The sequence below is a fragment of the Sminthopsis crassicaudata genome, chromosome 6 (assembly GCF_048593235.1).
Source record: "Sminthopsis crassicaudata isolate SCR6 chromosome 6, ASM4859323v1, whole genome shotgun sequence".
NCBI lineage: Eukaryota > Metazoa > Chordata > Mammalia > Dasyuromorphia > Dasyuridae > Sminthopsis > Sminthopsis crassicaudata.
This window is the reverse complement of record NC_133622.1, coordinates 132,518,183-132,590,271: the sequence shown is the minus strand read 5'-3', so window position 1 is coordinate 132,590,271 and position 72,089 is coordinate 132,518,183.

Genomic DNA, 72,089 nt, shown 5'->3' with positions numbered 1-72,089 from the left:
ACCTATAGCCTGCACGCTCACTCATGCCACTGTATAGGATTACTGTTTGGAATCCTTTGATCAGCTTTAGATATAAAGAAGATGATGGATTTTTCCCAAAACGTTCCATTGAAGCAAATGGGAGGGAATTAACATCAATTATGTAGTTAGCTATTGAAAAGGAACCATCAGGAACACTAGACTCAAGTGAATGGGAAATAGAGAGGAACAAGTATCTAAAGGAATGGATTTTCCCAAAGGAAAGGACTGGAACTATTGCCTGTACATTTACTCATTCCACTGTATAGGATTCCTGTTAAGAATCCTTTGATCAGCTTTATATATACAGAAGATGATGGATTTTGTCCAAAAAGTTCCATTGAAGCAAATGGGAGAGAATTAACATCAAATATATAGTTCCCCATTGAAAAGGAACCATCAGGAACACTAGACTCAATTGAATGGGAAATAGAGAGGAACAAGTATCTAAAGGAATGGATTTTCCCAAAGGAAAGGACTGGAACTATTGCCGGCACATTTACTCATTCCACTGTATAGGATTCCTGTTAAGAATCCTTTTATCAGCTTTAGATATAAAGAAGATGATGGATTTTGCCCAAAAAGTTCCATTGAAGCAAATAGGAGAGAATTAACATCAAATATATAGTTCCCCATTGAAAAAGAAACATCAGGAACACTAGACTCAATTGAATGGGAAATAGAGAGGAACAAGTATCTAAAGGAATGGATTTTCCCAAAGGAAAGGACTGGAACTATTGCCTGCACATTTACTCATTCCACTGTACAGGGTTCCTGTTAAGAATCCTTTGATCAGCTTTAGATATAAAGAAGATGATGGATTTTACCCAGAAAGTTCCATTGAAGCAAACGGGAGAGAATTAACATCAATTATATAGTTCCCAATTGAAAAGGAACCATAAGGAACACTATACTCAATTGAATGGGAAATAGAGAGGAACAAGTATCCAAAGGAATGGATTTTCCTCAAAGAAAGAACTGGAAATATTGCCTGCACATTGATTCATTCCACTGTATAGGATTCCTGTTAAGAATCTTTTGTTCAGCTTTAGATATAAAGAAGATGATGGATTTTGCCCAGAAAGTTCCATTAAGCAAACAGGAGAGAATTAACATCAACTATATAGTTCCCAATTGAAAAGGAAACATCAGGAACACTAGACTCAATTGAATGGCTAATAGAGAGGAACAAGTATCCAAAGGAATGGATTTTCCCAAAGGAAATAACTGGAACTATAGCCTGCACGTTCACTCATGCCACTGTATAGGATTCCTGTTAAGAATCCTTTGATCAGCTTTAGATATAAAGAAGATGATGGATTTTGCCCAAAAAGTTCCATTGAAGCAAATGGGAGAGAATTAACATCAATTATATAGTTCCCTATTGAAAAGGAACCATCAGGAACACTAGAATCAATAGAATGGGAAATAGAGAGGAACAAGTATCTAAAGGAATGGATTTTCCAAAAGGAAAGGACTGGAACTATTGCCTGCACATTTACTCATTCCACTGTATAGGATTCCTGTTAAGAATCCTTTGATCAGCTTTAGATATACAGAAGATGATGGATTTTGCCCAAAAAGTTCCATTGAAGCAAATGGGAGAGAATTAACATCAATTATATAGTTCCCTACTGAAAAGGAAACATCAGGAACACTAGACTCAATTGAATGGGAAATAGAGAGGAACAAGTATCTAAAGGAATGGATTTTCCCAAAGGAAAGGACTGGAACTATTGCCTGCACATTTACTCATTCCACTGTATAGGATTCCTGTTAAGAATCCTTGGATCAGCTTTATATATACAGAAGATGATGGATTTTGCCCAAAAAGTTCCATTGAAGCAAATGGGAGGGAATTAACATCAATTATATAGTTCCCTATTGAAAAGGAAACATCAGGAACACTATACTCAATTGAATGGGAAATAGAGAAACAAGTATCTAAAGGAATGGATTTTCCCAAAGGAAAGGACTGGAACTATTGCCTGTCCATTTACTCATTCCACTGTATAGGATTCCTGTTAAGAATCCTTTGATCAGCTTTAGATATAAAGAAGATGATGGATTTTGCCGAAAAAGTTCCATTGAAGCAAATGGGAGAGAATTAACATCAATTATATAGTTCCCTATTGAAAAGGAACCATCAGGAACACTAGACTCAATTGAATGGGAAATAGAGAGGAACAAGTATCTAAAGGAATGGATTTTCCCAAAGGAAAGGACTGGAACTATTGCCTGCACATTTACTCATTCCACTGTACAGGGTTCCTGTTAAGAATCCTTTGATCAGCTTTAGATATAAAGAAGATAATGGATTTTGCCCAAAAAGTTCCATTGAAGCAAATGGGAGAGAATTAACATCAATTATATAGTTCCCTATTGAAAAGGAACTATCAGGAACACTAGACTCAATTGAATGGGAAATAGAGAGGAACAAGTATCTAAAGGAATGGATTTTCCCAAAGGAAAGGACTGGAACTATTGCATGTACATTTACTCATTCCACTGTATAGGATTCCTGTCAAGAATCCTTTGATCAGCATTATATATACAGAAGATGATGGATTTTGCCCAAAAAGTTTCCATTGAAGCAAATGGGAGAGAATTAACATCAAATATATAGTTCCCCATTGAAAAGGAAACATCAGGAACACTAGACTCAATTGAATGGGAAATAGAGAGGAACAAGTATCTAAAGGAATGGATTTTCCCAAAGGAAAGGACTGGAACTATTGCCTGCACATTTACTCATTCCACTGTATAGGATTCCTGTTAAGAATCCTTTTATCAGCTTTAGATATAAAGAAGATGATGGATTTTGCCCAAAAAGTTCCATTGAAGCAAATGAGAGAGAATTATCATCAACTATAATGTTCTTAAATGCAAAGGAAACATCAGGAACACAGACTCAATAGAATGGGAAATAGAGAGGAACAAGTATCCAAAGGAATGGATTTTCCTCAAAGAAAGAACTGGAAATATTGCCTGCACATTGATTCATTCCACTGTATAGGATTCCTGTTAAGAATCTTTTGTTCAGCTTTAGATATAAAGAAGATGATGGATTTTGCCCAGAAAGTTCCATTAAGCAAACAGGAGAGAATTAACATCAACTATATAGTTCCCAATTGAAAAGGAAACATCAGGAACACTAGACTCAATTGAATGGGAAATAGAGAGGAACAAGTATCTAAAGGAATGGATTTTCCCAAAGGAAAGGACTGGAACTATTGCCTGCACATTTACTCATTCCACTGTATAGGATTCCTGTTAAGAATCCTTTGATCAGCTTTAGAAATAAAGAAGAGGATGGATTTTGCCCAAAATGTTCCATTGAAGCAAATAGGAGAGGATTATCACCAACTATAATGTTCCTAAATGCAAAGGAAAGGAAGGGTAAACTAGACTCAATAGAATGGGAAATAGAGATACAAGTATCCAAAGGAATGGATTTTCCCAAAGGAAATAACAGGAACTTTTGCCAGCTCATTCAATCATTCCACTGTATAGGATTCCTGTTAAGAATCCTTTGATCAGCTTTAGATATACAGAAGAGGATGGACTTTTCCCAAAAAGTTCCATTGAAGGAAATAGGAGAGAATTAACATCAACTATTATAGTTCCCAATTGAAAAGGAAACATCAGGGACAGAGAATCAATAGAATGGGAAATAGAGAGGAACAAGTATCCAAAGGAATGGATTTTCCCAAAAGAAATAACTGGAACTATATCCTGCAGGTTCAGAAATGCCACTGTATAGGATTCCTGTTAAGAATCCTTTCATCAGCTTTAGATATAAAGAAGAAGATGGATTTTGCCCAAAAAGTTCCATTGAAGGAAATGGGAGAGAATTAACATCAATTATATAGTTCCCTATTGAAAAGGAACCATCAGGAACACTAGACTCAATTGAATGGGAAATAGAGATGAACAAGTATCTAAACGAATGGATTTTCCCAAAGGAAAGGACTGGAACTATTGCCTGCACATTTACTCATTCCACTGTATAGGATTCCTGTTAAGAATCCTTTGATCAGCTTTAGATATACAGAAGATGATGGATTTTGCCCAAAAAGTTCCATTGAAGCAAATGGGAGAGAATTACATCAATTATATAGTTCCCTATTGAAAAGGAAACATCAGGGAAACAGACTCAATAGAATGGGAAATAGAGAGGAACAAGTATCCAAAGGAATGGATTTTCCCAAAGGAAATAACTGGAACTATAGCCTGCACGTTCACTCATCCCACTGTATAGGATTCCTGTTAAGAATCCTTTGATCTGCTTTAGATATACAGAAGAGGACGGATTTTGCCCAAAAAGTTCCCTTGAAGCAAACGGGAGAGAATTAACATCAATTATATAGTTCCCAATTGTAAAGGAACCATCAGGAACACTAGACTCAATTGAATGGGAAATAGAGAGGAACAAGTATCTAAAGGAATGGATTTTCCCAAAGGAAAGGACTGGAACTATTGCCTGCACATTTACTCATTCCACTGTACAGGATTCTTGTTAAGAATCCTTTGATCTGCTTTAGATATAAAGAAGAAGATATATTTTGCCCAAAATGTTCCATTGAAGCAAATAAGTGAGGATTATCATCAACTATAATGTTCTTAAATGCAATGGAAACATCAGGAACACAGACTCAATAGAATAGGAAATAGAGAGGAACAAGTATCCAAAGGAATGGATTTTCCAAAAGGAAATAACTGGAACTATAGCCTGCACGTTCACTTATGCCACTGTATAGGATTCCTGTTAATAATCCTTTGATCAGCTTTAGATATAAAGAAGATGATGGATTTTGCACAGAAAGTTCCATTAAGTAAACAGGAGAGAATTAACATCAACTATATAGTTCCCAATTGAAAGGGAAACATCAGGAATACTAGACTCAATTGAATGGCTAATAGAGAGGAACCAGTATCCAAAGGAATGGATTTTCCCAAAGGAAATAACTGGGACTATTGCCTGCACATTCACTTATTCCACTGTATAGGATTCCTGTTAAGAATCCTTTGATCTGCTTCAGATATACAGAAGATGATGGATTTTTCCCAAAAAGTTCCATTGAAGCAAATGGTAGAGAATTAACATCAACTATATAGTTGCCAATTGAAAAGGAAACATCAGGGACACAGACTCAATAGAATGGGAAATAGAGAGTAACAAGTATCCAAAGGAATGGATTTTCCTAAAAGAAAGAACTGGAACGATTGCCTGCACATTCACTCATTCCACTGTATACGATTCCTGTTAAGAATCCTTTGATCAAGAGAAATGCAAATTAAGACAACTCTGAGGTATCATTACACACCTGTCAGATTGGCTAAAATGACAGGAACAAATAACGATGAATGTTGGAGGGGCTGTGGGAAAACTGGGACACTGATGCATTGTTGGTGGAGTTGTGAAAGAATCCAGCCATTCTGGAGAGCAATCTGGAATTATGCCCAAAAAGTTATCAAAATGTGCATACCCTTTGACCCAGCCATACTACTACTGGGCTTATACCCCAAGGAACTACTAGAGAAGGGAAAGGGTCCTGTATGTGCCAAAATGTTTGTGGCAGCCCTTTTCATAGTGGCTAGAAGCTGGAAGATGAATGGATGTCCATCAATTGGAGAATGGTTGGGTAAACTATGGTATATGAATGTTATGGAATATTACTGTTCTATAAGAAATGACCAACAGGAGAAATACAGAGAGGCTTGGAGAGACTTACATCAACTGATGCTGAGTGAAACGAGCAGAACCAGAAGATCATTATACACTTCAACAATGATACTGTACGAGGATGTATGCTGATGGAAGTGGATTTCTTCAACATAGAGAAGAGCTAATCCAATTCCAATTGATTAATGATGGACAGAACCAGCTACATCCAGAAAAGGACTGGGAAATGAATGTAAACTGTTATTTTTACCTTCTGAATCCAATTCTTCCTGTGCAACAAAAAATTCGGTTCTACACACATATATTGTATCTAAATTATACTGTAATATATTTAACATATATAAGACTGCTTGCCATCAGGGGGAGGGGGTTGGGGGAGGAAGGGAAAAAATCTGAATAGAAGTAAGTGCAAGGGATAATGTTGTAAAAAATTACCCATGCATATGTACTGTCAAAAAATGTTATAATTATAAAATAAAATAAAAAATTAAAAAAAAAAAAAAAAAAAAGAACCAAAAACAAAAAAAAAAAAAAAAAAAAAAAAAGAATCCTTTGATCAGCTTTAGAAATAAAGAAGAGGATGGATTTTGCCCAAAATGTTCCATTGAAGCAAATAGGAGAGGATTATCACCAACTATAATGTTCCTAAATGCAAAGGAAAGGAAGGGTAAACTAGACTCAATAGAATGGGAAATAGAGATACAAGTATCCAAAGGAATGGATTTTCCCAAAGGAAATAACAGGAACTTTTGCCAGCTCATTCAATCATTCCACTGTATAGGATTCCTGTTAAGAATCCTTTGATCAGCTTTAGATATACAGAAGAGGATGGACTTTTCCCAAAAAGTTCCATTGAAGGAAATAGGAGAGAATTAACATCAACTATTATAGTTCCCAATTGAAAAGGAAACATCAGGGACAGAGAATCAATAGAATGGGAAATAGAGAGGAACAAGTATCCAAAGGAATGGATTTTCCCAAAAGAAATAACTGGAACTATATCCTGCAGGTTCAGAAATGCCACTGTATAGGATTCCTGTTAAGAATCCTTTCATCAGCTTTAGATATAAAGAAGAAGATGGATTTTGCCCAAAAAGTTCCATTGAAGGAAATGGGAGAGAATTAACATCAATTATATAGTTCCCTATTGAAAAGGAACCATCAGGAACACTAGACTCAATTGAATGGGAAATAGAGATGAACAAGTATCTAAACGAATGGATTTTCCCAAAGGAAAGGACTGGAACTATTGCCTGCACATTTACTCATTCCACTGTATAGGATTCCTGTTAAGAATCCTTTGATCAGCTTTAGATATACAGAAGATGATGGATTTTGCCCAAAAAGTTCCATTGAAGCAAATGGGAGAGAATTACATCAATTATATAGTTCCCTATTGAAAAGGAAACATCAGGGACACAGACTCAATAGAATGGGAAATAGAGAGGAACAAGTATCCAAAGGAATGGATTTTCCCAAAGGAAATAACAGGAACTTTTGCCAGCTCATTCAATCATTCCACTGTATAGGATTCCTGTTAAGAATCCTTTGATCAGCTTTAGATATACAGAAGAGGATGGACTTTTCCCAAAAAGTTCCATTGAAGGAAATAGGAGAGAATTAACATCAACTATTATAGTTCCCAATTGAAAAGGAAACATCAGGGACAGAGAATCAATAGAATGGGAAATAGAGAGGAACAAGTATCCAAAGGAATGGATTTTCCCAAAAGAAATAACTGGAACTATATCCTGCAGGTTCAGAAATGCCACTGTATAGGATTCCTGTTAAGAATCCTTTCATCAGCTTTAGATATAAAGAAGAAGATGGATTTTGCCCAAAAAGTTCCATTGAAGGAAATGGGAGAGAATTAACATCAATTATATAGTTCCCTATTGAAAAGGAACCATCAGGAACACTAGACTCAATTGAATGGGAAATAGAGATGAACAAGTATCTAAACGAATGGATTTTCCCAAAGGAAAGGACTGGAACTATTGCCTGCACATTTACTCATTCCACTGTATAGGATTCCTGTTAAGAATCCTTTGATCAGCTTTAGATATACAGAAGATGATGGATTTTGCCCAAAAAGTTCCATTGAAGCAAATGGGAGAGAATTACATCAATTATATAGTTCCCTATTGAAAAGGAAACATCAGGGAAACAGACTCAATAGAATGGGAAATAGAGAGGAACAAGTATCCAAAGGAATGGATTTTCCCAAAGGAAATAACTGGAACTATAGCCTGCACGTTCACTCATCCCACTGTATAGGATTCCTGTTAAGAATCCTTTGATCTGCTTTAGATATACAGAAGAGGACGGATTTTGCCCAAAAAGTTCCCTTGAAGCAAACGGGAGAGAATTAACATCAATTATATAGTTCCCAATTGTAAAGGAACCATCAGGAACACTAGACTCAATTGAATGGGAAATAGAGAGGAACAAGTATCTAAAGGAATGGATTTTCCCAAAGGAAAGGACTGGAACTATTGCCTGCACATTTACTCATTCCACTGTACAGGATTCTTGTTAAGAATCCTTTGATCTGCTTTAGATATAAAGAAGAAGATATATTTTGCCCAAAATGTTCCATTGAAGCAAATAAGTGAGGATTATCATCAACTATAATGTTCTTAAATGCAATGGAAACATCAGGAACACAGACTCAATAGAATAGGAAATAGAGAGGAACAAGTATCCAAAGGAATGGATTTTCCAAAAGGAAATAACTGGAACTATAGCCTGCACGTTCACTTATGCCACTGTATAGGATTCCTGTTAATAATCCTTTGATCAGCTTTAGATATAAAGAAGATGATGGATTTTGCACAGAAAGTTCCATTAAGTAAACAGGAGAGAATTAACATCAACTATATAGTTCCCAATTGAAAAGGAAACATCAGGAATACTAGACTCAATTGAATGGCTAATAGAGAGGAACCAGTATCCAAAGGAATGGATTTTCCCAAAGGAAATAACTGGGACTATTGCCTGCACATTCACTTATTCCACTGTATAGGATTCCTGTTAAGAATCCTTTGATCTGCTTCAGATATACAGAAGATGATGGATTTTTCCCAAAAAGTTCCATTGAAGCAAATGGTAGAGAATTAACATCAACTATATAGTTCCCAATTGAAAAGGAAACAACAGGGACACAGACTCAATAGAATGGGAAATAGAGAGGAACAAGTATCCAAAGGAATGGATTTTCCTAAAAGAAAGAACAGGAACGATTGCCTGCACATTCACTCATTCCACTGTATAGGATTCCAGTTAAGAATCCTTTGATCAGCTTTAGAAATAAAGAAGAGGATGGATTTTGCCCAAAATGTTCCATTGAAGCAAATAGGAGAGGATTATCACCAATTATAATGTTCCTAAATGCAAAGGAAAGGAAGGGTAAACTAGACTCAATAGAATGGGAAATAGAGATGAAAAAGTATCCAAAGGAATGGGTTTTCCCAAAGGAAATAACAGGAACTTTTGCCAGCTCATTCACTCATTCCACTGTATAGGATTCCTGTTAAGAATCCTTTGATCAGCTTTAGATATACAGAAAAGGATGGACTTTTCCCAAAAAGTTCCATTGAAGGAAATAGGAGAGAATTAACATCAACTATTATAGTTCCCAATTGAAAAAGGAAACATCAGGGACACAGACTCAATAGAATGGGAAATAGAGAGGAACAAGTATCCAAAGGAATGGATTTTCCCAAAAGAAATAACTGGAACAATAGCCTGCAGGTTCACTCATGCCACTGTATAGGATTCCTGTTAAGAATCCTTTCATCAGCTTTAGATATAAAGAAGAAGATGGATTTTGCCCAAAAAGTTCCATTGAAGCAAATGGGAGAGAATTAACATCAATTATATAGTTCCCTATTGAAAAGGAACCATCAGGAACACTAGACTCAATTGAATGGGAAATAGAGAGGAACAAGTATCTAAAGGAATGGATTTTCCCAAAGGAAAGGACTGGAACTATTGCCTGCACATTTACTCATTCCACTGTATAGGATTCCTGTTAAGAATCCTTTGATCAGCTTTAGATATAAAGAAGATGATGGATTTTTCCCAAAAAGTTCCATTGAAGCAAATGGGAGAGAATTAACATCAACTATATAGTTCCCAATTGAAAAGGAAACATCAGGGACAATAGACTCAAATGAATGGCTAATAGAGAGGAACAAGTATCCAAAGGAATGGATTTTCCCAAAGGAAATAACTGGACCTATAGCCTGCACGCTCACTCATGCCACTGTATAGGATTACTGTTTGGAATCCTTTGATCAGCTTTAGATATAAAGAAGATGATGGATTTTTCCCAAAACGTTCCATTGAAGCAAATGGGAGGGAATTAACATCAATTATGTAGTTAGCTATTGAAAAGGAACCATCAGGAACACTAGACTCAAGTGAATGGGAAATAGAGAGGAACAAGTATCTAAAGGAATGGATTTTCCCAAAGGAAAGGACTGGAACTATTGCCTGTACATTTACTCATTCCACTGTATAGGATTCCTGTTAAGAATCCTTTGATCAGCTTTATATATACAGAAGATGATGGATTTTGTCCAAAAAGTTCCATTGAAGCAAATGGGAGAGAATTAACATCAAATATATAGTTCCCCATTGAAAAGGAACCATCAGGAACACTAGACTCAATTGAATGGGAAATAGAGAGGAACAAGTATCTAAAGGAATGGATTTTCCCAAAGGAAAGGACTGGAACTATTGCCGGCACATTTACTCATTCCACTGTATAGGATTCCTGTTAAGAATCCTTTTATCAGCTTTAGATATAAAGAAGATGATGGATTTTGCCCAAAAAGTTCCATTGAAGCAAATAGGAGAGAATTAACATCAAATATATAGTTCCCCATTGAAAAGGAAACATCAGGAACACTAGACTCAATTGAATGGGAAATAGAGAGGAACAAGTATCTAAAGGAATGGATTTTCCCAAAGGAAAGGACTGGAACTATTGCCTGCACATTTACTCATTCCACTGTACAGGGTTCCTGTTAAGAATCCTTTGATCAGCTTTAGATATAAAGAAGATGATGGATTTTGCCCAGAAAGTTCCATTAAGCAAACAGGAGAGAATTAACATCAACTATATAGTTCCCAATTGAAAAGGAAACATCAGGAACACTAGACTCAATTGAATGGCTAATAGAGAGGAACAAGTATCCAAAGGAATGGATTTTCCCAAAGGAAATAACTGGAACTATAGCCTGCACGTTCACTCATGCCACTGTATAGGATTCCTGTTAAGAATCCTTTGATCAGCTTTAGATATAAAGAAGATGATGGATTTTGCCCAAAAAGTTCCATTGAAGCAAATGGGAGAGAATTAACATCAATTATATAGTTCCCTATTGAAAAGGAACCATCAGGAACACTAGAATCAATAGAATGGGAAATAGAGAGGAACAAGTATCTAAAGGAATGGATTTTCCAAAAGGAAAGGACTGGAACTATTGCCTGCACATTTACTCATTCCACTGTATAGGATTCCTGTTAAGAATCCTTTGATCAGCTTTAGATATACAGAAGATGATGGATTTTGCCCAAAAAGTTCCATTGAAGCAAATGGGAGAGAATTAACATCAATTATATAGTTCCCTACTGAAAAGGAAACATCAGGAACACTAGACTCAATTGAATGGGAAATAGAGAGGAACAAGTATCTAAAGGAATGGATTTTCCCAAAGGAAAGGACTGGAACTATTGCCTGCACATTTACTCATTCCACTGTATAGGATTCCTGTTAAGAATCCTTGGATCAGCTTTATATATACAGAAGATGATGGATTTTGCCCAAAAAGTTCCATTGAAGCAAATGGGAAGGAATTAACATCAATTATATAGTTCCCTATTGAAAAGGAAACATCAGGAACACTATACTCAATTGAATGGGAAATAGAGAAACAAGTATCTTAAGGAATGGATTTTCCCAAAGGAAAGGACTGGAACTATTGCCTGTCCATTTACTCATTCCACTGTATAGGATTCCTGTTAAGAATCCTTTGATCAGCTTTAGATATAAAGAAGATGATGGATTTTGCCGAAAAAGTTCCATTGAAGCAAATGGGAGAGAATTAACATCAATTATATAGTTCCCTATTGAAAAGGAACCATCAGGAACACTAGACTCAATTGAATGGGAAATAGAGAGGAACAAGTATCTAAAGGAATGGATTTTCCCAAAGGAAAGGACTGGAACTATTGCCTGCACATTTACTCATTCCACTGTACAGGGTTCCTGTTAAGAATCCTTTGATCAGCTTTAGATATAAAGAAGATAATGGATTTTGCCCAAAAAGTTCCATTGAAGCAAATGGGAGAGAATTAACATCAATTATATAGTTCCCTATTGAAAAGGAACTATCAGGAACACTAGACTCAATTGAATGGGAAATAGAGAGGAACAAGTATCTAAAGGAATGGATTTTCCCAAAGGAAAGGACTGGAACTATTGCATGTACATTTACTCATTCCACTGTATAGGATTCCTGTCAAGAATCCTTTGATCAGCATTATATATACAGAAGATGATGGATTTTGCCCAAAAAGTTTCCATTGAAGCAAATGGGAGAGAATTAACATCAAATATATAGTTCCCCATTGAAAAGGAAACATCAGGAACACTAGACTCAATTGAATGGGAAATAGAGAGGAACAAGTATCTAAAGGAATGGATTTTCCCAAAGGAAAGGACTGGAACTATTGCCTGCACATTTACTCATTCCACTGTATAGGATTCCTGTTAAGAATCCTTTTATCAGCTTTAGATATAAAGAAGATGATGGATTTTGCCCAAAAAGTTCCATTGAAGCAAATGAGAGAGAATTATCATCAACTATAATGTTCTTAAATGCAAAGGAAACATCAGGAACACAGACTCAATAGAATGGGAAATAGAGAGGAACAAGTATCCAAAGGAATGGATTTTCCTCAAAGAAAGAACTGGAAATATTGCCTGCACATTGATTCATTCCACTGTATAGGATTCCTGTTAAGAATCTTTTGTTCAGCTTTAGATATAAAGAAGATGATGGATTTTGCCCAGAAAGTTCCATTAAGCAAACAGGAGAGAATTAACATCAACTATATAGTTCCCAATTGAAAAGGAAACATCAGGAACACTAGACTCAATTGAATGGGAAATAGAGAGGAACAAGTATCTAAAGGAATGGATTTTCCCAAAGGAAAGGACTGGAACTATTGCCTGCACATTTACTCATTCCACTGTATAGGATTCCTGTTAAGAATCCTTTGATCAGCTTTAGATATAAAGAAGATGATGGATTTTGCCCAAAAAGTTCCATTGAAGCAAATGGGAGAGAATTACATCAATTATATAGTTCCCTATTGAAAAGGAAACATCAGGGACACAGACTCAATAGAATGGGAAATAGAGAGGAACAAGTATCCAAAGGAATGGATTTTCCCAAAGGAAATAACTGGAACTATAGCCTGCACGTTCACTCATCCCACTGTATAGGATTCCTGTTAAGAATCCTTTGATCTGCTTTAGATATACAGAAGAGGACGGATTTTGCCCAAAAAGTTCCATTGAAGCAAACGGGAGAGAATTAACATCAATTATATAGTTCCCAATTGTAAAGGAACCATCAGGAACACTAGACTCAATTGAATGGGAAATAGAGAGGAACAAGTATCTAAAGGAATGGATTTTCCCAAAGGAAAGGACTGGAACTATTGCCTGCACATTTACTCATTCCACTGTACAGGATTCCTGTTAAGAATCCTTTGATCTGCTTTAGATATAAAGAAGAAGATATATTTTGCCCAAAATGTTCCATTGAAGCAAATAAGTGAGGATTATCATCAACTATAATGTTCTTAAATGCAATGGAAACATCAGGAACACAGACTCAATAGAATAGGAAATAGAGAGGAACAAGTATCCAAAGGAATGGATTTTCCAAAAGGAAATAACTGGAACTATAGCCTGCACGTTCACTTATGCCACTGTATAGGATTCCTGTTAATAATCCTTTGATCAGCTTTAGATATAAAGAAGATGATGGATTTTGCACAGAAAGTTCCATTAAGCAAACAGGAGAGAATTAACATCAACTATATAGTTCCCAATTGAAAAGGAAACATCAGGAATACTAGACTCAATTGAATGGCTAATAGAGAGGAACCAGTATCCAAAGGAATGGATTTTCCCAAAGGAAATAACTGGGACTATTGCCTGCACATTCACTTATTCCACTGTATAGGATTCCTGTTAAGAATCCTTTGATCTGCTTCAGATATACAGAAGATGATGGATTTTTCCCAAAAAGTTCCATTGAAGCAAATGGTAGAGAATTAACATCAACTATATAGTTCCCAATTGAAAAGGAAACAACAGGGACACAGACTCAATAGAATGGGAAATAGAGAGGAACAAGTATCCAAAGGAATGGATTTTCCTAAAAGAAAGAACAGGAACGATTGCCTGCACATTCACTCATTCCACTGTATAGGATTCCAGTTAAGAATCCTTTGATCAGCTTTAGAAATAAAGAAGAGGATGGATTTTGCCCAAAATGTTCCATTGAAGCAAATAGGAGAGGATTATCACCAATTATAATGTTCCTAAATGCAAAGGAAAGGAAGGGTAAACTAGACTCAATAGAATGGGAAATAGAGATGAAAAAGTATCCAAAGGAATGGGTTTTCCCAAAGGAAATAACAGGAACTTTTGCCAGCTCATTCACTCATTCCACTGTATAGGATTCCTGTTAAGAATCCTTTGATCAGCTTTAGATATACAGAAAAGGATGGACTTTTCCCAAAAAGTTCCATTGAAGGAAATAGGAGAGAATTAACATCAACTATTATAGTTCCCAATTGAAAAAGGAAACATCAGGGACATAGACTCAATAGAATGGGAAATAGAGAGGAACAAGTATCCAAAGGAATGGATTTTCCCAAAAGAAATAACTGGAACAATAGCCTGCAGGTTCACTCATGCCACTGTATAGGATTCCTGTTAAGAATCCTTTCATCAGCTTTAGATATAAAGAAGAAGATGGATTTTGCCCAAAAAGTTCCATTGAAGCAAATGGGAGAGAATTAACATCAATTATATAGTTCCCTATTGAAAAGGAACCATCAGGAACACTAGACTCAATTGAATGGGAAATAGAGAGGAACAAGTATCTAAAGGAATGGATTTTCCCAAAGGAAAGGACTGGAACTATTGCCTGCACATTTACTCATTCCACTGTATAGGATTCCTGTTAAGAATCCTTTGATCAGCTTTAGATATAAAGAAGATGATGGATTTTTCCCAAAAAGTTCCATTGAAGCAAATGGGAGAGAATTAACATCAACTATATAGTTCCCAATTGAAAAGGAAACATCAGGGACAATAGACTCAAATGAATGGCTAATAGAGAGGAACAAGTATCCAAAGGAATGGATTTTCCCAAAGGAAATAACTGGACCTATAGCCTGCACGCTCACTCATGCCACTGTATAGGATTACTGTTTGGAATCCTTTGATCAGCTTTAGATATAAAGAAGATGATGGATTTTGCCCAAAAAGTTCCATTGAAGCAAATGGGAGGGAATTAACATCAATTATGTAGTTAGCTATTGAAAAGGAACCATCAGGAACACTAGACTCAAGTGAATGGGAAATAGAGAGGAACAAGTATCTAAAGGAATGGATTTTCCCAAAGGAAAGGACTGGAACTATTGCCTGTACATTTACTCATTCCACTGTATAGGATTCCTGTTAAGAATCCTTTGATCAGCTTTATATATACAGAAGATGATGGATTTTGTCCAAAAAGTTCCATTGAAGCAAATGGGAGAGAATTAACATCAAATATATAGTTCCCCATTGAAAAGGAACCATCAGGAACACTAGACTCAATTGAATGGGAAATAGAGAGGAACAAGTATCTAAAGGAATGGATTTTCCCAAAGGAAAGGACTGGAACTATTGCCGGCACATTTACTCATTCCACTGTATAGGATTCCTGTTAAGAATCCTTTTATCAGCTTTAGATATAAAGAAGATGATGGATTTTGCCCAAAAAGTTCCATTGAAGCAAATAGGAGAGAATTAACATCAAATATATAGTTCCCCATTGAAAAGGAAACATCAGGAACACTAGACTCAATTGAATGGGAAATAGAGAGGAACAAGTATCTAAAGGAATGGATTTTCCCAAAGGAAAGGACTGGAACTATTGCCTGCACATTTACTCATTCCACTGTACAGGGTTCCTGTTAAGAATCCTTTGATCAGCTTTAGATATAAAGAAGATGATGGATTTTGCCCAGAAAGTTCCATTAAGCAAACAGGAGAGAATTAACATCAACTATATAGTTCCCAATTGAAAAGGAAACATCAGGAACACTAGACTCAATTGAATGGCTAATAGAGAGGAACAAGTATCCAAAGGAATGGATTTTCCCAAAGGAAATAACTGGAACTATAGCCTGCACGTTCACTCATGCCACTGTATAGGATTCCTGTTAAGAATCCTTTGATCAGCTTTAGATATAAAGAAGATGATGGATTTTGCCCAAAAAGTTCCATTGAAGCAAATGGGAGAGAATTAACATCAATTATATAGTTCCCTATTGAAAAGGAACCATCAGGAACACTAGAATCAATAGAATGGGAAATAGAGAGGAACAAGTATCTAAAGGAATGGATTTTCCAAAAGGAAAGGACTGGAACTATTGCCTGCACATTTACTCATTCCACTGTATAGGATTCCTGTTAAGAATCCTTTGATCAGCTTTAGATATACAGAAGATGATGGATTTTGCCCAAAAAGTTCCATTGAAGCAAATGGGAGAGAATTAACATCAATTATATAGTTCCCTACTGAAAAGGAAACATCAGGAACACTAGACTCAATTGAATGGGAAATAGAGAGGAACAAGTATCTAAAGGAATGGATTTTCCCAAAGGAAAGGACTGGAACTATTGCCTGCACATTTACTCATTCCACTGTATAGGATTCCTGTTAAGAATCCTTGGATCAGCTTTATATATACAGAAGATGATGGATTTTGCCCAAAAAGTTCCATTGAAGCAAATGGGAGGGAATTAACATCAATTATATAGTTCCCTATTGAAAAGGAAACATCAGGAACACTATACTCAATTGAATGGGAAATAGAGAAACAAGTATCTAAAGGAATGGATTTTCCCAAAGGAAAGGACTGGAACTATTGCCTGTCCATTTACTCATTCCACTGTATAGGATTCCTGTTAAGAATCCTTTGATCAGCTTTAGATATAAAGAAGATGATGGATTTTGCCGAAAAAGTTCCATTGAAGCAAATGGGAGAGAATTAACATCAATTATATAGTTCCCTATTGAAAAGGAACCATCAGGAACACTAGACTCAATTGAATGGGAAATAGAGAGGAACAAGTATCTAAAGGAATGGATTTTCCCAAAGGAAAGGACTGGAACTATTGCCTGCACATTTACTCATTCCACTGTACAGGGTTCCTGTTAAGAATCCTTTGATCAGCTTTAGATATAAAGAAGATAATGGATTTTGCCCAAAAAGTTCCATTGAAGCAAATGGGAGAGAATTAACATCAATTATATAGTTCCCTATTGAAAAGGAACTATCAGGAACACTAGACTCAATTGAATGGGAAATAGAGAGGAACAAGTATCTAAAGGAATGGATTTTCCCAAAGGAAAGGACTGGAACTATTGCATGTACATTTACTCATTCCACTGTATAGGATTCCTGTCAAGAATCCTTTGATCAGCATTATATATACAGAAGATGATGGATTTTGCCCAAAAAGTTTCCATTGAAGCAAATGGGAGAGAATTAACATCAAATATATAGTTCCCCATTGAAAAGGAAACATCAGGAACACTAGACTCAATTGAATGGGAAATAGAGAGGAACAAGTATCTAAAGGAATGGATTTTCCCAAAGGAAAGGACTGGAACTATTGCCTGCACATTTACTCATTCCACTGTATAGGATTCCTGTTAAGAATCCTTTTATCAGCTTTAGATATAAAGAAGATGATGGATTTTGCCCAAAAAGTTCCATTGAAGCAAATGAGAGAGAATTATCATCAACTATAATGTTCTTAAATGCAAAGGAAACATCAGGAACACAGACTCAATAGAATGGGAAATAGAGAGGAACAAGTATCCAAAGGAATGGATTTTCCTCAAAGAAAGAACTGGAAATATTGCCTGCACATTGATTCATTCCACTGTATAGGATTCCTGTTAAGAATCTTTTGTTCAGCTTTAGATATAAAGAAGATGATGGATTTTGCCCAGAAAGTTCCATTAAGCAAACAGGAGAGAATTAACATCAACTATATAGTTCCCAATTGAAAAGGAAACATCAGGAACACTAGACTCAATTGAATGGGAAATAGAGAGGAACAAGTATCTAAAGGAATGGATTTTCCCAAAGGAAAGGACTGGAACTATTGCCTGCACATTTACTCATTCCACTGTATAGGATTCCTGTTAAGAATCCTTTGATCAGCTTTAGATATAAAGAAGATGATGGATTTTGCCCAAAAAGTTCCATTGAAGCAAATGGGAGAGAATTACATCAATTATATAGTTCCCTATTGAAAAGGAAACATCAGGGACACAGACTCAATAGAATGGGAAATAGAGAGGAACAAGTATCCAAAGGAATGGATTTTCCCAAAGGAAATAACTGGAACTATAGCCTGCACGTTCACTCATCCCACTGTATAGGATTCTTGTTAAGAATCCTTTGATCTGCTTTAGATATACAGAAGAGGACGGATTTTGCCCAAAAAGTTCCATTGAAGCAAACGGGAGAGAATTAACATCAATTATATAGTTCCCAATTGTAAAGGAACCATCAGGAACACTAGACTCAATTGAATGGGAAATAGAGAGGAACAAGTATCTAAAGGAATGGATTTTCCCAAAGGAAAGGACTGGAACTATTGCCTGCACATTTACTCATTCGACTGTACAGGATTCCTGTTAAGAATCCTTTGATCTGCTTTAGATATAAAGAAGAAAATATATTTTGCCCAAAATGTTCCATTGAAGCAAATAAGTGAGGATTATCATCAACTATAATGTTCTTAAATGCAATGGAAACATCAGGAACACAGACTCAATAGAATAGGAAATAGAGAGGAACAAGTATCCAAAGGAATGGATTTTCCAAAAGGAAATAACTGGAACTATAGCCTGCACGTTCACTTATGCCACTGTATAGGATTCCTGTTAATAATCCTTTGATCAGCTTTAGATATAAAGAAGATGATGGATTTTGCACAGAAAGTTCCATTAAGCAAACAGGAGAGAATTAACATCAACTATATAGTTCCCAATTGAAAAGGAAACATCAGGAATACTAGACTCAATTGAATGGCTAATAGAGAGGAACCAGTATCCAAAGGAATGGATTTTCCCAAAGGAAATAACTGGGACTATTGCCTGCACATTCACTTATTCCACTGTATAGGATTCCTGTTAAGAATCCTTTGATCTGCTTCAGATATACAGAAGATGATGGATTTTTCCCAAAAAGTTCCATTGAAGCAAATGGTAGAGAATTAACATCAACTATATAGTTCCCAATTGAAAAGGAAACATCAGGGACACAGACTCAATAGAATGGGAAATAGAGAGTAACAAGTATCCAAAGGAATGGATTTTCCTAAAAGAAAGAACTGGAACGATTGCCTGCACATTCACTCATTCCACTGTATACGATTCCTGTTAAGAATCCTTTGATCAGCTTTAGAAATAAAGAAGAGGATGGATTTTGCCCAAAATGTTCCATTGAAGCAAATAGGAGAGGATTATCACCAACTATAATGTTCCTAAATGCAAAGGAAAGGAAGGGTAAACTAGACTCAATAGAATGGGAAATAATGATACAAGTATCCAAAGGAATGGATTTTCCCAAAGGAAATAACAGGAACTTTTGCCAGCTCATTCAATCATTCCACTGTATAGGATTCCTGTTAAGAATCCTTTGATCAGCTTTAGATATACAGAAGAGGATGGACTTTTCCCAAAAAGTTCCATTGAAGGAAATAGGAGAGAATTAACATCAACTATTATAGTTCCCAATTGAAAAGGAAACATCAGGGACAGAGAATCAATAGAATGGGAAATAGAGAGGAACAAGTATCCAAAGGAATGGATTTTCCCAAAAGAAATAACTGGAACTATATCCTGCAGGTTCAGAAATGCCACTGTATAGGATTCCTGTTAAGAATCCTTTCATCAGCTTTAGATATAAAGAAGAAGATGGATTTTGCCCAAAAAGTTCCATTGAAGGAAATGGGAGAGAATTAACATCAATTATATAGTTCCCTATTGAAAAGGAACCATCAGGAACACTAGACTCAATTGAATGGGAAATAGAGATGAACAAGTATCTAAACGAATGGATTTTCCCAAAGGAAAGGACTGGAACTATTGCCTGCACATTTACTCATTCCACTGTATAGGATTCCTGTTAAGAATCCTTTGATCAGCTTTAGATATACAGAAGATGATGGATTTTGCCCAAAAAGTTCCATTGAAGCAAATGGGAGAGAATTACATCAATTATATAGTTCCCTATTGAAAAGGAAACATCAGGGAAACAGACTCAATAGAATGGGAAATAGAGAGGAACAAGTATCCAAAGGAATGGATTTTCCCAAAGGAAATAACTGGAACTATAGCCTGCACGTTCACTCATCCCACTGTATAGGATTCCTGTTAAGAATCCTTTGATCTGCTTTAGATATACAGAAGAGGACGGATTTTGCCCAAAAAGTTCCCTTGAAGCAAACGGGAGAGAATTAACATCAATTATATAGTTCCCAATTGTAAAGGAACCATCAGGAACACTAGACTCAATTGAATGGGAAATAGAGAGGAACAAGTATCTAAAGGAATGGATTTTCCCAAAGGAAAGGACTGGAACTATTGCCTGCACATTTACTCATTCCACTGTACAGGATTCTTGTTAAGAATCCTTTGATCTGCTTTAGATATAAAGAAGAAGATATATTTTGCCCAAAATGTTCCATTGAAGCAAATAAGTGAGGATTATCATCAACTATAATGTTCTTAAATGCAATGGAAACATCAGGAACACAGACTCAATAGAATAGGAAATAGAGAGGAACAAGTATCCAAAGGAATGGATTTTCCAAAAGGAAATAACTGGAACTATAGCCTGCACGTTCACTTATGCCACTGTATAGGATTCCTGTTAATAATCCTTTGATCAGCTTTAGATATAAAGAAGATGATGGATTTTGCACAGAAAGTTCCATTAAGTAAACAGGAGAGAATTAACATCAACTATATAGTTCCCAATTGAAAAGGAAACATCAGGAATACTAGACTCAATTGAATGGCTAATAGAGAGGAACCAGTATCCAAAGGAATGGATTTTCCCAAAGGAAATAACTGGGACTATTGCCTGCACATTCACTTATTCCACTGTATAGGATTCCTGTTAAGAATCCTTTGATCTGCTTCAGATATACAGAAGATGATGGATTTTTCCCAAAAAGTTCCATTGAAGCAAATGGTAGAGAATTAACATCAACTATATAGTTCCCAATTGAAAAGGAAACAACAGGGACACAGACTCAATAGAATGGGAAATAGAGAGGAACAAGTATCCAAAGGAATGGATTTTCCTAAAAGAAAGAACAGGAACGATTGCCTGCACATTCACTCATTCCACTGTATAGGATTCCAGTTAAGAATCCTTTGATCAGCTTTAGAAATAAAGAAGAGGATGGATTTTGCCCAAAATGTTCCATTGAAGCAAATAGGAGAGGATTATCACCAATTATAATGTTCCTAAATGCAAAGGAAAGGAAGGGTAAACTAGACTCAATAGAATGGGAAATAGAGATGAAAAAGTATCCAAAGGAATGGGTTTTCCCAAAGGAAATAACAGGAACTTTTGCCAGCTCATTCACTCATTCCACTGTATAGGATTCCTGTTAAGAATCCTTTGATCAGCTTTAGATATACAGAAAAGGATGGACTTTTCCCAAAAAGTTCCATTGAAGGAAATAGGAGAGAATTAACATCAACTATTATAGTTCCCAATTGAAAAAGGAAACATCAGGGACACAGACTCAATAGAATGGGAAATAGAGAGGAACAAGTATCCAAAGGAATGGATTTTCCCAAAAGAAATAACTGGAACAATAGCCTGCAGGTTCACTCATGCCACTGTATAGGATTCCTGTTAAGAATCCTTTCATCAGCTTTAGATATAAAGAAGAAGATGGATTTTGCCCAAAAAGTTCCATTGAAGGAAATGGGAGAGAATTAACATCAATTATATAGTTCCCTATTGAAAAGGAACCATCAGGAACACTAGACTCAATTGAATGGGAAATAGAGAGGAACAAGTATCTAAAGGAATGGATTTTCCCAAAGGAAAGGACTGGAACTATTGCCTGCACATTTACTCATTCCACTGTATAGGATTCCTGTTAAGAATCCTTTGATCAGCTTTAGATATAAAGAAGATGATGGATTTTTCCCAAAAAGTTCCATTGAAGCAAATGGGAGAGAATTAACATCAACTATATAGTTCCCAATTGAAAAGGAAACATCAGGGACAATAGACTCAAATGAATGGCTAATAGAGAGGAACAAGTATCCAAAGGAATGGATTTTCCCAAAGGAAATAACTGGACCTATAGCCTGCACGCTCACTCATGCCACTGTATAGGATTACTGTTTGGAATCCTTTGATCAGCTTTAGATATAAAGAAGATGATGGATTTTGCCCAAAAAGTTCCATTGAAGCAAATGGGAGGGAATTAACATCAATTATGTAGTTAGCTATTGAAAAGGAACCATCAGGAACACTAGACTCAAGTGAATGGGAAATAGAGAGGAACAAGTATCTAAAGGAATGGATTTTCCCAAAGGAAAGGACTGGAACTATTGCCTGTACATTTACTCATTCCACTGTATAGGATTCCTGTTAAGAATCCTTTGATCAGCTTTATATATACAGAAGATGATGGATTTTGTCCAAAAAGTTCCATTGAAGCAAATGGGAGAGAATTAACATCAAATATATAGTTCCCCATTGAAAAGGAACCATCAGGAACACTAGACTCAATTGAATGGGAAATAGAGAGGAACAAGTATCTAAAGGAATGGATTTTCCCAAAGGAAAGGACTGGAACTATTGCCGGCACATTTACTCATTCCACTGTATAGGATTCCTGTTAAGAATCCTTTTATCAGCTTTAGATATAAAGAAGATGATGGATTTTGCCCAAAAAGTTCCATTGAAGCAAATAGGAGAGAATTAACATCAAATATATAGTTCCCCATTGAAAAGGAAACATCAGGAACACTAGACTCAATTGAATGGGAAATAGAGAGGAACAAGTATCTAAAGGAATGGATTTTCCCAAAGGAAAGGACTGGAACTATTGCCTGCACATTTACTCATTCCACTGTACAGGGTTCCTGTTAAGAATCCTTTGATCAGCTTTAGATATAAAGAAGATGATGGATTTTACCCAGAAAGTTCCATTGAAGCAAACGGGAGAGAATTAACATCAATTATATAGTTCCCAATTGAAAAGGAACCATAAGGAACACTATACTCAATTGAATGGGAAATAGAGAGGAACAAGTATCCAAAGGAATGGATTTTCCTCAAAGAAAGAACTGGAAATATTGCCTGCACATTGATTCATTCCACTGTATAGGATTCCTGTTAAGAATCTTTTGTTCAGCTTTAGATATAAAGAAGATGATGGATTTTGCCCAGAAAGTTCCATTAAGCAAACAGGAGAGAATTAACATCAACTATATAGTTCCCAATTGAAAAGGAAACATCAGGAACACTAGACTCAATTGAATGGCTAATAGAGAGGAACAAGTATCCAAAGGAATGGATTTTCCCAAAGGAAATAACTGGAACTATAGCCTGCACGTTCACTCATGCCACTGTATAGGATTCCTGTTAAGAATCCTTTGATCAGCTTTAGATATAAAGAAGATGATGGATTTTGCCCAAAAAGTTCCATTGAAGCAAATGGGAGAGAATTAACATCAATTATATAGTTCCCTATTGAAAAGGAACCATCAGGAACACTAGAATCAATAGAATGGGAAATAGAGAGGAACAAGTATCTAAAGGAATGGATTTTCCAAAAGGAAAGGACTGGAACTATTGCCTGCACATTTACTCATTCCACTGTATAGGATTCCTGTTAAGAATCCTTTGATCAGCTTTAGATATACAGAAGATGATGGATTTTGCCCAAAAAGTTCCATTGAAGCAAATGGGAGAGAATTAACATCAATTATATAGTTCCCTACTGAAAAGGAAACATCAGGAACACTAGACTCAATTGAATGGGAAATAGAGAGGAACAAGTATCTAAAGGAATGGATTTTCCCAAAGGAAAGGACTGGAACTATTGCCTGCACATTTACTCATTCCACTGTATAGGATTCCTGTTAAGAATCCTTGGATCAGCTTTATATATACAGAAGATGATGGATTTTGCCCAAAAAGTTCCATTGAAGCAAATGGGAGGGAATTAACATCAATTATATAGTTCCCTATTGAAAAGGAAACATCAGGAACACTATACTCAATTGAATGGGAAATAGAGAAACAAGTATCTAAAGGAATGGATTTTCCCAAAGGAAAGGACTGGAACTATTGCCTGTCCATTTACTCATTCCACTGTATAGGATTCCTGTTAAGAATCCTTTGATCAGCTTTAGATATAAAGAAGATGATGGATTTTGCCGAAAAAGTTCCATTGAAGCAAATGGGAGAGAATTAACATCAATTATATAGTTCCCTATTGAAAAGGAACCATCAGGAACACTAGACTCAATTGAATGGGAAATAGAGAGGAACAAGTATCTAAAGGAATGGATTTTCCCAAAGGAAAGGACTGGAACTATTGCCTGCACATTTACTCATTCCACTGTACAGGGTTCCTGTTAAGAATCCTTTGATCAGCTTTAGATATAAAGAAGATAATGGATTTTGCCCAAAAAGTTCCATTGAAGCAAATGGGAGAGAATTAACATCAATTATATAGTTCCCTATTGAAAAGGAACTATCAGGAACACTAGACTCAATTGAATGGGAAATAGAGAGGAACATGTATCTAAAGGAATGGATTTTCCCAAAGGAAAGGACTGGAACTATTGCATGTACATTTACTCATTCCACTGTATAGGATTCCTGTCAAGAATCCTTTGATCAGCATTATATATACAGAAGATGATGGATTTTGCCCAAAAAGTTTCCATTGAAGCAAATGGGAGAGAATTAACATCAAATATATAGTTCCCCATTGAAAAGGAAACATCAGGAACACTAGACTCAATTGAATGGGAAATAGAGAGGAACAAGTATCTAAAGGAATGGATTTTCCCAAAGGAAAGGACTGGAACTATTGCCTGCACATTTACTCATTCCACTGTATAGGATTCCTGTTAAGAATCCTTTTATCAGCTTTAGATATAAAGAAGATGATGGATTTTGCCCAAAAAGTTCCATTGAAGCAAATGAGAGAGAATTATCATCAACTATAATGTTCTTAAATGCAAAGGAAACATCAGGAACACAGACTCAATAGAATGGGAAATAGAGAGGAACAAGTATCCAAAGGAATGGATTTTCCTCAAAGAAAGAACTGGAAATATTGCCTGCACATTGATTCATTCCACTGTATAGGATTCCTGTTAAGAATCTTTTGTTCAGCTTTAGATATAAAGAAGATGATGGATTTTGCCCAGAAAGTTCCATTAAGCAAACAGGAGAGAATTAACATCAACTATATAGTTCCCAATTGAAAAGGAAACATCAGGAACACTAGACTCAATTGAATGGGAAATAGAGAGGAACAAGTATCTAAAGGAATGGATTTTCCCAAAGGAAAGGACTGGAACTATTGCCTGCACATTTACTCATTCCACTGTATAGGATTCCTGTTAAGAATCCTTTGATCAGCTTTAGATATAAAGAAGATGATGGATTTTGCCCAAAAAGTTCCATTGAAGCAAATGGGAGAGAATTACATCAATTATATAGTTCCCTATTGAAAAGGAAACATCAGGGACACAGACTCAATAGAATGGGAAATAGAGAGGAACAAGTATCCAAAGGAATGGATTTTCCCAAAGGAAATAACTGGAACTATAGCCTGCACGTTCACTCATCCCACTGTATAGGATTCCTGTTAAGAATCCTTTGATCTGCTTTAGATATACAGAAGAGGACGGATTTTGCCCAAAAAGTTCCATTGAAGCAAACGGGAGAGAATTAACATCAATTATATAGTTCCCAATTGTAAAGGAACCATCAGGAACACTAGACTCAATTGAATGGGAAATAGAGAGGAACAAGTATCTAAAGGAATGGATTTTCCCAAAGGAAAGGACTGGAACTATTGCCTGCACATTTACTCATTCCACTGTACAGGATTCCTGTTAAGAATCCTTTGATCTGCTTTAGATATAAAGAAGAAGATATATTTTGCCCAAAATGTTCCATTGAAGCAAATAAGTGAGGATTATCATCAACTATAATGTTCTTAAATGCAATGGAAACATCAGGAACACAGACTCAATAGAATAGGAAATAGAGAGGAACAAGTATCCAAAGGAATGGATTTTCCAAAAGGAAATAACTGGAACTATAGCCTGCACGTTCACTTATGCCACTGTATAGGATTCCTGTTAATAATCCTTTGATCAGCTTTAGATATAAAGAAGATGATGGATTTTGCACAGAAAGTTCCATTAAGCAAACAGGAGAGAATTAACATCAACTATATAGTTCCCAATTGAAAAGGAAACATCAGGAATACTAGACTCAATTGAATGGTTAATAGAGAGGAACCAGTATCCAAAGGAATGGATTTTCCCAAAGGAAATAACTGGGACTATTGCCTGCACATTCACTTATTCCACTGTATAGGATTCCTGTTAAGAATCCTTTGATCTGCTTCAGATATACAGAAGATGATGGATTTTTCCCAAAAAGTTCCATTGAAGCAAATGGTAGAGAATTAACATCAACTATATAGTTCCCAATTGAAAAGGAAACATCAGGGACACAGACTCAATAGAATGGGAAATAGAGAGTAACAAGTATCCAAAGGAATGGATTTTCCTAAAAGAAAGAACTGGAACGATTGCCTGCACATTCACTCATTCCACTGTATACGATTCCTGTTAAGAATCCTTTGATCAGCTTTAGAAATAAAGAAGAGGATGGATTTTGCCCAAAATGTTCCATTGAAGCAAATAGGAGAGGATTATCACCAACTATAATGTTCCTAAATGCAAAGGAAAGGAAGGGTAAACTAGACTCAATAGAATGGGAAATAGAGATACAAGTATCCAAAGGAATGGATTTTCCCAAAGGAAATAACAGGAACTTTTGCCAGCTCATTCAATCATTCCACTGTATAGGATTCCTGTTAAGAATCCTTTGATCAGCTTTAGATATACAGAAGAGGATGGACTTTTCCCAAAAAGTTCCATTGAAGGAAATAGGAGAGAATTAACATCAACTATTATAGTTCCCAATTGAAAAGGAAACATCAGGGACAGAGAATCAATAGAATGGGAAATAGAGAGGAACAAGTATCCAAAGGAATGGATTTTCCCAAAAGAAATAACTGGAACTATATACTGCAGGTTCAGAAATGCCACTGTATAGGATTCCTGTTAAGAATCCTTTCATCAGCTTTAGATATAAAGAAGAAGATGGATTTTGCCCAAAAAGTTCCATTGAAGGAAATGGGAGAGAATTAACATCAATTATATAGTTCCCTATTGAAAAGGAACCATCAGGAACACTAGACTCAATTGAATGGGAAATAGAGATGAACAAGTATCTAAACGAATGGATTTTCCCAAAGGAAAGGACTGGAACTATTGCCTGCACATTTACTCATTCCACTGTATAGGATTCCTGTTAAGAATCCTTTGATCAGCTTTAGATATACAGAAGATGATGGATTTTGCCCAAAAAGTTCCATTGAAGCAAATGGGAGAGAATTACATCAATTATATAGTTCCCTATTGAAAAGGAAACATCAGGGACACAGACTCAATAGAATGGGAAATAGAGAGGAACAAGTATCCAAAGGAATGGATTTTCCCAAAGGAAATAACAGGAACTATAGCCTGCACGTTCACTCATCCCACTGTATAGGATTCCTGTTAAGAATCCTTTGATCTGCTTTAGATATACAGAAGAGGACGGATTTTGCCCAAAAAGTTCCATTGAAGCAAACGGGAGAGAATTAACATCAATTATATAGTTCCCAATTGTAAAGGAACCATCAGGAACACTAGACTCAATTGAATGGGAAATAGAGAGGAACAAGTATCTAAAGGAATGGATTTTCCCAAAGGAAAGGACTGGAACTATTGCCTGCACATTTACTCATTCCACTGTACAGGATTCCTGTTAAGAATCCTTTGATCTGCTTTAGATATAAAGAAGAAGATATATTTTGCCCAAAATGTTCCATTGAAGCAAATAAGTGAGGATTATCATCAACTATAATGTTCTTAAATGCAATGGAAACATCAGGAACACAGACTCAATAGAATAGGAAATAGAGAGGAACAAGTATCCAAAGGAATGGATTTTCCAAAAGGAAATAACTGGAACTATAGCCTGCACGTTCACTTATGCCACTGTATAGGATTCCTGTTAATAATCCTTTGATCAGCTTTAGATATAAAGAAGATGATGGATTTTGCACAGAAAGTTCCATTAAGCAAACAGGAGAGAATTAACATCAACTATATAGTTCCCAATTGAAAAGGAAACATCAGGAATACTAGACTCAATTGAATGGCTAATAGAGAGGAACCAGTATCCAAAGGAATGGATTTTCCCAAAGGAAATAACTGGGACTATTGCCTGCACATTCACTTATTCCACTGTATAGGATTCCTGTTAAGAATCCTTTGATCTGCTTCAGATATACAGAAGATGATGGATTTTTCCCAAAAAGTTCCATTGAAGCAAATGGTAGAGAATTAACATCAACTATATAGTTCCCAATTGAAAAGGAAACATCAGGGACACAGACTCAATAGAATGGGAAATAGAGAGTAACAAGTATCCAAAGGAATGGATTTTCCTAAAAGAAAGAACTGGAACGATTGCCTGCACATTCACTCATTCCACTGTATACGATTCCTGTTAAGAATCCTTTGATCAGCTTTAGAAATAAAGAAGAGGATGGATTTTGCCCAAAATGTTCCATTGAAGCAAATAGGAGAGGATTATCACCAACTATAATGTTCCTAAATGCAAAGGAAAGGAAGGGTAAACTAGACTCAATAGAATGGGAAATAGAGATACAAGTATCCAAAGGAATGGATTTTCCCAAAGGAAATAACAGGAACTTTTGCCAGCTCATTCAATCATTCCACTGTATAGGATTCCTGTTAAGAATCCTTTGATCAGCTTTAGATATACAGAAGAGGATGGACTTTTCCCAAAAAGTTCCATTGAAGGAAATAGGAGAGAATTAACATCAACTATTATAGTTCCCAATTGAAAAGGAAACATCAGGGACAGAGAATCAATAGAATGGGAAATAGAGAGGAACAAGTATCCAAAGGAATGGATTTTCCCAAAAGAAATAACTGGAACTATATCCTGCAGGTTCAGAAATGCCACTGTATAGGATTCCTGTTAAGAATCCTTTCATCAGCTTTAGATATAAAGAAGAAGATGGATTTTGCCCAAAAAGTTCCATTGAAGGAAATGGGAGAGAATTAACATCAATTATATAGTTCCCTATTGAAAAGGAACCATCAGGAACACTAGACTCAATTGAATGGGAAATAGAGATGAACAAGTATCTAAACGAATGGATTTTCCCAAAGGAAAGGACTGGAACTATTGCCTGCACATTTACTCATTCCACTGTATAGGATTCCTGTTAAGAATCCTTTGATCAGCTTTAGATATACAGAAGATGATGGATTTTGCCCAAAAAGTTCCATTGAAGCAAATGGGAGAGAATTACATCAATTATATAGTTCCCTATTGAAAAGGAAACATCAGGGAAACAGACTCAATAGAATGGGAAATAGAGAGGAACAAGTATCCAAAGGAATGGATTTTCCCAAAGGAAATAACTGGAACTATAGCCTGCACGTTCACTCATCCCACTGTATAGGATTCCTGTTAAGAATCCTTTGATCTGCTTTAGATATACAGAAGAGGACGGATTTTGCCCAAAAAGTTCCCTTGAAGCAAACGGGAGAGAATTAACATCAATTATATAGTTCCCAATTGTAAAGGAACCATCAGGAACACTAGACTCAATTGAATGGGAAATAGAGAGGAACAAGTATCTAAAGGAATGGATTTTCCCAAAGGAAAGGACTGGAACTATTGCCTGCACATTTACTCATTCCACTGTACAGGATTCTTGTTAAGAATCCTTTGATCTGCTTTAGATATAAAGAAGAAGATATATTTTGCCCAAAATGTTCCATTGAAGCAAATAAGTGAGCATTATCATCAACTATAATGTTCTTAAATGCAATGGAAACATCAGGAACACAGACTCAATAGAATAGGAAATAGAGAGGAACAAGTATCCAAAGGAATGGATTTTCCAAAAGGAAATAACTGGAACTATAGCCTGCACGTTCACTTATGCCACTGTATAGGATTCCTGTTAATAATCCTTTGATCAGCTTTAGATATAAAGAAGATGATGGATTTTGCACAGAAATTTCCATTAAGTAAACAGGAGAGAATTAACATCAACTATATAGTTCCCAATTGAAAAGGAAACATCAGGAATACTAGACTCAATTGAATGGCTAATAGAGAGGAACCAGTATCCAAAGGAATGGATTTTCCCAAAGGAAATAACTGGGACTATTGCCTGCACATTCACTTATTCCACTGTATAGGATTCCTGTTAAGAATCCTTTGATCTGCTTCAGATATACAGAAGATGATGGATTTTTCCCAAAAAGTTCCATTGAAGCAAATGGTAGAGAATTAACATCAACTATATAGTTCCCAATTGAAAAGGAAACAACAGGGACACAGACTCAATAGAATGGGAAATAGAGAGGAACAAGTATCCAAAGGAATGGATTTTCCTAAAAGAAAGAACTGGAACGATTGCCTGCACATTCACTCATTCCACTGTATAGGATTCCAGTTAAGAATCCTTTGATCAGCTTTAGAAATAAAGAAGAGGATGGATTTTGCCCAAAATGTTCCATTGAAGCAAATAGGAGAGGATTATCACCAATTATAATGTTCCTAAATGCAAAGGAAAGGAAGGGTAAACTAGACTCAATAGAATGGGAAATAGAGATGAAAAAGTATCCAAAGGAATGGGTTTTCCCAAAGGAAATAACAGGAACTTTTGCCAGCTCATTCACTCATTCCACTGTATAGGATTCCTGTTAAGAATCCTTTGATCAGCTTTAGATATACAGAAAAGGATGGACTTTTCCCAAAAAGTTCCATTGAAGGAAATAGGAGAGAATTAACATCAACTATTATAGTTCCCAATTGAAAAAGGAAACATCAGGGACACAGACTCAATAGAATGGGAAATAGAGAGGAACAAGTATCCAAAGGAATGGATTTTCCCAAAAGAAATAACTGGAACAATAGCCTGCAGGTTCACTCATGCCACTGTATAGGATTCCTGTTAAGAATCCTTTCATCAGCTTTAGATATAAAGAAGAAGATGGATTTTGCCCAAAAAGTTCCATTGAAGGAAATGGGAGAGAATTAACATCAATTATATAGTTCCCTATTGAAAAGGAACCATCAGGAACACTAGACTCAATTGAATGGGAAATAGAGAGGAACAAGTATCTAAAGGAATGGATTTTCCCAAAGGAAAGGACTGGAACTATTGCCTGCACATTTACTCATTCCACTGTATAGGATTCCTGTTAAGAATCCTTTGATCAGCTTTAGATATAAAGAAGATGATGGATTTTTCCCAAAAAGTTCCATTGAAGCAAATGGGAGAGAATTAACATCAACTATATAGTTCCCAATTGAAAAGGAAACATCAGGGACAATAGACTCAAATGAATGGCTAATAGAGAGGAACAAGTATCCAAAGGAATGGATTTTCCCAAAGGAAATAACTGGACCTATAGCCTGCACGCTCACTCATGCCACTGTATAGGATTACTGTTTGGAATCCTTTGATCAGCTTTAGATATAAAGAAGATGATGGATTTTGCCCAAAAAGTTCCATTGAAGCAAATGGGAGGGAATTAACATCAATTATGTAGTTAGCTATTGAAAAGGAACCATCAGGAACACTAGACTCAAGTGAATGGGAAATAGAGAGGAACAAGTATCTAAAGGAATGGATTTTCCCAAAGGAAAGGACTGGAACTATTGCCTGTACATTTACTCATTCCACTGTATAGGATTCCTGTTAAGAATCCTTTGATCAGCTTTATATATACAGAAGATGATGGATTTTGTCCAAAAAGTTCCATTGAAGCAAATGGGAGAGAATTAACATCAAATATATAGTTCCCCATTGAAAAGGAACCATCAGGAACACTAGACTCAATTGAATGGGAAATAGAGAGGAACAAGTATCTAAAGGAATGGATTTTCCCAAAGGAAAGGACTGGAACTATTGCCGGCACATTTACTCATTCCACTGTATAGGATTCCTGTTAAGAATCCTTTGATCAGCTTTAGATATAAAGAAGATGATGGATTTTGCCCAAAAAGTTCCATTGAAGCAAATAGGAGAGAATTAACATCAAATATATAGTTCCCCATTGAAAAGGAAACATCAGGAACACTAGACTCAATTGAATGGGAAATAGAGAGGAACAAGTATCTAAAGGAATGGATTTTCCCAAAGGAAAGGACTGGAACTATTGCCTGCACATTTACTCATTCCACTGTACAGGGTTCCTGTTAAGAATCCTTTGATCAGCTTTAGATATAAAGAAGATGATGGATTTTACCCAGAAAGTTCCATTGAAGCAAACGGGAGAGAATTAACATCAATTATAGAGTTCCCAATTGAAAAGGAACCATAAGGAACACTATACTCAATTGAATGGGAAATAGAGAGGAACAAGTATCCAAAGGAATGGATTTTCCTCAAAGAAAGAACTGGAAATATTGCCTGCACATTGATTCATTCCACTGTATAGGATTCCTGTTAAGAATCTTTTGTTCAGCTTTAGATATAAAGAAGATGATGGATTTTGCCCAGAAAGTTCCATTAAGCAAACAGGAGAGAATTAACATCAACTATATAGTTCCCAATTGAAAAGGAAACATCAGGAACACTAGATTCAATTGAATGGCTAATAGAGAGGAACAAGTATCCAAAGGAATGGATTTTCCCAAAGGAAATAACTGGAACTATAGCCTGCACGTTCACTCATGCCACTGTATAGGATTCCTGTTAAGAATCCTTTGATCAGCTTTAGATATAAAGAAGATGATGGATTTTGCCCAAAAAGTTCCATTGAAGCAAATGGGAGAGAATTAACATCAATTATATAGTTCCCTATTGAAAAGGAACCATCAGGAACACTAGAATCAATAGAATGGGAAATAGAGAGGAACAAGTATCTAAAGGAATGGATTTTCCAAAAGGAAAGGACTGGAACTATTGCCTGCACATTTACTCATTCCACTGTATAGGATTCCTGTTAAGAATCCTTTGATCAGCTTTAGATATACAGAAGATGATGGATTTTGCCCAAAAAGTTCCATTGAAGCAAATGGGAGAGAATTAACATCAATTATATAGTTCCCTACTGAAAAGGAAACATCAGGAACACTAGACTCAATTGAATGGGAAATAGAGAGGAACAAGTATCTAAAGGAATGGATTTTCCCAAAGGAAAGGACTGGAACTATTGCCTGCACATTTACTCATTCCACTGTATAGGATTCCTGTTAAGAATCCTTGGATCAGCTTTATATATACAGAAGATGATGGATTTTGCCCAAAAAGTTCCATTGAAGCAAATGGGAGGGAATTAACATCAATTATATAGTTCCCTATTGAAAAGGAAACATCAGGAACACTATACTCAATTGAATGGGAAATAGAGAAACAAGTATCTAAAGGAATGGATTTTCCCAAAGGAAAGGACTGGAACTATTGCCTGTCCATTTACTCATTCCACTGTATAGGATTCCTGTTAAGAATCCTTTGATCAGCTTTAGATATAAAGAAGATGATGGATTTTGCCGAAAAAGTTCCATTGAAGCAAATGGGAGAGAATTAACATCAATTATATAGTTCCCTATTGAAAAGGAACCATCAGGAACACTAGACTCAATTGAATGGGAAATAGAGAGGAACAAGTATCTAAAGGAATGGATTTTCCCAAAGGAAAGGACTGGAACTATTGCCTGCACATTTACTCATTCCACTGTACAGGGTTCCTGTTAAGAATCCTTTGATCAGCTTTAGATATAAAGAAGATAATGGATTTTGCCCAAAAAGTTCCATTGAAGCAAATGGGAGAGAATTAACATCAATTATATAGTTCCCTATTGAAAAGGAACTATCAGGAACACTAGACTCAATTGAATGGGAAATAGAGAGGAACAAGTATCTAAAGGAATGGATTTTCCCAAAGGAAAGGACTGGAACTATTGCATGTACATTTACTCATTCCACTGTATAGGATTCCTGTCAAGAATCCTTTGATCAGCATTATATATACAGAAGATGATGGATTTTGCCCAAAAAGTTTCCATTGAAGCAAATGGGAGAGAATTAACATCAAATATATAGTTCCCCATTGAAAAGGAAACATCAGGAACACTAGACTCAATTGAATGGGAAATAGAGAGGAACAAGTATCTAAAGGAATGGATTTTCCCAAAGGAAAGGACTGGAACTATTGCCTGCACATTTACTCATTCCACTGTATAGGATTCCTGTTAAGAATCCTTTTATCAGCTTTAGATATAAAGAAGATGATGGATTTTGCCCAAAAAGTTCCATTGAAGCAAATGAGAGAGAATTATCATCAACTATAATGTTCTTAAATGCAAAGGAAACATCAGGAACACAGACTCAATAGAATGGGAAATAGAGAGGAACAAGTATCCAAAGGAATGGATTTTCCTCAAAGAAAGAACTGGAAATATTGCCTGCACATTGATTCATTCCACTGTATAGGATTCCTGTTAAGAATCTTTTGTTCAGCTTTAGATATAAAGAAGATGATGGATTTTGCCCAGAAAGTTCCATTAAGCAAACAGGAGAGAATTAACATCAACTATATAGTTCCCAATTGAAAAGGAAACATCAGGAACACTAGACTCAATTGAATGGGAAATAGAGAAAAACAAGTATCTAAAGGAATGGATTTTCCCAAAGGAAAGGACTGGAACTATTGCCTGCACATTTACTCATTCCACTGTATAGGATTCCTGTTAAGAATCCTTTGATCAGCTTTAGATATAAAGAAGATGATGGATTTTGCCGAAAAAGTTCCATTGAAGCAAATGGGAGAGAATTAACATCAATTATATAGTTCCCTATTTAAAAGGAAACATCAGGAACACTATACTCAATTGAATGGGAAATAGAGAGGAACAAGTATCCAAAGGAATGGATTTTCCTCAAAGAAAGAACTGGAAATATTGCCTGCACATTGATTCATTCCATTGTTTAGGATTCCTGTTAATAATCCTTTGATCAGCTTTAGATATAAAGAAGATGATGGATTTTGCCCAAAATGTTCCATTGAAGCAAAAGGGAGGGAATTAACATCAATTATATAGTTCCCAATTGAAAAGGAACCATCAGGGATACAGACTCAATAGAATGGGAAATAGAGAGGAACAAGTATCCAAAGGAATGGATTTTCCCAAAGGAAATAACTGGAACTATAGCCTGCACGTTCACTTATGCCACTGTATAAGATTCCTGTTAAGAAACCTTTGATCAGCTTTAGATATAAAGAAGATGAAGGATTTTGCCCAGAAAGTTCCATTGAAGCAAAGGGGAGAGAATTAACATCAATTATATAGTTCCCTATTGAAAAGGAACCATCAGGAACACTAGACTAAATTGAATGGGAAATAGAGAGGAACAAGTATCTAAAGGAATGGATTTTCCCAAAGGAAAGGACTGGAACTATTGCCTGCACATTTACTCATTCCACTGTATAGGATTCCTGTTAAGAATCCTTTGATCAGCTTTACATATAAAGAAGAAGCTATATTTTCCCAAAATGTTCCATTGAAGCAAATAAGTGAGAATTATCATCAACTATATTGTTCTTAAATTCAAAGGAAACATCAGGAACACAGACTCAATAGAATGGGAAATAGAGAGGAACAAGTATCCAAAGGAATGGATTTTCCTCAAAGAAAGAACTGGAAATATTGCCTGCACATTGATTCATTCCACTGTATAGGATTCCTGTTAAGAATCTTTTGTTCAGCTTTAGATATAAAGAAGATGATGGATTTTGCCCAGAAAGTTCCATTAAGCAAACAGGAGAGAATTAACATCAACTATATAGTTCCCAATTGAAAAGGAAACATCAGGAACACTAGACTCAATTGAATGGGAAATAGAGAGGAACAAGTATCTAAAGGAATGGATTTTCCCAAAGGAAAGGACTGGAACTATTGCCTGCACATTTACTCATTCCACTGTATAGGATTCCTGTTAAGAATCCTTTGATCAGCTTTAGATATAAAGAAGATGATGGATTTTGCCGAAAAAGTTCCATTGAAGCAAATGGGAGAGAATTAACATCAATTATATAGTTCCCTATTGAAAAGGAACCATCAGGAACACTAGACTCAATTGAATGGGAAATAGAGAGGAACAAGTATCTAAAGGAATGGATTTTCCCAAAGGAAAGGACTGGAACTATTGCCTGCACATTTACTCATTCCACTGTACAGGGTTCCTGTTAAGAATCCTTTGATCAGCTTTAGATATAAAGAAGATGATGGATTTTACCCAGAAAGTTCCATTGAAGCAAACGGGAGAGAATTAACATCAATTATATAGTTCCCTACTGAAAAGGAACCATCAGGAACACTAGAATCAATAGAATGGGAAATAGAGAGGAACAAGTATCTAAAGGAATGGATTTTCCAAAAGGAAAGGACTGGAACTATTGCCTGCACATTTACTCATTCCACTGTATAGGATTCCTGTTAAGAATCCTTTGATCAGCTTTAGATATACAGAAGATGATGGATTTTGCCCAAAAAGTTCCATTGAAGCAAATGGGAGAGAATTAACATCAATTATATAGTTCCCTACTGAAAAGGAAACATCAGGAACACTAGACTCAATTGAATGGGAAATAGAGAGGAACAAGTATCTAAAGGAATGGATTTTCCCAAAGGAAAGGACTGGAACTATTGCCTGCACATTTACTCATTCCACTGTATAGGATTCCTGTTAAGAATCCTTGGATCAGCTTTATATATACAGAAGATGATGGATTTTGCCCAAAAAGTTCCATTGAAGCAAATGGGAGGGAATTAACATCAATTATATAGTTCCCTATTGAAAAGGAAACATCAGGAACACTATACTCAATTGAATGGGAAATAGAGAAACAAGTATCTAAAGGAATGGATTTTCCCAAAGGAAAGGACTGGAACTATTGCCTGTCCATTTACTCATTCCACTGTATAGGATTCCTGTTAAGAATCCTTTGATCAGCTTTAGATATAAAGAAGATGATGGATTTTGCCGAAAAAGTTCCATTGAAGCAAATGGGAGAGAATTAACATCAATTATATAGTTCCCTATTGAAAAGGAACCATCAGGAACACTAGACTCAATTGAATGGGAAATAGAGAGGAACAAGTATCTAAAGGAATGGATTTTCCCAAAGGAAAGGACTGGAACTATTGCCTGCACATTTACTCATTCCACTGTACAGGGTTCCTGTTAAGAATCCTTTGATCAGCTTTAGATATAAAGAAGATAATGGATTTTGCCCAAAAAGTTCCATTGAAGCAAATGGGAGAGAATTAACATCAATTATATAGTTCCCTATTGAAAAGGAACTATCAGGAACACTAGACTCAATTGAATGGGAAATAGAGAGGAACAAGTATCTAAAGGAATGGATTTTCCCAAAGGAAAGGACTGGAACTATTGCATGTACATTTACTCATTCCACTGTATAGGATTCCTGTCAAGAATCCTTTGATCAGCATTATATATACAGAAGATGATGGATTTTGCCCAAAAAGTTTCCATTGAAGCAAATGGGAGAGAATTAACATCAAATATATAGTTCCCCATTGAAAAGGAAACATCAGGAACACTAGACTCAATTGAATGGGAAATAGAGAGGAACAAGTATCTAAAGGAATGGATTTTCCCAAAGGAAAGGACTGGAACTATTGCCTGCACATTTACTCATTCCACTGTATAGGATTCCTGTTAAGAATCCTTTTATCAGCTTTAGATATAAAGAAGATGATGGATTTTGCCCAAAAAGTTCCATTGAAGCAAATGAGAGAGAATTATCATCAACTATAATGTTCTTAAATGCAAAGGAAACATCAGGAACACAGACTCAATAGAATGGGAAATAGAGAGGAACAAGTATCCAAAGGAATGGATTTTCCTCAAAGAAAGAACTGGAAATATTGCCTGCACATTGATTCATTCCACTGTATAGGATTCCTGTTAAGAATCTTTTGTTCAGCTTTAGATATAAAGAAGATGATGGATTTTGCCCAGAAAGTTCCATTAAGCAAACAGGAGAGAATTAACATCAACTATATAGTTCCCAATTGAAAAGGAAACATCAGGAACACTAGACTCAATTGAATGGGAAATAGAGAAAAACAAGTATCTAAAGGAATGGATTTTCCCAAAGGAAAGGACTGGAACTATTGCCTGCACATTTACTCATTCCACTGTATAGGATTCCTGTTAAGAATCCTTTGATCAGCTTTAGATATAAAGAAGATGATGGATTTTGCCGAAAAAGTTCCATTGAAGCAAATGGGAGAGAATTAACATCAATTATATAGTTCCCTATTTAAAAGGAAACATCAGGAACACTATACTCAATTGAATGGGAAATAGAGAGGAACAAGTATCCAAAGGAATGGATTTTCCTCAAAGAAAGAACTGGAAATATTGCCTGCACATTGATTCATTCCATTGTTTAGGATTCCTGTTAATAATCCTTTGATCAGCTTTAGATATAAAGAAGATGATGGATTTTGCCCAAAATGTTCCATTGAAGCAAAAGGGAGGGAATTAACATCAATTATATAGTTCCCAATTGAAAAGGAACCATCAGGGATACAGACTCAATAGAATGGGAAATAGAGAGGAACAAGTATCCAAAGGAATGGATTTTCCCAAAGGAAATAACTGGAACTATAGCCTGCACGTTCACTTATGCCACTGTATAAGATTCCTGTTAAGAAACCTTTGATCAGCTTTAGATATAAAGAAGATGAAGGATTTTGCCCAGAAAGTTCCATTGAAGCAAAGGGGAGAGAATTAACATCAATTATATAGTTCCCTATTGAAAAGGAACCATCAGGAACACTAGACTAAATTGAATGGGAAATAGAGAGGAACAAGTATCTAAAGGAATGGATTTTCCCAAAGGAAAGGACTGGAACTATTGCCTGCACATTTACTCATTCCACTGTATAGGATTCCTGTTAAGAATCCTTTGATCAGCTTTACATATAAAGAAGAAGCTATATTTTCCCAAAATGTTCCATTGAAGCAAATAAGTGAGAATTATCATCAACTATATTGTTCTTAAATTCAAAGGAAACATCAGGAACACAGACTCAATAGAATGGGAAATAGAGAGGAACAAGTATCCAAAGGAATGGATTTTCCTCAAAGAAAGAACTGGAAATATTGCCTGCACATTGATTCATTCCACTGTATAGGATTCCTGTTAAGAATCTTTTGTTCAGCTTTAGATATAAAGAAGATGATGGATTTTGCCCAGAAAGTTCCATTAAGCAAACAGGAGAGAATTAACATCAACTATATAGTTCCCAATTGAAAAGGAAACATCAGGAACACTAGACTCAATTGAATGGGAAATAGAGAGGAACAAGTATCTAAAGGAATGGATTTTCCCAAAGGAAAGGACTGGAACTATTGCCTGCACATTTACTCATTCCACTGTATAGGATTCCTGTTAAGAATCCTTTGATCAGCTTTAGATATAAAGAAGATGATGGATTTTGCCGAAAAAGTTCCATTGAAGCAAATGGGAGAGAATTAACATCAATTATATAGTTCCCTATTGAAAAGGAACCATCAGGAACACTAGACTCAATTGAATGGGAAATAGAGAGGAACAAGTATCTAAAGGAATGGATTTTCCCAAAGGAAAGGACTGGAACTATTGCCTGCACATTTACTCATTCCACTGTACAGGGTTCCTGTTAAGAATCCTTTGATCAGCTTTAGATATAAAGAAGATGATGGATTTTACCCAGAAAGTTCCATTGAAGCAAACGGGAGAGAATTAACATCAATTATATAGTTCCCAATTGAAAAGGAACCATCAGGAACACTATACTCAATTGAATGGGAAATAGAGAGGAACAAGTATCCAAAGGAATGGATTTTCCTCAAAGAAAGAACTGGAAATATTGCCTGCACATTGATTCATTCCACTGTATAGGATTCCTGTTAAGAATCCTTTGATCAGCTTTAGGTATAAAGAAGATGATGGATTTTGCCCAGAAAGTTCCATTGAAGCAAAGGGGAGAGAATTAACATCAATTATATAGTTCCCTATTGAAAAGGAACCATCAGGAACACTAGACTCAATTGAATGGGAAATAGAGAGGAACAAGTATCTAAAGGAATGGATTTTCTCAAAGGAAAGGACTGGAACTATTGCCTGCACATTTACTCATTCCACCTTATAGGATTCCTGTTAAGAATCCTTTGATCAGCTTTAGATATAAAGAAGATGATGGATTTTGCCCAAAAAGTTCCATTGAAGCAAATGGGAGAGAATTAACATCAATTATATAGTTCCCTATTGAAAAGGAAACATCAGGAACACTATACTCAATTGAATGGGAAATAGAGAGGAACAAGTATCTAAAGGAATGGATTTTCACAAAGGAAAGGACTGGAACTATTGCCTGCACATTTACTCATTCCACTGTATAGGATTCCTGTTAAGAATCCTTTGATCAGATTTATATATACAGAAGATGATGGATTTTGCCTAAAAAGTTCCATTGAAGCCAATGGGAGAGAATTAACATCAATTATATAGTTCCCTATTGAAAAGGAAACATCAGGAACACTAGACTCAATTGAATGGGAAATAGAGAGGAACAAGTATCTAAAGGAATGGATTTTCCCAAAGGAAAGGACTGGAACTATTGCCTGCACATTTACTCATTCCACTGTATAGGATTCCTGTTAAGAATCCTTTGATCAGCTTTACATATAAAGAAGATGATGGATATTAGCCAGAAACTTCCATTGAAGCAAACGGGAGAGAATTAACATCAATTATATAGTTCCCAATTGAAAAGGAACCATCAGGAACACTATACTCAATTGAATGGGAAATAGAGAGGAATAAGTATCCAAAGGAATGGATTTTCCTCAAAGAAAGAACTGGAAATATTGCCTGCACATTGATTCATTCCATTGTTTAGGATTCCTGTTAAGAATCCTTTGATCAGCTTTAGATATAAAGAAGATGATGGATTTTGCCCAAAATGTTCCATTGAAGCAAAAGGGAGGGAATTAACATCAATTATATAGTTCCCTATTGAAAAGGAACCATCAGGAACACTAGACTAAATTGAATGGGAAATAGAGAGGAACAAGTATCTAAAGGAATGGATTTTCCCAAAGGAAAGGACTGGAACTATTGCCTGCACATTTACTCATTCCACTGTAGAGGATTCCTGTTAAGAATCCTTTGATCAGCTTTACATATAAAGAAGAAGCTATATTTTGCCCAAAATGTTCCATTGAAGCAAATAAGTGAGAATTATCATCAACTATAATGTTCTTAAATGCAAAGGAAACATCAGGAACACAGACTCAATAGAATGGGAAATAGAGAGGAACAAGTATCCAAAGGAATGGATTTTCCTCAAAGAAAGAACTGGAAATATTGCCTGCACATTGATTCATTCCACTGTATAGGATTCCTGTTAAGAATCTTTTGTTCAGCTTTAGATATAAAGAAGATGATGGATTTTGCCCAGAAAGTTCCATTAAGCAAACAGGAGAGAATTAACATCAACTATATAGTTCCCAATTGAAAAGGAAACATCAGGAACACTAGACTCAATTGAATGGGAAATAGAGAAAAACAAGTATCTAAAGGAATGGATTTTCCCAAAGGAAAGGACTGGAACTATTGCCTGCACATTTACTCATTCCACTGTATAGGATTCCTGTTAAGAATCCTTTGATCAGCTTTAGATATAAAGAAGATGATGGATTTTGCCGAAAAAGTTCCATTGAAGCAAATGGGAGAGAATTAACATCAATTATATAGTTCCCTATTTAAAAGGAAACATCAGGAACACTATACTCAATTGAATGGGAAATAGAGAGGAACAAGTATCCAAAGGAATGGATTTTCCTCAAAGAAAGAACTGGAAATATTGCCTGCACATTGATTCATTCCATTGTTTAGGATTCCTGTTAATAATCCTTTGATCAGCTTTAGATATAAAGAAGATGATGGATTTTGCCCAAAATGTTCCATTGAAGCAAAAGGGAGGGAATTAACATCAATTATATAGTTCCCAATTGAAAAGGAACCATCAGGGATACAGACTCAATAGAATGGGAAATAGAGAGGAACAAGTATCCAAAGGAATGGATTTTCCCAAAGGAAATAACTGGAACTATAGCCTGCACGTTCACTTATGCCACTGTATAAGATTCCTGTTAAGAAACCTTTGATCAGCTTTAGATATAAAGAAGATGAAGGATTTTGCCCAGAAAGTTCCATTGAAGCAAAGGGGAGAGAATTAACATCAATTATATAGTTCCCTATTGAAAAGGAACCATCAGGAACACTAGACTAAATTGAATGGGAAATAGAGAGGAACAAGTATCTAAAGGAATGGATTTTCCCAAAGGAAAGGACTGGAACTATTGCCTGCACATTTACTCATTCCACTGTATAGGATTCCTGTTAAGAATCCTTTGATCAGCTTTACATATAAAGAAGAAGCTATATTTTCCCAAAATGTTCCATTGAAGCAAATAAGTGAGAATTATCATCAACTATATTGTTCTTAAATTCAAAGGAAACATCAGGAACACAGACTCAATAGAATGGGAAATAGAGAGGAACAAGTATCCAAAGGAATGGATTTTCCTCAAAGAAAGAACTGGAAATATTGCCTGCACATTGATTCATTCCACTGTATAGGATTCCTGTTAAGAATCTTTTGTTCAGCTTTAGATATAAAGAAGATGATGGATTTTGCCCAGAAAGTTCCATTAAGCAAACAGGAGAGAATTAACATCAACTATATAGTTCCCAATTGAAAAGGAAACATCAGGAACACTAGACTCAATTGAATGGGAAATAGAGAGGAACAAGTATCTAAAGGAATGGATTTTCCCAAAGGAAAGGACTGGAACTATTGCCTGCACATTTACTCATTCCACTGTATAGGATTCCTGTTAAGAATCCTTTGATCAGCTTTAGATATAAAGAAGATGATGGATTTTGCCGAAAAAGTTCCATTGAAGCAAATGGGAGAGAATTAACATCAATTATATAGTTCCCTATTGAAAAGGAACCATCAGGAACACTAGACTCAATTGAATGGGAAATAGAGAGGAACAAGTATCTAAAGGAATGGATTTTCCCAAAGGAAAGGACTGGAACTATTGCCTGCACATTTACTCATTCCACTGTACAGGGTTCCTGTTAAGAATCCTTTGATCAGCTTTAGATATAAAGAAGATGATGGATTTTACCCAGAAAGTTCCATTGAAGCAAACGGGAGAGAATTAACATCAATTATATAGTTCCCTACTGAAAAGGAACCATCAGGAACACTAGAATCAATAGAATGGGAAATAGAGAGGAACAAGTATCTAAAGGAATGGATTTTCCAAAAGGAAAGGACTGGAACTATTGCCTGCACATTTACTCATTCCACTGTATAGGATTCCTGTTAAGAATCCTTTGATCAGCTTTAGATATACAGAAGATGATGGATTTTGCCCAAAAAGTTCCATTGAAGCAAATGGGAGAGAATTAACATCAATTATATAGTTCCCTACTGAAAAGGAAACATCAGGAACACTAGACTCAATTGAATGGGAAATAGAGAGGAACAAGTATCTAAAGGAATGGATTTTCCCAAAGGAAAGGACTGGAACTATTGCCTGCACATTTACTCATTCCACTGTATAGGATTCCTGTTAAGAATCCTTGGATCAGCTTTATATATACAGAAGATGATGGATTTTGCCCAAAAAGTTCCATTGAAGCAAATGGGAGGGAATTAACATCAATTATATAGTTCCCTATTGAAAAGGAAACATCAGGAACACTATACTCAATTGAATGGGAAATAGAGAAACAAGTATCTAAAGGAATGGATTTTCCCAAAGGAAAGGACTGGAACTATTGCCTGTCCATTTACTCATTCCACTGTATAGGATTCCTGTTAAGAATCCTTTGATCAGCTTTAGATATAAAGAAGATGATGGATTTTGCCGAAAAAGTTCCATTGAAGCAAATGGGAGAGAATTAACATCAATTATATAGTTCCCTATTGAAAAGGAACCATCAGGAACACTAGACTCAATTGAATGGGAAATAGAGAGGAACAAGTATCTAAAGGAATGGATTTTCCCAAAGGAAAGGACTGGAACTATTGCCTGCACATTTACTCATTCCACTGTACAGGGTTCCTGTTAAGAATCCTTTGATCAGCTTTAGATATAAAGAAGATAATGGATTTTGCCCAAAAAGTTCCATTGAAGCAAATGGGAGAGAATTAACATCAATTATATAGTTCCCTATTGAAAAGGAACTATCAGGAACACTAGACTCAATTGAATGGGAAATAGAGAGGAACAAGTATCTAAAGGAATGGATTTTCCCAAAGGAAAGGACTGGAACTATTGCATGTACATTTACTCATTCCACTGTATAGGATTCCTGTCAAGAATCCTTTGATCAGCATTATATATACAGAAGATGATGGATTTTGCCCAAAAAGTTTCCATTGAAGCAAATGGGAGAGAATTAACATCAAATATATAGTTCCCCATTGAAAAGGAAACATCAGGAACACTAGACTCAATTGAATGGGAAATAGAGAGGAACAAGTATCTAAAGGAATGGATTTTCCCAAAGGAAAGGACTGGAACTATTGCCTGCACATTTACTCATTCCACTGTATAGGATTCCTGTTAAGAATCCTTTTATCAGCTTTAGATATAAAGAAGATGATGGATTTTGCCCAAAAAGTTCCATTGAAGCAAATGAGAGAGAATTATCATCAACTATAATGTTCTTAAATGCAAAGGAAACATCAGGAACACAGACTCAATAGAATGGGAAATAGAGAGGAACAAGTATCCAAAGGAATGGATTTTCCTCAAAGAAAGAACTGGAAATATTGCCTGCACATTGATTCATTCCACTGTATAGGATTCCTGTTAAGAATCTTTTGTTCAGCTTTAGATATAAAGAAGATGATGGATTTTGCCCAGAAAGTTCCATTAAGCAAACAGGAGAGAATTAACATCAACTATATAGTTCCCAATTGAAAAGGAAACATCAGGAACACTAGACTCAATTGAATGGGAAATAGAGAAAAACAAGTATCTAAAGGAATGGATTTTCCCAAAGGAAAGGACTGGAACTATTGCCTGCACATTTACTCATTCCACTGTATAGGATTCCTGTTAAGAATCCTTTGATCAGCTTTAGATATAAAGAAGATGATGGATTTTGCCGAAAAAGTTCCATTGAAGCAAATGGGAGAGAATTAACATCAATTATATAGTTCCCTATTTAAAAGGAAACATCAGGAACACTATACTCAATTGAATGGGAAATAGAGAGGAACAAGTATCCAAAGGAATGGATTTTCCTCAAAGAAAGAACTGGAAATATTGCCTGCACATTGATTCATTCCATTGTTTAGGATTCCTGTTAATAATCCTTTGATCAGCTTTAGATATAAAGAAGATGATGGATTTTGCCCAAAATGTTCCATTGAAGCAAAAGGGAGGGAATTAACATCAATTATATAGTTCCCAATTGAAAAGGAACCATCAGGGATACAGACTCAATAGAATGGGAAATAGAGAGGAACAAGTATCCAAAGGAATGGATTTTCCCAAAGGAAATAACTGGAACTATAGCCTGCACGTTCACTTATGCCACTGTATAAGATTCCTGTTAAGAAACCTTTGATCAGCTTTAGATATAAAGAAGATGAAGGATTTTGCCCAGAAAGTTCCATTGAAGCAAAGGGGAGAGAATTAACATCAATTATATAGTTCCCTATTGAAAAGGAACCATCAGGAACACTAGACTAAATTGAATGGGAAATAGAGAGGAACAAGTATCTAAAGGAATGGATTTTCCCAAAGGAAAGGACTGGAACTATTGCCTGCACATTTACTCATTCCACTGTATAGGATTCCTGTTAAGAATCCTTTGATCAGCTTTACATATAAAGAAGAAGCTATATTTTCCCAAAATGTTCCATTGAAGCAAATAAGTGAGAATTATCATCAACTATATTGTTCTTAAATTCAAAGGAAACATCAGGAACACAGACTCAATAGAATGGGAAATAGAGAGGAACAAGTATCCAAAGGAATGGATTTTCCTCAAAGAAAGAACTGGAAATATTGCCTGCACATTGATTCATTCCACTGTATAGGATTCCTGTTAAGAATCTTTTGTTCAGCTTTAGATATAAAGAAGATGATGGATTTTGCCCAGAAAGTTCCATTAAGCAAACAGGAGAGAATTAACATCAACTATATAGTTCCCAATTGAAAAGGAAACATCAGGAACACTAGACTCAATTGAATGGGAAATAGAGAGGAACAAGTATCTAAAGGAATGGATTTTCCCAAAGGAAAGGACTGGAACTATTGCCTGCACATTTACTCATTCCACTGTATAGGATTCCTGTTAAGAATCCTTTGATCAGCTTTAGATATAAAGAAGATGATGGATTTTGCCGAAAAAGTTCCATTGAAGCAAATGGGAGAGAATTAACATCAATTATATAGTTCCCTATTGAAAAGGAACCATCAGGAACACTAGACTCAATTGAATGGGAAATAGAGAGGAACAAGTATCTAAAGGAATGGATTTTCCCAAAGGAAAGGACTGGAACTATTGCCTGCACATTTACTCATTCCACTGTACAGGGTTCCTGTTAAGAATCCTTTGATCAGCTTTAGATATAAAGAAGATGATGGATTTTACCCAGAAAGTTCCATTGAAGCAAACGGGAGAGAATTAACATCAATTATATAGTTCCCAATTGAAAAGGAACCATCAGGAACACTATACTCAATTGAATGGGAAATAGAGAGGAACAAGTATCCAAAGGAATGGATTTTCCTCAAAGAAAGAACTGGAAATATTGCCTGCACATTGATTCATTCCACTGTATAGGATTCCTGTTAAGAATCCTTTGATCAGCTTTAGGTATAAAGAAGATGATGGATTTTGCCCAGAAAGTTCCATTGAAGCAAAGGGGAGAGAATTAACATCAATTATATAGTTCCCTATTGAAAAGGAACCATCAGGAACACTAGACTCAATTGAATGGGAAATAGAGAGGAACAAGTATCTAAAGGAATGGATTTTCTCAAAGGAAAGGACTGGAACTATTGCCTGCACATTTACTCATTCCACTTATAGGATTCCTGTTAAGAATCCTTTGATCAGCTTTAGATATAAAGAAGATGATGGATTTTGCCCAAAAAGTTCCATTGAAGCAAATGGGAGAGAATTAACATCAATTATATAGTTCCCTATTGAAAAGGAAACATCAGGAACACTATACTCAATTGAATGGGAAATAGAGAGGAACAAGTATCTAAAGGAATGGATTTTCCACAAAGGAAAGGACTGGAACTATTGCCTGCACATTTACTCATTCCACTGTATAGGATTCCTGTTAAGAATCCTTTGATCAGATTTATATATACAGAAGATGATGGATTTTGCCTAAAAAGTTCCATTGAAGCCAATGGGAGAGAATTAACATCAATTATATAGTTCCCTATTGAAAAGGAAACATCAGGAACACTAGACTCAATTGAATGGGAAATAGAGAGGAACAAGTATCTAAAGGAATGGATTTTCCCAAAGGAAAGGACTGGAACTATTGCCTGCACATTTACTCATTCCACTGTATAGGATTCCTGTTAAGAATCCTTTGATCAGCTTTACATATAAAGAAGATGATGGATATTAGCCAGAAACTTCCATTGAAGCAAACGGGAGAGAATTAACATCAATTATATAGTTCCCAATTGAAAAGGAACCATCAGGAACACTATACTCAATTGAATGGGAAATAGAGAGGAATAAGTATCCAAAGGAATGGATTTTCCTCAAAGAAAGAACTGGAAATATTGCCTGCACATTGATTCATTCCATTGTTTAGGATTCCTGTTAAGAATCCTTTGATCAGCTTTAGATATAAAGAAGATGATGGATTTTGCCCAAAATGTTCCATTGAAGCAAAAGGGAGGGAATTAACATCAATTATATAGTTCCCTATTGAAAAGGAACCATCAGGAACACTAGACTAAATTGAATGGGAAATAGAGAGGAACAAGTATCTAAAGGAATGGATTTTCCCAAAGGAAAGGACTGGAACTATTGCCTGCACATTTACTCATTCCACTGTAGAGGATTCCTGTTAAGAATCCTTTGATCAGCTTTACATATAAAGAAGAAGCTATATTTTGCCCAAAATGTTCCATTGAAGCAAATAAGTGAGAATTATCATCAACTATAATGTTCTTAAATGCAAAGGAAACATCAGGAACACAGACTCAATAGAATGGGAAATAGAGAGGAACAAGTATCCAAAGGAATGGATTTTCCTCAAAGAAAGAACTGGAAATATTGCCTGCACATTGATTCATTCCACTGTATAGGATTCCTGTTAAGAATCTTTTGTTCAGCTTTAGATATAAAGAAGATGATGGATTTTGCCCAGAAAGTTCCATTAAGCAAACAGGAGAGAATTAACATCAACTATATAGTTCCCAATTGAAAAGGAACCATCAGGAACACTAGACTCAATAGAATGGGAAATAGAGAGGAACAAGTATCTAAAGGAATGGATTTTCCAAAAGGAAAGGACTGGAACTATTGCCTGCACATTTACTCATTCCACTGTATAGGATTCCTGTTAAGAATCCTTTGATCAGCTTTAGATATACAGAAGATGATGGATTTTGCCCAAAAAGTTCCATTGAAGCAAATGGGAGAGAATTAACATCAATTATATAGTTCCCTATTGAAAAGGAACCATCAGGAACACTAGACTCAATTGAATGGGAAATAGAGAGGAACAAGTATCTAAAGGAATGGATTTTCCCAAAGGAAAGGACTGGAACTATTGCCTGCACATTTACTCATTCCACTGTATAGGATTCCTGTTAAGAATCCTTGGATCAGCTTTATATATACAGAAGATGATGGATTTTGCCCAAAAAGTTCCATTGAAGCAAATGGGAGGGAATTAACATCAATTATATAGTTCCCTATTGAAAAGGAAAAATCAGGAACACTATACTCAATTGAATGGGAAATAGAGAGGAACAAGTATCTAAAGGAATGGATTTTCCCAAAGGAAAGGACTGGAACTATTGCCTTCCATTTACTCATTCCACTGTATAGGATTCCTGTTAAGAATCCTTTGATCAGCTTTAGATATAAAGAAGATGATGGATTTTGCCGAAAAAGTTCCATTGAAGCAAATGGGAGAGAATGAACATCAATTATATAGTTCCGTATTGAAAAGGAACCATCAGGAACACTAGACTCAATTGAATGGGAAATAGAGAGGAACAAGTATCTAAAGGAATGGATTTTCCCAAAGGAAAGGACTGGAACTATTGCCTGCACATTTACTCATTCCACTGTACAGGGTTCCTGTTAAGAATCCTTTGATCAGCTTTAGATATAAAGAAGATGATGGATTTTGCCCAAAAAGTTCCATTGAAGCAAATGGGAGAGAATTAACATCAATTATATAGTTACCTATTGAAAAGGAACCATCAGGAACACTAGACTCAATTGAATGGGAAATAGAGAGGAACAAGTATCTAAAGGAATGGATTTTCCCAAAGGAAAGGACTGGAACTATTGCCTGTACATTTACTCATTCCACTGTATAGGATTCCTGTTAAGAATCCTTTGATCAGCTTTATATATACAGAAGATGATGGATTTTGCCCAAAAAGTTTCCATTGAAGCAAATGGGAGAGAATTAACATCAATTATATAGTTCCCCATTGAAAAGGAAACATCAGGAACACTAGACTCAATTGAATGGGAAATAGAGAGGAACAAGTATCTAAAGGAATGGATTTTCCCAAAGGAAAGGACTGGAACTATTGCCTGCACATTTACTCATTCCACTGTATAGGATTCCTGTTAAGAATCCTTTTATCAGCTTTAGATATAAAGAAGATGATGGATTTTGCCCAAAAAGTTCCATTGAAGCAAATGAGAGAGAATTAACATCAAATATATAGTTCCCCATTGAAAAGGAAACATCAGGAACACTAGACTCAATTGAATGGGAAATAGAGAGGAACAAGTATCTAAAGGAATGGATTTTCCCAAAGGAAAGGACTGGAACTATTGCCTGCACATTTACTCATTCCACTGTACAGGGTTCCTGTTAAGAATCCTTTGATCAGCTTTAGATATAAAGAAGATGATGGATTTTACCCAGAAAGTTCCATTGAGGCAAACGGGAGAGAATTAACATCAATTATATAGTTCCCAATTGAAAAGGAACCATAAGGAACACTAGACTAAATTGAATGGGAAATAGAGAGGAACAAGTATCTAAAGGAATGGATTTTCCCAAAGGAAAGGACTGGAACTATAGCTTGCACATTTACTCATTCCACTGTATAGGATTCCTGTTAAGAATCCTTTGATCAGCTTTAGATATAAAGAAGATGATGGATTTTGCCCAAAAAGTTCCATTGAAACAAATGGGAGAGAATTAACATCAATTATATAGTTCCCTATTGAAAAGGAACCATCAGCAACACTAGACTCAATAGAATGGGAAATAGAGAGGAACAAGTATCTAAAGGAATGGATTTTCCCAAAGGAAAGGACTGGAACTATTGCGTACACATTTACTCATTCCACTGTATAGGATTCCTGCTAAGAATCCTTTGATCAGCTTTATATATACAGAAGATGATGGATTTTGCCCAAAAAGTTCCATTGAAGCAAATGGGAGAGAATTAACATCAATTATATAGTTCCCCATTGAAAAGGAAACATCAGGAACACTAGACTCAATTGAATGGGAAATAGAGAGGAACAAGTATCTAAAGGAATGGATTTTCCCAAAGGAAAGGACTGGAACTATTGCTTGCACATTTACTCATTCCACTGTATAGGATTCCTGTTAAGAATCCTTTGACCAGCTTTAGATATAAAGAAGAAGATATATTTTGCACAAAAAGTTCCATTGAGGCAAATGGGAGAAAATTAACATCAATTATATAGTTACCTATTGAAAAGGAACCATCAGGAAAACTAGACTAAATTGAATGGGAAATAGAGAGGAACAAGTATCTAAAGGAATGGATTTTCCCAAAGGAAAGGACTGGAACTATAGCTTGCACATTTACTCATTCCACTGTATAGGATTCCTGTTAAGAATCCTTTGATCAGCTTTATATATACAGAAGATGATGGATTTTGCCCAAAAAATTCCATTGAAGCAAATGGGAGAGAATTAACATCAAATATATAGTTCCCCATTGAAAAGGAAACATCAGGAACACTAGACTCAATTGAATGGGAAATAGAGAGGAACAAGTATCTAAAGGAATGGATTTTCCCAAAGGAAAGGACTGGAACTATTGCCTGCACATTTACTCATTCCACTGTATAGGATTCCTGTTAAGAATCCTTTGATCAGCTTTAGATATAAAGAAGATGATGGATTTTGCCCAGAAAGTTCCATTGAAGCAAAGGGGAGAGAATTAACATCAATTATATAGTTCCCTATTGAAAAGGAACCATCAGGAACACTAGACTAAATTTAATGGGAAATAGAGAGGAACAAGTATCTAAAGGAATGGATTTTCCCAAAGGAAAGGACTGGAACTATTGCCTGCACATTTACTCATTCCACTGTATAGGATTCCTGTTAAGAATCCTTTTATCAGCTTTAGATATAAAGAAGATGATGGATTTTGCCCAAAAAGTTCCATTGAAGCAAATGAGAGAGAATTATCATCAACTATATGTTCTTAAATGCAAAGGAAACATCAGGAACACAGACTCAATAGAATGGGAAATAGAGAGGAACAAGTATCCAAAGGAATGGATTTTCCTCAAAGAAAGAACTGGAAATATTGCCTGCACATTGATTCATTCCACTGTATAGGATTCCTGTTAAGAATCTTTTGTTCAGCTTTAGATATAAAGAAGATGATGGATTTTGCCCAGAAAGTTCCATTAAGCAAACAGGAGAGAATTAACATCAACTATATAGTTCCCAATTGAAAAGGAAACATCAGGAACACTAGACTCAATTGAATGGGAAATAGAGAAAAACAAGTGTCTAAAGGAATGGATTTTCCCAAAGGAAAGGACTGGAACTATTGCCTGCACATTTACTCATTCCACTGTATAGGATTCCTGTTAAGAATCCTTTGATCAGCTTTAGATATAAAGAAGATGATGGATTTTGCCGAAAAAGTTCCATTGAAGCAAATGGGAGAGAATTAACATCAATTATATAGTTCCCTATTTAAAAGGAAACATCAGGAACACTATACTCAATTGAATGGGAAATAGAGAGGAACAAGTATCCAAAGGAATGGATTTTCCTCAAAGAAAGAACTGGAAATATTGCCTGCACATTGATTCATTCCATTGTTTAGGATTCCTGTTAAGAATCCTTTGATCAGCTTTAGATATAAAGAAGATGATGGATTTTGCCCAAAATGTTCCATTGAAGCAAAAGGGAGGGAATTAACATCAATTATATAGTTCCCAATTGAAAAGGAACCATCAGGGACACAGACTCAATAGAATGGGAAATAGAGAGGAACAAGTATCCAAAGGAATGGATTTTCCCAAAGGAAATAACTGGGAGTATAGCCTGCACGTTCACTTATGCCACTGTATAAGATTCCTGTTAAGAAACCTTTGTTCAGCTTTAGATATAAAGAAGATGATGGATTTTGCCCAGAAAGTTCCATTGAAGCAAAGGGGAGAGAATTAACATCAATTATATAGTTCCCTATTGAAAAGGAACCATCAGGAACACTAGACTAAATTGAATGGGAAATAGAGAGGAACAAGTATCTAAAGGAATGGATTTTCCCAAAGGAAAGGACTGGAACTATTGCCTGCACATTTACTCATTCCACTGTATAGGATTCCTGTTAAGAATCCTTTGATCAGCTTTACATATAAAGAAGAAGCTATATTTTGCCCAAAATGTTCCATTGAAGCAAATAAGTGAGAATTATCATCAACTATAATGTTCTTAAATGCAAAGGAAACATCAGGAACACAGACTCAATAGAATGGGAAATAGAGAGGAACAAGTATCCAAAGGAATGGATTTTCCTCAAAGAAAGAACTGGAAATATTGCCTGCACATTGATTCATTCCACTGTATAGGATTCCTGTTAAGAATCTTTTGTTCAGCTTTAGATATAAAGAAGATGATGGATTTTGCCCAGAAAGTTCCATTAAGCAAACAGGAGAGAATTAACATCAACTATATAGTTCCCAATTGAAAAGGAACCATCAGGAACACTAGACTCAATAGAATGGGAAATAGAGAGGAACAAGTATCTAAAGGAATGGATTTTCCAAAAGGAAAGGACTGGAACTATTGCCTGCACATTTACTCATTCCACTGTATAGGATTCCTGTTAAGAATCCTTTGATCAGCTTTAGATATACAGAAGATGATGGATTTTGCCCAAAAAGTTCCATTGAAGCAAATGGGAGAGAATTAACATCAATTATATAGTTCCCTATTGAAAAGGAACCATCAGGAACACTAGACTCAATTGAATGGGAAATAGAGAGGAACAAGTATCTAAAGGAATGGATTTTCCCAAAGGAAAGGACTGGAACTATTGCCTGCACATTTACTCATTCCACTGTATAGGATTCCTGTTAAGAATCCTTGGATCAGCTTTATATATACAGAAGATGATGGATTTTGCCCAAAAAGTTCCATTGAAGCAAATGGGAGGGAATTAACATCAATTATATAGTTCCCTATTGAAAAGGAAAAATCAGGAACACTATACTCAATTGAATGGGAAATAGAGAGGAACAAGTATCTAAAGGAATGGATTTTCCCAAAGGAAAGGACTGGAACTATTGCCTGCACATTTACTCATTCCACTGTATAGGATTCCTGTTAAGAATCCTTTGATCAGCTTTAGATATAAAGAAGATGATGGATTTTGCCGAAAAAGTTCCATTGAAGCAAATGGGAGAGAATGAACATCAATTATATAGTTCCGTATTGAAAAGGAACCATCAGGAACACTAGACTCAATTGAATGGGAAATAGAGAGGAACAAGTATCTAAAGGAATGGATTTTCCCAAAGGAAAGGACTGGAACTATTGCCTGCACATTTACTCATTCCACTGTACAGGGTTCCTGTTAAGAATCCTTTGATCAGCTTTAGATATAAAGAAGATGATGGATTTTGCCCAAAAAGTTCCATTGAAGCAAATGGGAGAGAATTAACATCAATTATATAGTTACCTATTGAAAAGGAACCATCAGGAACACTAGACTCAATTGAATGGGAAATAGAGAGGAACAAGTATCTAAAGGAATGGATTTTCCCAAAGGAAAGGACTGGAACTATTGCCTGTACATTTACTCATTCCACTGTATAGGATTCCTGTTAAGAATCCTTTGATCAGCTTTATATATACAGAAGATGATGGATTTTGCCCAAAAAGTTTCCATTGAAGCAAATGGGAGAGAATTAACATCAATTATATAGTTCCCCATTGAAAAGGAAACATCAGGAACACTAGACTCAATTGAATGGGAAATAGAGAGGAACAAGTATCTAAAGGAATGGATTTTCCCAAAGGAAAGGACTGGAACTATTGCCTGCACATTTACTCATTCCACTGTATAGGATTCCTGTTAAGAATCCTTTTATCAGCTTTAGATATAAAGAAGATGATGGATTTTGCCCAAAAAGTTCCATTGAAGCAAATGAGAGAGAATTAACATCAAATATATAGTTCCCCATTGAAAAGGAAACATCAGGAACACTAGACTCAATTGAATGGGAAATAGAGAGGAACAAGTATCTAAAGGAATGGATTTTCCCAAAGGAAAGGACTGGAACTATTGCCTGCACATTTACTCATTCCACTGTACAGGGTTCCTGTTAAGAATCCTTTGATCAGCTTTAGATATAAAGAAGATGATGGATTTTACCCAGAAAGTTCCATTGAGGCAAACGGGAGAGAATTAACATCAATTATATAGTTCCCAATTGAAAAGGAACCATAAGGAACACTAGACTAAATTGAATGGGAAATAGAGAGGAACAAGTATCTAAAGGAATGGATTTTCCCAAAGGAAAGGACTGGAACTATAGCTTGCACATTTACTCATTCCACTGTATAGGATTCCTGTTAAGAATCCTTTGATCAGCTTTAGATATAAAGAAGATGATGGATTTTGCCCAAAAAGTTCCATTGAAACAAATGGGAGAGAATTAACATCAATTATATAGTTCCCTATTGAAAAGGAACCATCAGCAACACTAGACTCAATAGAATGGGAAATAGAGAGGAACAAGTATCTAAAGGAATGGATTTTCCCAAAGGAAAGGACTGGAACTATTGCGTACACATTTACTCATTCCACTGTATAGGATTCCTGCTAAGAATCCTTTGATCAGCTTTATATATACAGAAGATGATGGATTTTGCCCAAAAAGTTCCATTGAAGCAAATGGGAGAGAATTAACATCAATTATATAGTTCCCCATTGAAAAGGAAACATCAGGAACACTAGACTCAATTGAATGGGAAATAGAGAGGAACAAGTATCTAAAGGAATGGATTTTCCCAAAGGAAAGGACTGGAACTATTGCTTGCACATTTACTCATTCCACTGTATAGGATTCCTGTTAAGAATCCTTTGACCAGCTTTAGATATAAAGAAGAAGATATATTTTGCACAAAAAGTTCCATTGAGGCAAATGGGAGAAAATTAACATCAATTATATAGTTACCTATTGAAAAGGAACCATCAGGAAAACTAGACTAAATTGAATGGGAAATAGAGAGGAACAAGTATCTAAAGGAATGGATTTTCCCAAAGGAAAGGACTGGAACTATAGCTTGCACATTTACTCATTCCACTGTATAGGATTCCTGTTAAGAATCCTTTGATCAGCTTTATATATACAGAAGATGATGGATTTTGCCCAAAAAATTCCATTGAAGCAAATGGGAGAGAATTAACATCAAATATATAGTTCCCCATTGAAAAGGAAACATCAGGAACACTAGACTCAATTGAATGGGAAATAGAGAGGAACAAGTATCTAAAGGAATGGATTTTCCCAAAGGAAAGGACTGGAACTATTGCCTGCACATTTACTCATTCCACTGTATAGGATTCCTGTTAAGAATCCTTTGATCAGCTTTAGATATAAAGAAGATGATGGATTTTGCCCAGAAAGTTCCATTGAAGCAAAGGGGAGAGAATTAACATCAATTATATAGTTCCCTATTGAAAAGGAACCATCAGGAACACTAGACTAAATTTAATGGGAAATAGAGAGGAACAAGTATCTAAAGGAATGGATTTTCCCAAAGGAAAGGACTGGAACTATTGCCTGCACATTTACTCATTCCACTGTATAGGATTCCTGTTAAGAATCCTTTTATCAGCTTTAGATATAAAGAAGATGATGGATTTTGCCCAAAAAGTTCCATTGAAGCAAATGAGAGAGAATTATCATCAACTATATGTTCCTAATGCAAAGGAAACATCAGGAACACAGACTCAATAGAATGGGAAATAGAGAGGAACAAGTATCCAAAGGAATGGATTTTCCTCAAAGAAAGAACTGGAAATATTGCCTGCACATTGATTCATTCCACTGTATAGGATTCCTGTTAAGAATCTTTTGTTCAGCTTTAGATATAAAGAAGATGATGGATTTTGCCCAGAAAGTTCCATTAAGCAAACAGGAGAGAATTAACATCAACTATATAGTTCCCAATTGAAAAGGAAACATCAGGAACACTAGACTCAATTGAATGGGAAATAGAGAAAAACAAGTATCTAAAGGAATGGATTTTCCCAAAGGAAAGGACTGGAACTATTGCCTGCACATTTACTCATTCCACTGTATAGGATTCCTGTTAAGAATCCTTTGATCAGCTTTAGATATAAAGAAGATGATGGATTTTGCCGAAAAAGTTCCATTGAAGCAAATGGGAGAGAATTAACATCAATTATATAGTTCCCTATTTAAAAGGAAACATCAGGAACACTATACTCAATTGAATGGGAAATAGAGAGGAACAAGTATCCAAAGGAATGGATTTTCCTCAAAGAAAGAACTGGAAATATTGCCTGCACATTGATTCATTCCATTGTTTAGGATTCCTGTTAAGAATCCTTTGATCAGCTTTAGATATAAAGAAGATGATGGATTTTGCCCAAAATGTTCCATTGAAGCAAAAGGGAGGGAATTAACATCAATTATATAGTTCCCAATTGAAAAGGAACCATCAGGGATACAGACTCAATAGAATGGGAAATAGAGAGGAACAAGTATCCAAAGGAATGGATTTTCCCAAAGGAAATAACTGGAACTATAGCCTGCACGTTCACTTATGCCACTGTATAAGATTCCTGTTAAGAAACCTTTGATCAGCTTTAGATATAAAGAAGATGAAGGATTTTGCCCAGAAAGTTCCATTGAAGCAAAGGGGAGAGAATTAACATCAATTATATAGTTCCCTATTGAAAAGGAACCATCAGGAACACTAGACTAAATTGAATGGGAAATAGAGTGGAACAAGTATCTAAAGGAATGGATTTTCCCAAAGGAAAGGACTGGAACTATTGCCTGCACATTTACTCATTCCACTGTATAGGATTCCTGTTAAGAATCCTTTGATCAGCTTTACATATAAAGAAGAAGCTATATTTTCCCAAAATGTTCCATTGAAGCAAATAAGTGAGAATTATCATCAACTATATTGTTCTTAAATTCAAAGGAAACATCAGGAACACAGACTCAATAGAATGGGAAATAGAGAGGAACAAGTATCCAAAGGAATGGATTTTCCTCAAAGAAAGAACTGGAAATATTGCCTGCACATTGATTCATTCCACTGTATAGGATTCCTGTTAAGAATCTTTTGTTCAGCTTTAGATATAAAGAAGATGATGGATTTTGCCCAGAAAGTTCCATTAAGCAAACAGGAGAGAATTAACATCAACTATATAGTTCCCAATTGAAAAGGAAACATCAGGAACACTAGACTCAATTGAATGGGAAATAGAGAGGAACAAGTATCTAAAGGAATGGATTTTCCCAAAGGAAAGGACTGGAACTATTGCCTGCACATTTACTCATTCCACTGTATAGGATTCCTGTTAAGAATCCTTTGATCAGCTTTAGATATAAAGAAGATGATGGATTTTGCCGAAAAAGTTCCATTGAAGCAAATGGGAGAGAATTAACATCAATTATATAGTTCCCTATTGAAAAGGAACCATCAGGAACACTAGACTCAATTGAATGGGAAATAGAGAGGAACAAGTATCTAAAGGAATGGATTTTCCCAAAGGAAAGGACTGGAACTATTGCCTGCACATTTACTCATTCCACTGTACAGGGTTCCTGTTAAGAATCCTTTGATCAGCTTTAGATATAAAGAAGATGATGGATTTTACCCAGAAAGTTCCATTGAAGCAAACGGGAGAGAATTAACATCAATTATATAGTTCCCAATTGAAAAGGAACCATCAGGAACACTATACTCAATTGAATGGGAAATAGAGAGGAACAAGTATCCAAAGGAATGGATTTTCCTCAAAGAAAGAACTGGAAATATTGCCTGCACATTGATTCATTCCACTGTATATGATTCCTGTTAAGAATCCTTTGATCAGCTTTAGATATAAAGAAGATGATGGATTTTGCCCAGAAAGTTCCATTGAAGCAAAGGGGAGAGAATTAACATCAATTATATAGTTCCCTATTGAAAAGGAACCATCAGGAACACTAGACTCAATTGAATGGGAAATAGAGAGGAACAAGTATCTAAAGGAATGGATTTTCTCAAAGGAAAGGACTGGAACTATTGCCTGCACATTTACTCATTCCACTTATAGGATTCCTGTTAAGAATCCTTTGATCAGCTTTAGATATAAAGAAGATGATGGATTTTGCCCAAAAAGTTCCATTGAAGCAAATGGGAGAGAATTAACATCAATTATATAGTTCCCTATTGAAAAGGAAACATCAGGAACACTATACTCAATTGAATGGGAAATAGAGAGGAACAAGTATCTAAAGGAATGGATTTTCACAAAGGAAAGGACTGGAACTATTGCCTGCACATTTACTCATTCCACTGTATAGGATTCCTGTTAAGAATCCTTTGATCAGATTTATATATACAGAAGATGATGGATTTTGCCTAAAAAGTTCCATTGAAGCCAATGGGAGAGAATTAACATCAATTATATAGTTCCCTATTGAAAAGGAAACATCAGGAACACTAGACTCAATTGAATGGGAAATAGAGAGGAACAAGTATCTAAAGGAATGGATTTTCCCAAAGGAAAGGACTGGAACTATTGCCTGCACATTTACTCATTCCACTGTATAGGATTCCTGTTAAGAATCCTTTGATCAGCTTTACATATAAAGAAGATGATGGATATTAGCCAGAAACTTCCATTGAAGCAAACGGGAGAGAATTAACATCAATTATATAGTTCCCAATTGAAAAGGAACCATCAGGAACACTATACTCAATTGAATGGGAAATAGAGAGGAATAAGTATCCAAAGGAATGGATTTTCCTCAAAGAAAGAACTGGAAATATTGCCTGCACATTGATTCATTCCATTGTTTAGGATTCCTGTTAAGAATCCTTTGATCAGCTTTAGATATAAAGAAGATGATGGATTTTGCCCAAAATGTTCCATTGAAGCAAAAGGGAGGGAATTAACATCAATTATATAGTTCCCAATTGAAAAGGAACCATCAGGGACACAGACTCAATAGAATGGGAAATAGAGAGGAACAAGTATCCAAAGGAATGGATTTTCCCAAAGGAAATAACTGGGAGTATAGCCTGCACGTTCACTTATGCCACTGTATAAGATTCCTGTTAAGAAACCTTTGTTCAGCTTTAGATATAAAGAAGATGATGGATTTTGCCCAGAAAGTTCCATTGAAGCAAAGGGGAGAGAATTAACATCAATTATATAGTTCCCTATTGAAAAGGAACCATCAGGAACACTAGACTAAATTGAATGGGAAATAGAGAGGAACAAGTATCTAAAGGAATGGATTTTCCCAAAGGAAAGGACTGGAATTATTGCCTGCACATTTACTCATTCCACTGTATAGGATTCCTGTTAAGAATCCTTTGATCAGCTTTACATATAAAGAAGAAGCTATATTTTGCCCAAAATGTTCCATTGAAGCAAATAAGTGAGAATTATCATCAACTATAATGTTCTTAAATGCAAAGGAAACATCAGGAACACAGACTCAATAGAATGGGAAATAGAGAGGAACAAGTATCCAAAGGAATGGATTTTCCTCAAAGAAAGAACTGGAAATATTGCCTGCACATTGATTCATTCCACTGTATAGGATTCCTGTTAAGAATCTTTTGTTCAGCTTTAGATATAAAGAAGATGATGGATTTTGCCCAGAAAGTTCCATTAAGCAAACAGGAGAGAATTAACATCAACTATATAGTTCCCAATTGAAAAGGAACCATCAGGAACACTAGACTCAATAGAATGGGAAATAGAGAGGAACAAGTATCTAAAGGAATGGATTTTCCAAAAGGAAAGGACTGGAACTATTGCCTGCACATTTACTCATTCCACTGTATAGGATTCCTGTTAAGAATCCTTTGATCAGCTTTAGATATACAGAAGATGATGGATTTTGCCCAAAAAGTTCCATTGAAGCAAATGGGAGAGAATTAACATCAATTATATAGTTCCCTATTGAAAAGGAACCATCAGGAACACTAGACTCAATTGAATGGGAAATAGAGAGGAACAAGTATCTAAAGGAATGGATTTTCCCAAAGGAAAGGACTGGAACTATTGCCTGCACATTTACTCATTCCACTGTATAGGATTCCTGTTAAGAATCCTTGGATCAGCTTTATATATACAGAAGATGATGGATTTTGCCCAAAAAGTTCCATTGAAGCAAATGGGAGGGAATTAACATCAATTATATACTTCCCTATTGAAAAGGAAAAATCAGGAACACTATACTCAATTGAATGGGAAATAGAGAGGAACAAGTATCTAAAGGAATGGATTTTCCCAAAGGAAAGGACTGGAACTATTGCCTGCACATTTACTCATTCCACTGTATAGGATTCCTGTTAAGAATCCTTTGATCAGCTTTAGATATAAAGAAGATGATGGATTTTGCCGAAAAAGTTCCATTGAAGCAAATGGGAGAGAATGAACATCAATTATATAGTTCCGTATTGAAAAGGAACCATCAGGAACACTAGACTCAATTGAATGGGAAATAGAGAGGAACAAGTATCTAAAGGAATGGATTTTCCCAAAGGAAAGGACTGGAACTATTGCCTGCACATTTACTCATTCCACTGTACAGGGTTCCTGTTAAGAATCCTTTGATCAGCTTTAGATATAAAGAAGATGATGGATTTTGCCCAAAAAGTTCCATTGAAGCAAATGGGAGAGAATTAACATCAATTATATAGTTACCTATTGAAAAGGAACCATCAGGAACACTAGACTCAATTGAATGGGAAATAGAGAGGAACAAGTATCTAAAGGAATGGATTTTCCCAAAGGAAAGGACTGGAACTATTGCCTGTACATTTACTCATTCCACTGTATAGGATTCCTGTTAAGAATCCTTTGATCAGCTTTATATATACAGAAGATGATGGATTTTGCCCAAAAAGTTTCCATTGAAGCAAATGGGAGAGAATTAACATCAATTATATAGTTCCCCATTGAAAAGGAAACATCAGGAACACTAGACTCAATTGAATGGGAAATAGAGAGGAACAAGTATCTAAAGGAATGGATTTTCCCAAAGGAAAGGACTGGAACTATTGCCTGCACATTTACTCATTCCACTGTATAGGATTCCTGTTAAGAATCCTTTTATCAGCTTTAGATATAAAGAAGATGATGGATTTTGCCCAAAAAGTTCCATTGAAGCAAATGAGAGAGAATTAACATCAAATATATAGTTCCCCATTGAAAAGGAAACATCAGGAACACTAGACTCAATTGAATGGGAAATAGAGAGGAACAAGTATCTAAAGGAATGGATTTTCCCAAAGGAAAGGACTGGAACTATTGCCTGCACATTTACTCATTCCACTGTACAGGGTTCCTGTTAAGAATCCTTTGATCAGCTTTAGATATAAAGAAGATGATGGATTTTACCCAGAAAGTTCCATTGAGGCAAACGGGAGAGAATTAACATCAATTATATAGTTCCCAATTGAAAAGGAACCATAAGGAACACTAGACTAAATTGAATGGGAAATAGAGAGGAACAAGTATCTAAAGGAATGGATTTTCCCAAAGGAAAGGACTGGAACTATAGCTTGCACATTTACTCATTCCACTGTATAGGATTCCTGTTAAGAATCCTTTGATCAGCTTTAGATATAAAGAAGATGATGGATTTTGCCCAAAAAGTTCCATTGAAACAAATGGGAGAGAATTAACATCAATTATATAGTTCCCTATTGAAAAGGAACCATCAGCAACACTAGACTCAATAGAATGGGAAATAGAGAGGAACAAGTATCTAAAGGAATGGATTTTCCCAAAGGAAAGGACTGGAACTATTGCGTACACATTTACTCATTCCACTGTATAGGATTCCTGCTAAGAATCCTTTGATCAGCTTTATATATACAGAAGATGATGGATTTTGCCCAAAAAGTTCCATTGAAGCAAATGGGAGAGAATTAACATCAATTATATAGTTCCCCATTGAAAAGGAAACATCAGGAACACTAGACTCAATTGAATGGGAAATAGAGAGGAACAAGTATCTAAAGGAATGGATTTTCCCAAAGCAAAGGACTGGAACTATTGCTTGCACATTTACTCATTCCACTGTATAGGATTCCTGTTTAGAATCCTTTGACCAGCTTTAGATATAAAGAAGAAGATATATTTTGCACAAAAAGTTCCATTGAGGCAAATGGGAGAAAATTAACATCAATTATATAGTTACCTATTGAAAAGGAACCATCAGGAAAACTAGACTAAATTGAATGGGAAATAGAGAGGAACAAGTATCTAAAGGAATGCATTTTCCCAAAGGAAAGGACTGGAACTATAGCTTGCACATTTACTCATTCCACTGTATAGGATTCCTGTTAAGAATCCTTTGATCAGCTTTATATATACAGAAGATGATGGATTTTGCCCAAAAAATTCCATTGAAGCAAATGGGAGAGAATTAACATCAAATATATAGTTCCCCATTGAAAAGGAAACATCAGGAACACTAGACTCAATTGAATGGGAAATAGAGAGGAACAAGTATCTAAAGGAATGGATTTTCCCAAAGGAAAGGACTGGAACTATTGCCTGCACATTTACTCATTCCACTGTATAGGATTCCTGTTAAGAATCCTTTGATCAGCTTTAGATATAAAGAAGATGATGGATTTTGCCCAGAAAGTTCCATTGAAGCAAAGGGGAGAGAATTAACATCAATTATATAGTTCCCTATTGAAAAGGAACCATCAGGAACACTAGACTAAATTTAATGGGAAATAGAGAGGAACAAGAATCTAAAGGAATGGATTTTCACAAAGGAAAGGACTGGAATTATTGCCTGCATATTTACTCATTCCACTGTATAGGATTCCTGTTAAGAATCCTTTGACCAGCTTTAGATATAAAGAAGAAGATATATTTTGCCCAAAATGTTCCATTGAAGCAAATAAGTGAGAATTATCATCAACTATAATGTTCTTAAATGCAAAGGAAACATCAGGAACACAGACTCAATAGAATGGGAAATAGAGAGGAACAAGTATCCAAAGGAATGGATTTTCCCAAAGGAAATAACTGGAACTATAGCCTGCACGTTCACTTATGCCACTGTATAGGATTCTTGTTAAGAAACCTTTGATCAGCTTTAGATATAAAGAAGATGATGGATTTTGCCCAAAAAGTTCCATTGAAGCAAATGGGAGAGAATTAACCTCAATTATATAGTTACCTATTGAAAAGGAAACATCAGGGACACTAGACTCAATTGAATGGGAAATAGAGAGGAACAAGTATCTAAAGGAATGGATTTTCCCAAAGGAAAGGACTGGAACTATAGCTTGCACATTTACTCATTCCACTGTATAGGATTCCTGTTAAGAATCCTTTGATCAGCTTTATATATACAGAAGATGATGGATTTTGCCCAAAAAATTCCATTGAAGCAAATGGGAGAGAATTAACATCAAATATATAGTTCCCCATTGAAAAGGAAACATCAGGAACACTAGACTCAATTGAATGGGAAATAGAGAGGAACAAGTATCTAAAGGAATGGATTTTCCCAAAGGAAAGGACTGGAACTATTGCCTGCACATTTACTCATTCCACTGTATAGGATTCCTGTTAAGAATCCTTTGATCAGCTTTAGATATAAAGAAGATGATGGATTTTGCCCAAAAAGTTCCATTGAGGCAAATGGAAGAGAATTAACATCAATTATATACTTACCTATTGAAAAGGAACCATCAGGAACACTAGACTAAATTGAAAGGGAAATAGAGAGGAACAAGTATCTAAAGGAATGGATTTTCCCAAAGGAACGGACTGGAACTATAGCTTGCACATTTACTCATTCCATTGTATAGGATTCCTGTTAAGAATCCTTTGATCAGCTTTAGATATAAAGAAGATGATGGATTTTGCCCAAAAAGTTCCATTGAAGTAAAGAGGAGAGAATTAACATCAATTATATAGTTCCCTAATGAAAAGGAAACATCAGGAACACTAGACTCAATTGAATGCCTAATAGAGAGGAACCAGTATCTAAAGGAATGGATTTTCCCAAAGGAAAGGACTGGAACTATTGCCTGCACATTTACTCATTCCACTGTACAGGGTTCCAGTTAAGAATCCTTTCAACAGCTTTAGATATAAAGAAGATGATGGATTTTACCCAGAAAGTTCCATTGAAGCAAACGGGAGAGAATTAACATCAATTATATAGTTCCCAATTGAAAAGGAACCTCAGGAACAATAGAATCAATTGAAAGGCTAATAGAGAGGAACCAGTATCCAAAGGAATGGATTTTCCTCAAAGAAAGAACTGGAAATATTGCCTGCACATTGATTCATTCCACTGTATAGGATTCCTGTTAAGAATCCTTTGATCAGCTTTAGATATAAAGAAGATGATGGATTTTTCCCAGAAAGTTCCATTGAAGCAAAGGGGAGAGAATTAACATCAATTATATAGTTCCCTATTGAAAAGGAACCATCAGGAACACTAGACTAAATTGAATGGGAAATAGAGAGGAACAAGAATCTAAAGGAATGGATTTTCACAAAGGAAAGGACTGGAACTATTGCCTGCATATTTACTCATTCCACTGTATAGGATTCCTGTTAAGAATCCTTTGACCAAGGATATGAACAGACAATTTTCAGATGATGAAATTAAAACTATTTCCACTCATATGAAAGAGTGTTCCAAATCACTATTGATCAGAGAAATGCAAATTAAGACAACTCTGAGGTATCATTACACACCTGTCAGATTGGCTAAGATGACAGGAAGAAATAATGATGAATGTTGGAGGGGCTGTGGGAAAACTGGGACACTGATACATTGTTGGTGGAGTTGTGAAAGAATCCAACCATTCTGGAGAGCAATCTGGAATTATGCCCAAAAAGTTATCAAAATGTGCATACCCTTTGACCCAGCCATACTACTACTGGGCTTATACCCCAAGGAACTACTAGAGAAGGGAAAGGGTCCTGTGTGTGCCAAAATGTTTGTGGCAGCCCTTTTCATAGTGGCTAGAAGCTGGAAGATGAATGGATGTCCATCAATTGGAGAATGGTTGGGTAAATTATGGTATATGAATGTTATGGAATATTATTGTTCTATAAGAAATGACCAACAGGAGAAATACAGAGAGGCTTGGAGAGACTTACATCAACTGATGCTGAGTGAAATGAGCAGAACCAGAAGATCATTATACACTTCAACAATGATACTGTACGAGGATGTATGCTGATGGAAGTGGATTTCTTCAACATAGAGAAGAACTAATCCAATTCCAATTGATTAATGATGGACAGAACCAGCTACATCCAGAAAAGGAACACTGGGAAATGAATGTAAACTGTTATTTTTACCTTCTGAATCCAATTCTTCCTGTGCAACAAAAAATTCGGTTCTACACACATATATTGTATCTAAATTATACTGTAATATATTTAACATATATAAGACTGCTTGCCATCTGGGGGAGGGGGTTGGGGGAGGAAGGGAAAAAATCTGAATAGAAGTAAGTGCAAGGGATAATGTTGTAAAAAATTACCCATGCATATGTACTGTCAAAAAATGTTATAATTATAAAATAAAATAAAAAATTAAAAAAAAAAAAAAAAGAAATTGTAAAAAAAAAAAATAAAAAAAAAAAAATAAAAAAAAAAAAAGATACAGTAGAAAGAATTCTGACAATTGAAAAAAAAAAAAAAAAAAAAAAAAAAAAAAAAAAGAATCCTTTGACCAGCTTTAGATATAAAGAAGAAGATATATTTTGCCCAAAATGTTCCATTGAAGCAAATAAGTGAGAATTATCATCAACTATAATGTTCTTAAATGCAAAGGAAACATCAGGAACACAGACTCAATAGAATGGGAAATAGAGAGGAACAAGTATCCAAAGGAATGGATTTTCCCAAAGGAAATAACTGGAACTATAGCCTGCACGTTCACTTATGCCACTGTATAGGATTCTTGTTAAGAAACCTTTGATCAGCTTTAGATATAAAGAAGATGATGGATTTTGCCCAGAAAGTTCCATTGAAGCAAAGGGGAGAGAATTAACCTCAATTATATAGTTCCCTATTGAAAAGGAAACATCAGGGACACTAGACTCAATTGAATGGGAAATAGAGAGGAACAAGTATCTAAAGGAATGGATTTTCCCAAAGGAAAGGACTGGAACTATTGCCTGCACATTTACTCATTCCACTGTATAGGATTCCTGTTAAGAATCCTTTGATCAGCTTTATATATACAGAAGATGATGGATTTTGCCCAAAAAGTTCCATTGAAGCAAAGGGGAGAGAATTAACATCAATTATATAGTTCCCTATTGAAAAGGAAACATCAGGAACACTAGACTCAATTGAATGGGAAATAGAGAGGAACAAGTATCTAAAGGAATGGATTTTCCCAAAGGAAAGGACTGGAACTATTTCCTGCACATTTACTCATTCCACTGTATAGGATTCCTGTTAAGAATCCTTTGATCAGCTTTAGATATAAAGAAGATGATGGATTTTGCCCAAAAAGTTCCATAGAGGCAAATGGGAGAGAATTAACATCAATTATATACTTACCTATTGAAAAGGAACCATCAGGAACACTAGACTAAATTGAAAGGGAAATAGAGAGGAACAAGTATCTAAAGGAATGGATTTTCCCAAAGGAAAGGACTGGAACTATAGCTTGCACATTTACTCATTCCACTGTATAGGATTCCTGTTAAGAATCCTTTGATCAGCTTTAGATATAAAGAAGATGATGGATTTTGCCCAAAAAGTTCCATTGAAGCAAATGGGAGAGAATTAACATCAATTATATAGTTCCCTATTGAAAAGGAACCATCAGAAACACTAGACTCAATAGAATGGGAAATAGAGAGGAACAAGTATCTAAAGGAATGGATTTTCCCAAAGGAAAGGACTGGAACTATTGCGTGCACATTTACTCATTCCACTGTATAGGATTCCTGGTAAGAATCCTTTGATCAGCTTTATATATACAGAAGATGATGGATTTTGCCCAAAAAGTTCCATTGAAGCAAATGGGAGAGAATTAACATCAATTATATAGTTCCCCATTGAAAAGGAAACATCAGGAACACTAGACTCAATTGAATGGGAAATAGAGAGGAACAAGTATCTAAAGGAATGGATTTTCCCAAAGGAACGGACTGGAACTATAGCTTGCACATTTACTCATTCCATTGTATAGGATTCCTGTTAAGAATCCTTTGATCAGCTTTAGATATAAAGAAGATGATGGATTTTGCCCAAAAAGTTCCATTGAAGTAAAGGGGAGAGAATTAACATCAATTATATAGTTCCCTAATGAAAAGGAAACATCAGGAACACTAGACTCAATTGAATGCCTAATAGAGAGGAACCAGTATCTAAAGGAATGGATTTTCCCAAAGGAAAGGACTGGAACTATTGCCTGCACATTTACTCATTCCACTGTACAGGGTTCCAGTTAAGAATCCTTTCATCAGCTTTAGATATAAAGAAGATGATGGATTTTACCCAGAAAGTTCCATTGAAGCAAATGGGAGAGAATTAACATCAATTATATAGTTCCCAATTGAAAAGGAACCTCAGGAACACTAGAATCAATTGAAAGGCTAATAGAGAGGAACCAGTATCCAAAGGAATGGATTTTCCTCAAAGAAAGAACTGGAAATATTGCCTGCACATTGATTCATTCCACTGTATAGGATTCCTGTTAAGAATCCTTTGATCAGCTTTAGATATAAAGAAGATGATGGATTTTTCCCAGAAAGTTCCATTGAAGCAAAGGGGAGAGAATTAACATCAATTATATAGTTCCCTATTGAAAAGGAACCATCAGGAACACTAGACTAAATTGAATGGGAAATAGAGAGGAACAATATTCTAAAGGAATGGATTTTCCCAAAGGAAAGGACTGGAACTATTGCCTGCATATTTACTCATTCCACTGTATAGGATTCCTGTTAAGAATCCTTTGACCAGCTTTAGATATAAAGAAGAAGATATATTTTGCCCAAAATGTTCCATTGAAGCAAATAAGTGAGAATTATCATCAACTATAATGTTCTTAAATGCAAAGGAAACATCAGGAACACAGACTCAATAGAATGGGAAATAGAGAGGAACAAGTATCCAAAGGAATGGATTTTCCCAAAGGAAATAACTGGAACTATAGCCTGCACGTTCACTTATGCCACTGTATAGGATTCTTGTTAAGAAACCTTTGATCAGCTTTAGATATTAAGAAGATGATGGATTTTGCCCAGAAAGTTCCATTGAAGCAAAGGGGAGAGAATTAACCTCAATTATATAGTTCCCTATTGAAAAGGAACCATCAGGAACACTAGACTCAATTGAATGGGAAATAGAGAGGAACAAGTATCTAAAGGAATGGATTTTCCCAAAGGAAAGGACTGGAACTATTGCCTGCACATTTACTCATTCCACTGTATAGGATTCCTGTTAAGAATCCTTTGATCAGCTTTAGATATAAAGAAGATGATGGATTTTGCCCAAAAAGTTCCATTGAGGCAAATGGGAGAGAATTAACATCAATTATATACTTACCTATTGAAAAGGAACCATCAGGAACACTAGACTAAATTGAAAGGGAAATAGAAAGGAACAAGTATCTAAAGGAATGGATTTTCCCAAAGGAAAGGACTGGAACTATAGCTTGCACATTTACTCATTCCACTGTATAGGATTCCTGTTAAGAATCCTTTGATCAGCTTTAGATATAAAGAAGATGATGGATTTTGCCCAAAAAGTTCCATTGAAGCAAATGGGAGAGAATTAACATCAATTATATAGTTCCCTATTGAAAAGGAACCATCAGCAACACTAGACTCAATAGAATGGGAAATAGAGAGGAACAAGTATCTAAAGGAATGGATTTTCCCAAAGGAAAGGACTGGAACTATTGCGTGCACATTTACTCATTCCACTGTATAGGATTCCTGGTAAGAATCCTTTGATCAGCTTTATATATACAGAAGATGATGGATTTTGCCCAAAAAGTTCCATTGAAGCAAATGGGAGAGAATTAACATCAATTATATAGTTCCCCATTGAAAAGGAAACATCAGGAACACTAGACTCAATTGAATGGGAAATAGAGAGGAACAAGTATCTAAAGGAATGGATTTTCCCAAAGCAAAGGACTGGAACTATTGCTTGCACATTTACTCATTCCACTGTATAGGATTCCTGTTAAGAATCCTTTGACCAGCTTTAGATATAAAGAAGAAGATATATTTTGCACAAAAAGTTCCATTGAGGCAAATGGGAGAAAATTAACATCAATTATTAGTTACCTATTGAGAAGGAACCATCAGGAAAACTAGACTAAATTGAATGGGAAATAGAGAGGAACAAGTATCTAAAGGAATGGATTTTCCCAAAGGAAATAACAGAACTATTGCCAGCACTTTCACTCATTCCACTGTGTAGGATTCCTGTTAAGAAACCTTTGATCAGCTTTAGATATAAAGAAGATGATGGATTTTGCCCAGAAAGTTCCATTGAAGCAAAGGGGAGAGAATTAACATCAATTACATAGTTCCCTATTGAAAAGGAACCATCAGGAACACTAGACTAAATTGAATGGGAAATAGAGAGGAACAAGTATCTAAAGGAATGGATTTTCCCAAAGGAAAGGACTGGAACTATTGCCTGCACATTTACTCATTCCTCTGTATAGGATTCCTGTTAAGAATCCTTTGATCAGCTTTAGATATAAAGAATAAGATATATTTTGCCCAAAATGTTCCATTGAAGGAAATAAGTGAGAATTATCATCAACTATAATGTTCTTAAATGCAAAGGAAACATCAGGAACACAGACTCAATAGAATGGGAAATAGAGAGGAACAAGTATCCAAAGGAATGGATTTTACTCAAAGAAAGAACTGGAAATATTGCCTGCACATTGATTCATTCCACTGTATAGGATTCCTGTTAAGAATCTTTTATTCAGCTTGAGATATAAAGAAGATGATGGATTTTGCCCAGAAAGTTCCATTAAGCAAACAGGAGAGAATTAACATCAACTATATAGTTCCCAATTGAAAAGGAAACATGAGGAACACTAGACTCAATTGAATGGCTAATAGAGAGGAGCAAGTATCCAAAGGAATGGATTTTCCCAAAGGAAATAACTGGAACTATAGCCTGCACGTTCACTCATGCCACTGTATAGGATTCCTGTTAAGAATCCTTTGATCAGCTTTAGATATAAAGAAGATGATGGATTTTGCCCAAAAAGTTCCATTGAAGCAAATGGGAGAGAATTAACATCAATTATATAGCTCCCTATTGAAAAGAAACCATCAGGAACACTAGACTCAATAGAATGGGAAATAGAGATGAACAAGTATCTAAAGGAATGGATTTTCCCAAAGGAAAGGACTGGAACTATTGCCTGCACATTTACTCATTCCACTGTATAGGATTCCTATTAAGAATTCTTTGATCAGCTTTAGATATAAAGAAGATGATGGATTTTGCCCAAAAAGTTCCATTGAGGCAAATGGGAGAGAATTAACATCAATTATATACTTACCTATTGAAAAGGAACCATCAGGAACACTAGACTAAATTGAAAGGGAAATAGAGAGGAACAAGTATCTAAAGGAATGGATTTTCCCAAAGGAAAGGACTGGAACTATTGCCTGCATATTTACTCATTCCACTGTATAGGATTCCTGTTAAGAATCCTTTGATCAGCTTTAGATGTAAAGAAGAAGATATATTTTGCCCAAAATGTTCCATTGAAGCAAATAAGTGAGAATT